A 72089-nucleotide genomic window follows, 5' to 3' on the forward strand; every position below is an offset into this window, starting at 1 on the left:
AAACAATCACATATCAACCGTTCCATGAAGATATCGAAAAATTTGTTTGATTCCACTCCAATGTCTTCTGGTTGGAGAGGAACTATACCTTGCTAGTAAATTCACCGCGAATGATATGTCAGGTCGCGTATTATTAGCAAGATACATTAGTGCTCCAATGGCACTAAGATATGGTACTTCAGGACCAAGGATATCTTCATTTTCTTCTTTAGGACAGAATTGATCCTTTTTCACATCCAAAGATTTTACGATCATTGGGGTACTTAAAGGATGTGACTTATCCATATAAAATCTCTTCAAGATCTTTTCTGTGTATGTTGTTTGATGAATAAAGATCCCACTTTTTATATGCTCGATCTGCAGGCCGAGACAAAATTTAGTTCTTCCAAGATCTTTCATCTCAAACTCTTCTTTTAGAGTTTTTATAATTGTTGGAATCTTTTCAGGAGTCCCAATGATATTTAAATCATCAACGTACACAGCAATTATAATGAATCCAGAAGCAGTTTTCTTTATGAAAACACACAGGCATATATCATCATTCTTGAATCCGTTTTTGGCCAGATACTCAGTAAGACGATTATACCACATTCGTCCAGATTGCTTTAGACCATATAAAGATCTTTGCAATTTGACTGAGTATAACCCTTGCGAATATTCACTAGATGGTTTAGATATCTTTAGTCCTTCAGGGACTTTCATATAGATATCCCGATCTAATGAGCCGTATAAGTAGGCTGTTACCATATCCATTAAATGCATATGCAGTTTATGATATGCAGATAAACTGACCAAATAGCGCAATGTTATCGCATCCACCACAAGGGAATACGTTTCTTCATAATCTATACCGGGCCTTTGTGAAAAATCTTGTGCCACAAGTCGAGCTTTGTAGCGCACAACTTTATTTTTCTCATTTCGTTTTCTCACAAATACCCACTTATATCCAACAGGTTTTACATCTTCAGGTGTACGGACTACAGGTCCAAAGACTTCACGTTTTGCAAGTGAGTCTAATTCAGCCTTCATGGCTTCTTTCCATTTTGGCCAATCATTCCTTTGTCGACATTCTTCGACTAATCTTGGCTCAAGATCCTTACTTTCATGCATGATATCTAATTCCACATTATATGCAAATATTTCATTGACAATTGTCTTATTTCGGTCCCATTTCGCTCCTGTAAAGACATAATTTATCGAGATCTCGTCATTTTCACAATTTTCAGGTACATGAACGTCTTCTGGCGTTATATCAGAATTTTGGACAATTGCAGATGTCTCTACTATGTCTTTTTCAACAGGAATATTATTTACCTCTTTTCTCTTTTGAGGATTTTTGTCTTTGGAACCGACAGGCCTGCCACGCTTCTGGCGTGAATTTGCTTCAGTGGCTACTTGTCCTACTGGGACATCAATTCGAATTGGGGCATTTTCCATTGGTATATAAGATTTAGTTATCCTCTTTGTATCGGAAAATGCATCAGGCAAATCATTCGCTATTCTTTGCAAATGTATAATCTTTTGAACTTCCAGTTCACATTGCCCTGATCGAGGATCTAAATGCATCAATGATGATGCATTCCAGTTAAGCTCCTTTTCAGGAAGCTTATTCTCTCCCCCTAATGTTGAAAATTTTGATTCATTAAAATGACAATCCGCAAATCGGGCTTTAAATACATCTCCAGTTTGTATCTCAAGATACCTCACTATAGAGGGAGAATCATATCCAACATATATTCCCAATTTTCTTTGAGGTCCCATTTTGGTGCGATTAGGTGGTGCAATAGGAACATATATCGCACACCCAAATATTCTTAAATGGGAAACATTTGGCTGCTGGCCAAAAGCTAATTGCATAGGAGAGAATTGATGATAACTTGTTGGCCTCAAACGAATAAGTGCTGCGGCATGTAAAATAGCATGCCCCCAAACCGAGGTTGGGAGATTTGTTCTCATAAGCAAGGGTCTAGCAATTAATTGGAGGCGCTTAATAAGTGATTCTGCTAACCCATTTTGCGTGTGAACATAAGCTACTGGATGTTCAACACTTATTCCATTAGCCATACAATAAGCATCAAAAGCTTGGGAAGTAAATTCACCAGCATTATCAAGACGAATTGCTTTGATTGGATTTTCTGGAAATTGTGCTTTTAATCGAATAATTTGAGCCAGTAATCTCGCAAACGCCAGGTTGCGAGAAGATAATAAGCACACATGTGACCATCTCGAAGATGCGTCTATTAGGACCATAAAATATCTAAAAGATCCACATGGTGGATGAATAGGTCCACATATATCACCTTGAATCCTTTCCAGGAATTCAGGAGACTCAAATCCAATCTTTACTGGTGATGACCTTAAAATTAACTTTCCTTGAGAACATGCAGCACAACAAAATTCACTAGTTTTAAGAATCTTCTGGTTCTTTAGTGAATGTCCATGAGAGTTTTCAATAATTCTCCTCATCATGGTTGTTCCCGGATGACCCAATCGGTTGTGCCAAGTTATGAATTCATTTGGGCTAATAAACTTCTGGTTTACAATGGCATGTGATTCAATTGCACTAATCTTGGTATAATACAACCCAGATGAAAGTGAGGGTAATTTTTCTAATATAACTTTCTTATTTGAATCATGAGTTGTGATACATAAATACTCATGATTTCCCTCATTCATCGTCTCAACATGATATCCATTTCGGCGAATATCTTTGAAACTCAACAAGTTCCTCAGAGACTTGGTAGATAATAGTGCATTATTTATTATAAATTTTGTTCCTCCAGGAAACAAAATTATAGCTCTTCCGGAGCCTTCTATCACATTGTCTGAGCCAATAATAGTATTAACACATTCTTCTTTTGGCACAAGATGGGTAAAATATATATCACTTTTGAGAATAGTGTGCGAACTTGCATTATCCGCAAGGCATACATCTTCATTACATATCCTTGCCATTCTCTTCAAAAAACAAATAATAATAATAAAATGAGCAGTATGCACAGTTAAATTGAATATTTGATCAAAATTATTTTTCTAAAAAAACACTGTACATAAAATAATGTCATATACTAAAATTTCATTTTAAAATTTGACACATTTAATAATTTCAAAATTCATAAACATTAATATTCCATTATTTATGCACATCACATTTGAAACTTAAATACATAGAAAATAAAACTTAACAATAAGTTCTTTACATTATTTATTTACATAGATACTTCACAATCCCACATATTAAACTATTCCATCGTTGATCAAATGATCAATATTTCCTTCAGGATCCTCAAAGAAATCAGATACATCATAATGAGTGGTGGAGTTCTCAGCATCATTTGAAACAAAATTTGTTTCCTTTCCTTTGTCGTCCTTTTTCAAAGATGCCTGATAAAGATCGACTAGGTGCCTTGGGGTACGACAGGTACGTGACCAATGGCCCTTTCCACCACAGCGGAAACACTTCTCCTCGGTTGATTTATTCTGCCCGATATTCCTTTCTTTATCCCACTTCTGGTGAGATCCTCTCTTTTGAACATAATTCTTTTTCCTTCCATAATTTTTCTTATTATTAAAACCTTGCCATTTACCTCTTCTGGGGTAATTTGCCGCATTTACTTCAGGAAATGGGGCGGCGCCAGCTAGGCGCGTTTCATGATTTTTTAATAACAACTCATTGTTGCGTTCGGCAACAAGAAGGCAAGAAATTAACTCAGAATATTTCTTAAACCCTTTCTCTCGATACTGCTGCTGCAGGAGCACATTCGAGGCATGGAAGGTTGAGAAAGTTTTCTCCAACATATCATGATCAGTTATCTTTTTCCCACATAATTTCATTCGTGAGGTGATTCAAAACATTGCAGAATTATATTCATTTATAGATTTAAAATCCTGCAGACGCAAGTGCGTCCATTCATATCGGACTTGAGGAAGTATTACCGTCTTTTGATGATTATACCTTTCTTCAAGGTCTTTCCAAAGATCTGCAGGATCTTTTAATGTGAGATATTCATTTTTCAATCCTTCGTCAAGATGACGACGAAGAAAAATCATGGCTTTAGCTTTATCCTTCTGGGATGCATTATTTTCAGCCTTAATGGTATCTCCAAGATCCATTGAATCAAGATGGATTTCAGCATCTAGTATCCATGATAAATAATTGTTTCCAGATATATCAAGAGCATTGAATTCAAGATGAGAGAGCTTCGACATAATGAAAATTTGTTACCTGAGCCTTCCTAAAAATTTGATCAGAGTCTCGTGCTGATAACGTGTTGTAAAATAAATAAGGTAGATGTACTAGATATAAAATAAAATATAATAATAATATTCACCACATCAATATCTCACACTAATAAAATGTATTAATATTATACACTAGCACCCACTAGGAGAGAGAAGAAAATAGACTTTATAATAATATATGAAAGAAGAGAGAGGTAGGAATATTTGTTATTACTGTGTGTATGAAAAGAAAGGGAGAATGGTATTTTTGTTGTGTTACATTCACGGAGGTTCACCTCCTATTTATAGGCTTATGGAAGGAAGATTGTCAATCTTCATTTATTTCATTCTCTTTTGAGAATGTAAACTTTATATAAGAAATGGGCATCCACGTCCCATTCCTATCACAACATAGATGACTAAATAAATAATTTGCTAATTAGTAGATCATTTCAAAGGCTTAAGTTTTAGGGCTCAAAGTGAGTGGAGTTGAGTTAAATTAGATCAAGTTTAAATTTGACTCACAATTTGATTCATTAACAATTAAATTTATTTTTTAAACTCAAGCTTGATTCACCGAAAACTCACAAGGTGAATCAAATAATAAGAGCATAATTTATAATTATATATTAATGAATTATAAATATTAATGAATTATAACTTATAAAATTAATTTTTTTCAATTATAACTTATAATTATATATGTTTTTTGTCTATCAATAAATTATAAATTTTTTATTTATGTCTTACATTAAAATTATATATAAAAATATATAAAAATTTAAATAATTAAGATTATATATATATATAGCTCACAAACTAATGAGTTGAGGTTATCTAAACTCAAACTCGTCTCATTTAATTTATAATTTTAATTCTAGACTCAACTGACCATTAATATTTGGCTCACTAACTCACGAGTTTAGTTTATCGAACTATTAATAAGTCGAGTTCAAACTGATTCATAAGCTAGCTTGACCAAATTCCAGCCCTAGACCTAACATGTTGATTGTAAAATGAGTTCAATTAGTAATATGCATTGGAAGTGTAACTATTTTGCTATGCTTAGATCAATTAAATCCAAACACGATTTTAATGATAAATGTAAACTAAATATCCATTTTGGTCCTTATGATTCACGCGATTATTTATTTTGGATTTTAAAATTTAAAATTATTTTTATTGGTCTTTCATATTCAAGTTTGAGCACCAATGTAGTTCCTTAACTCTTTCTGACGATGACTAGACAAACGGAATACTGAGATGGCATCCTCCCTGCCACGCTGGATCATGAGTAAATGATTTCGTTTACCTTTGGCACCCAAACAAGTCAGAAATGAAGAACAATGGAGGTAGAGAAGAAGAAAAATACTTTATTTTGGGTCTCTATCATTTTTTCTCCCTTCATATATAAAGCGACGACATTTCTGACTTGTTTGGGTGCAAAGAGTAAACGATGTCCTTTACTTATCATCCAGCGTGGTAAGAAGGGTGTCATCTCAGCTAGGGGTGTACATGGGCCGGGCCACACTGGGTTTGACTTAATCCAAAACCGACCCGAAATATAAATCGGGCCTAATTTTTAGACTCTAATCCGATTCTAGACCCGATGAAACCTACACACCTTCAGGCCGGGTGAAAATCGGATAAAAACCGGGTGAAAATCAGGTCTTTAGCATGTAAAAATCACCTAATCTCCAACCATTATTTCACAATTCACATAGTAAAATTCACTTAAAAAAATATAACAAGAACCAACCCTTCTCTAAAATTAAAGTATAACCATAATCAAACTAATATTGTCTAATAACACCAAATATTTAAATCAATACAAATAACACAATATTGTGCATTAGTCTAAAGTCTTATACATTTTAAACATACAACATTAACTTATAATTTTATAATGACTAATAACACAAAATATTAAGGTTTACAATATTTAAATTCCACATAAGAATAGCCATGATCCATCACTAATAACACAAAATATTAATTGTGTATGATGACCGAGCCACCGGGCCGAGTTCGGGTGACCCGAGCTATGGCCCGGACTCGATCCGAAATAATGACCAGATCTATTTTTGAGACCCTTATCCGGTCCTAAACCCGATGAAATCACACTAAATTAGCCCCTAAAGTGTTCGGGGCCGGACTGAATCTTCGAGATGGGCTAGACCATGTACAGTTGTACACCTCTAATCTCAACATTCCGTTTGTCTAGTCATCGTCCAAGGAACCACATTGGTACCCAAACTTAAATCTGGATAACCAATATAAATAATTTTAATTTTTGAGAGCCAAAATAAATAATCGTATAAATTTCAGTACCAAAACGGGGATTTAGGGTGTGTTTGGGGTTCACGTTGGGAATAGAAAAGTCCATTTGAGTGTCTTGAACGTCTCATTGTCATGTTTGGCAACTTTTTAGAACCCCTAACCAAAAGTGCTTTCACCTGTGAACGTACGGTCACGTGAAGCTAAAAATTCAAGCTTCTGCGTTCACGTTGGGAAAGTTAATTATCGTTGGAGGAATTAGATAAAAAATTTATTCCATATCTACCAACTGTACGCTTCATTTCTTCTATAAAAAGGATGCACATAACCACATAATTTCACACTCTCTGTATGTTCTTGGTTACAATTTTTTGTCCAAATTTGTTTTTAGATAAAGATTTTAATTTTTTTTATTATTTTTAGTTCTTTCTTTCATATTTTGATTTTTTATGTTTTTTATTGTATTTTTTATTTATATGATAAATATTTTTCATATCATTTTTCTGATGTTATTTTTTTAATTTTCTATTGTTATATTTTTATTGTATTTTTTTATTTATATGACAACTATTGTTGATATAAATTTTTATTTTTATTAATTTTTATGATATTTTTATTATTTTTGTTTATATAAATTATTTTTTTATCCTTTATTGTACTATATTTATGTTGTGTATAAAATTTTTTATTTTTTTATTTGATTTTATTTATATAAATTTTATTTACTTTTTATTATAATTTTTTTGTTCCTCTAATATATATTGTTGGTTTTGATTATATTTGTATGAATTTTTTTTATTTTTATTTTTTATTTTTATTGTACTTTTTACTGTACTTTATTTTTGTTTTTATTATATACTAATCATAAGTAATAAAAGAGTCATAAATAATAAAAATTTATAGTCCAAAATGACACTAGATTAAAGAGTACTAACGACACTAAAATAAATTATAAAATATTTTTTTTGTTTAATATTATAAAATGTATAGTACTCCCTTTTATATTTTTATTTCTTATTGTTTTTTAGTTCATATGAATCTTTTTTATTATTTACTGTTCTTTATGTTTAATATGTAAAGTGTCTTTTTTATTTTTATTTAATTTTATTTATTTATTTTTACTTATTTTTATCATTGACTTTTTTTTATATTATTTTTTCAGTGTTCTAATCTCTCAAGTATGTTATTAATTTTTTTTATGGTATTCTTATTATTTTTTGTTCATACGAATTCTATTTTTTTTTCTCTTTTATGCACTGTATTTATATCTTATACGAAGTTTATTTTATTTTTTTATTTGATATAGTTCATATAAATTTTTTTATCATTTTTTATTTACGTAAGTTCTCGTTTTATATTTTATTATATTTTATTTTTGTTTCGGTTGAAATTTTTTATTTTTTATTCGACGATGTAAAATTTATAATTATAATTCTCATATATTATATTTTATTGTAATTTTTTTATAATATAGATTAAATGATCCTATTAAAAAAGACAAATTAAATAAAAAATTATTAATAAGTATTAATAAAATTATGAATGTAGGATACCAAAAAAGTCCTATATTGTCAATTTTTATACGTTACTTTAATTTAATAAGTAAATATTAACATTATTATAAAATGAATTAAAAAGATTTATTCAAATATCAAAAGTAAAATAATAGAATAATATTTAAAATTATTTTAATTGATGTCTCTTTTAGTAATTTTTCATTTAAAAATGATTTTGAATAGTATAATCCAAACAACATTTATTTTACTATAATTCATTTTGGCATAAAAATTGTTAAACATAAATCACATTAACACAAACTTACTTTTCATCAAAATTAAGTTTGCAAAATCAATTCTATGCAAACTCCCGTTTGTAAACTCTAATCTAAAGACACACTTAGTCTACAAACATATCATTTAGGCCTTTATGCCTAGTTGAGCTTTTAATAATTAATGTTTTTCATTTTTTTACTCTTTTTAATATTGTTTTATTGTCTTTCTATCCTTCCCGTGTCTGTGATGACAATGATCATCAGCAGCAGATGAACCCTGCTTTCTCAATTCTAATCTGAAAGAGATCATCATCGTCATCTATGTATTCCCTCCATTTCCCTCTAAAACACATTGCATATCCGCAAAACCCTGTATATGTATGACATATGCATTGAAATTTTGAAACTCCGATCGGAAAATCGTTCCCGTTTTGACCGCTACTGATTCGGGCTTTCGAATTCCCAAATTGAAGATTGAAAGAGCTGACCTTTCACACACCCCAGATGCACAAGGAACGAAAAGGTTTTGATTTTTCCATTTTGTTGGTTGAATTTTGGTTTTTCATTTTTCCATTTGATTTTAGAGCAATGAAAGTCGAAACCCCAGATTTCATGTCAGAAAGTTGTAGGTCCCCCCCCCCTCCTCTATTTTTTAACATTGTATTTGATATTCAAAAACTTTTGGCCAAAGAAGTGGATACTATTTGTGATTTGTTCGAAGTTACAAAAAGGATCTATTTGAGAGATTTTTACTTTATTGTCATTTGTCTCAGCTTGCAATAGAGTATAAATTGAAATTATACATTAGGCGATCAGATTGTTGGATTTGAATCCCATCTTTGATATACTGAAGTTTTGTCTTTTTCGAAGGTGAACATTACATGTCAAAGAGACATTCCGTGATTTTTGGACTGTTACTACAATCCATTGGTGTTTAAATTCTGAAATGCTGTGGAACTTGGTGATTTTCGTTCACAGAATAGAAGTCTTCTCATAATTATTCATTCAAAGGTAACTCTTTACCTGAACCATTCATTGTTTTGAACAAAATTTTCATTGTTATCCATATCAATCCACAAGATTTAAGGAACATTTTTTTCATGTGAGTTTCACGAACATTAACTGCCTGTTTGATTACTTTTTCCTTCCTTTGTGGACAATGTAACGTGTATTGGAGTCTGAAAAGAAATTTTAAACTAATGCAATATCTCTTTTGCAATGGTTTTTTTAATTTTATAGAATGGAAAAATTTCCCCATTTGGTTTTGAAACTCAAATAGGGATGAATTTGAAAATTAGAAAAGTAGTTCAATACTAACAATAGAATTGAGAAGCCAAATATGGGAATGGCATACAGGTTATAAGTCTTGATTTTCTTAAAGACAAATGGTGGTGATTAAAGAAGAATTGCAAGGACTCTAAGGCACTAATTGGCTCCCTTTCTTGTTACTGTCTGTTTTTTGAATTTATATTTTTCCAGAGTGGTAGCAAACTATGGGGGAACATCGCAATGGAAGTGCACAACCTCCCAGTGGAAAGGGCAGTGCAGCAGGAAGTACATATGCTATTGATTTGAATACATTTCAATCCAGACTGAAGAGTTTATATTCACATTGGGATGAACACAAAATAGATCTGTGGGGCTCTTCTGATGCAATTACAATTGCATGTCCTCCACCTTCGGAAGATCTACGATACCTGAAATCCACTGCTCTGAACTTATGGTTGCTTGGATTTGAGTTCCCAGAGACAATTATGGTTTTCATGAAGAAGCAGATCCATATCTTGTGCAGCCAAAAGAAAGCTTCTATTCTTGAATCTGTCAAAAAAGCTGTCAGAGAGGCAGTTGGTGCGGATCTTGTTTTGCATGTCAAGCCTAAAAATGATGATGGAACTGCTCTGATGGATGCTATATTCCGAGCCATCCGTTCTCAGTCTAGATCTGATGGTCATGATACTCCTAATGTTGGATACATATCAAGAGAGGCTCCTGAAGGGAAACTTCTGGAAGCTTGGGTTGAAAAATTGAAGAATACAGAATTTCATCTGATTGATGTGTCCAATGGGTTTTCTACATTGTTTGCTGCAAAGAGTAATGAGGAGCTTATATCAATTAAGAGAGCAGCATACCTGACCACTAGTGTGATGAAAAACTTTGTGGTTTCGAAACTTGAAAATGTAATTGACGAGGAGAAGAAAGTCAGTCATTCCACATTGATGGAGGAGACTGAAAAAGTCATACTTGAACCCTCAAAAGTCAATTGTAAATTGAAGGCTGAGAATGTTGATATTTGTTACCCCCCAATTTTTCAGAGTGGTGGGGAGTTTGATCTAAGACCTAGTGCTGTCAGCAACGATGAATTACTTCACTATAACTCTGCAAGTGTAATTATATGTGCTGTTGGAGCCCGGTATAAGAGTTACTGCTCAAACATTGCTAGGACCTTCTTGATTGATGCAGAGCCTCTTCAGAGTAAGGCTTATGAGGTTCTACTCAAAGCCCATGAAGCTGCCATTGGTTCTTTGAAGCCTGGGAACAAGCTGAATGCCGCTTACCAGGCTGCAATTTCTGTTGTGGAAAAGGAGGCTCCTGACTTGATTTCCAATTTGACAAAATCAGCTGGGACAGGCATTGGCATTGAGTTTCGTGAGTCTGGGTTGAATCTTAATGCTAAAAATGAGCAGATAATAAAGGAAGGCATGGTTTTCAACGTGTCCCTTGGATTTCAGAATTTACAGTGTGAGAGCAGTAAGTCTAAGAACAAGAACTTCTCTCTGTTGCTTGCTGACACAGTCATCATCAGCAAAGATAAGACAGAGGTTGTGACTTTGATGAGCTCAAAGGCTCTAAAGGATGTGGCTTATTCATTCAATGAGGACGAAGAAGAGGAAAGGCCAAGTAAAAGAGCCCGTGGGATTGATGGAGAGCCCGTTGTGTCTAAGACAACTCTTAGATCAGACAATCATGAAGTGTCAAAGGAGGAACTTAGAAGGCAGCATCAGGCAGAGCTTGCTCGTCAGAAGAATGAAGAAACTGCAAGACGGCTTGCTGGTGGTGGAAGTGAGACAGGGGAGAACCGTTCCTCAGGTAGGACTTCAGCAGACCTGGTTGCCTACAAGAGCATAAATGACCTTCCCCCTCCAAAAGAGATGATGATCCAAATTGATCAGAAGAATGAAGCAGTTCTCTTGCCTATTAATGGAAGCATGGTACCTTTTCACGTTGCTTTCATTCGAACTGCTTCTAGCCAGCAGGACACTAACCGCAATTGCTATATCCGGATTATTTTTAACATTCCTGGGACTCCTTTCAGTCCTCACGATGCAAACTCAGCGAAGTTCCCAGGATCTATATATTTGAAGGAGGCTTCATTTCGCTCCAAAGATCCAAGACACATAGGTGAGATTGTGCAGTCCATCAAAACACTCAGAAGACAAGTTGTATCAAGGGAGTCTGAGAGAGCCGAGAGGGCAACCCTGGTCACTCAGGAGAAACTGCAGCTTGCCAATAATAGGTCTAAGCCGATAAGAATGTCTGACCTTTGGATCCGCCCTGTTTTTGGTGGTCGTGGAAGGAAGATACCGGGTACACTTGAGGCACATGCAAATGGATTCCGTTATTCTACCACCAGGCAAGATGAGCGTGTGGATGTAATGTTTGCTAACATAAAGCATGCTTTTTTTCAGCCAGCAGAGAATGAAATGATTACGCTCTTGCACTTCCATCTTCACAACCATATTATGGTTGGAAATAAGAAAACCAAAGATGTACAGTTTTATGTTGAGGTAATGGACATGGTCCAGAATGTTGGAGGGAGTAAGAGATCTGCCTATGACCCTGACGAACTTGAAGAAGAACAACGTGAGAGAGACAGGAAGAATAAGATCAATGTGGAGTTTCAGACTTTTGTGAATCGGGTAAATGATCTTTGGGGACAACCGCAATTCAATGGCCTTGACCTTGAGTTTGATCAACCTCTTAGAGAACTTGGCTTCCCCGGCGTACCTCACAAATCGTCTGTATTTATCGTTCCCACTTCAGCTTGCCTTGTTGAACTGATTGAGACCCCTTTCCTTGTTGTCACGCTGAGCGAGATTGAGATTGTGAATCTAGAGAGAGTTGGGCTTGGGCAGAAGAACTTTGATATGACTATAGTTTTTAAGGACTTCAAGCGAGATGTCCTCAGGATTGATTCCATCCCTTCAACTTCTCTTGATGGCATCAAGGAATGGCTGGACACAACCGACATCAAGTATTACGAGAGCAGGCTGAATCTGAATTGGCGTCAGATCCTGAAGACAATCACTGATGACCCACAGAGCTTTATTGAAGGTGGCGGCTGGGAGTTTCTGAATTTGGAAGCTACGGATTCAGAATCCGAGAATTCTGCAGAGTCGGACAAAGGCTATGAGCCATCTGATATAGAGCCGGATTCTGATACAGATGATGATGATTCCGATAGTGAATCGCTTGTGGAGTCCGAGGATGACGAGGACGAGGATGACTCGGAGGAGGACTCTGAAGAAGACAAGGGAAAGACATGGGAAGAACTTGAGAGGGAAGCAACCAATGCGGACAGGGAGAAAGGGAACGACTCTGACAGTGAAGAAGATCGGAAAAGAAGGAAGGCAAAAGCATTTGGCAAGTCACGAGCTGGTCTCAGTAGTAGCATGCCGAAGCGGGCCAAATTAAGATAGAATTTGGTTTTTGTTCTTAGCCAGCTTGTGGTTTAGTGCAGTTAGCAGCATGAGCTTGGAGCTGGCCTGTCTCTCTCCATCAAATGTCCTTAAAATCTCTCAATTCTTTTCAGCCTTGTGCTTCTTTCTTTTTCTTTAAAAGCCTAGGGTTTAGAATCTTTTTCTATATCGTTTTGTGTTAGCTTGGTGAATGAAATAGTGTATTCAGATTAAGTAAACGAGCAATAAGATTCTTATTCGGCACAAACACTGCTTTATAAGTTTCAATTTTGATGTCCAAAAAGTTTTTCCTACTATTATGTATTAATCTATTAGTAAATTCTATGTAGTAGCTAATGTGTTGACATCTAATTATGTTTTATCATAAGTAGTTTTTTCCCATAATTTTTTCACTTTTGTTTACGTGGAGTTATATGACAAGTTGAGGACTCGTACTTCTTTCTTTTCTATCAAGTTTCAAGTTCAACCAGTGACCTCCAAGACAAGTCAACATTTGAAAAAAAAAAAAAAAAAAAACAGATTACTTGTTGGGTAAGGAGGGAAAAGGTTAAAACAGATTACTTACTAGTTAGATGCTCGTCTTTTTCCTTTGAACCACTAACTGAGGTCACAAAACAGGAATACCATTTCTCCTTAGTTGTATCGAAGAAGTGATCCAATCCACAATCATAATTCACACTGCAGTTCACAGGCAACACTTTAAGGTATTTTCTTTTCTCATGTTATTTTTCAATGTTATATTAACTAATTTTTCTAATATGGTCAGTATTCATCTTGTACTATGATTATTAATTTGATTTGGTTCACATTTTTTCTGCTTTCATGTCATGATTGTCTTTTCTAATAAAGTGGAAACTTTAATGTTAATTTCTGTGTAATTTCTTTGTAATTTTTGTGCCTTATTAGTAATTTTTTTTCCACTAGAAAGCCACAAGAAGTTTCGTATGCACCTGGATATAAAAAATACATTGATCAAGTCAAAGTCAATTCCAATTAGAAGTTTCATGTGTTTGTTCACAATCACAGGTATTTTAGAACGTGGTGGAGAAAAATTGTTTCTTGTCTTGAATAAGCACCAATCTGAATGAAGAACATGGAGTACAATAATTTCCAAGGTGTTAGAACAACCTCTCGTGATAGCAGCGTAGGTCTTGTTTGCCACTATCAGTTCGAAAATGGTTCATCTCAGTTTCTCTTTTTGGATGATGCTGAGAATGGTGCTGTCCTTAACCATTCCCTCAGCTTCTTCACTGAAAATTTTGTGCAATCACTTGCTTCTAGCAATGGTTTGATCCTCTTGTCTGGCTATAGTGTTGATCAACCCTGCTATTATGTCTTCAATTCCCACACCAAGAACTCTCACATGATTCCTCAGGCTAGCACCCTTGGCCGCATCATTCGAATCGGGTTAGCCTATGATGGTTCCCAATTTGAGGTTGTGATTGTTGAAGCAGGATCTTCATCCGAATCTAACGGACTAGAACTGCATATCTTCTCTTCTGGCACTGGAAGTTGGAGTAGGAAACACCTCACCGATTTGACTTTGCCATCTTTGCCAGAATTCGAGTTTCAAGAGCTTGGCACGCCTCCTCTTTACTCAAACGGAGCAATCCATTGGGAAATAGCAGGTATTTGCTTGTGTACCAAGTCAAAGGTAGCCGTTGTGAGCTATTTGAACTGCCAAATTTGTTTGATGATTGGTCTTGGCAATCAACAATGACTTACCGTCGTTCTTTATGCGAATCGGGTGGTCGAGTGTACTATTGTTACACCGATTTTGATGGCTTCCACATTTGGGATCTTCTCAAGGAAGATGATATTCTTGGAACATACTATGCTTGCATTGATTCCAAAAGGTTTAGATGGAGACTAGTCCAAAGCATCATGCATGAAGTATTTATCTCAAAGTACCAATTTTTTTATGGCAGATTCATTGATTGGGAACCTTACAAGATTTCACCAATTGGTTATAGTGAACAAGCACGGAGCATATATTTGCAGATTCCAGGAACTGTTGTTTCTTACAATTTTGATACAGGAATTATGAGAACAATCTGCAACTACTCATATGCAGGAATTAACTTCAATTGCTGCAAATTCCTTCCTTTAATTGCTTCTGGGGTTACCAATGGTACAAGAGAAGTGGACTTGCTGCCTAAGGAACAAATGGAGCTGAATCTTCCAATAGCAGAGATGGAGACGTTATCTCTTTGAGATTCTGTATAGTGTATAGAGAATTAAAGATTATGGTTATTCTGATGTCAATAAATACTGTATTTACTGTTAGGATTAGTTTTCTTAGTGTCTGATAGATAATTAATTAGTGGATATTTTAGAGTGAAATATTTAAGTATGCATTTTTTATATCCTTTTGGTTGTACTAAAACTTTTTTTTTATCTTTTTACTTATATTTCTTAGATTTCATTCAGGTTGAATAGTCATTATTCAAGTTTTATTGTTAAAAGTTTAATTTAATTCATTTAAATAGACTGAAATTTCATACAGTAGATAAGAATCTCTTTATAAAAACTTTTACATTCCGAAAAAGTACTCAAACCTTTTGGTTAATCATTTGCATCCAGTTTCATTAGGTCATCAGGCGCTTTGTCTTTTTCTTTAGGACATCAAGCATTTCCGATCCTTCTTAAATGTTTAGATAAGAGAGTTGAATTTTCTTTTTTGGTATTACAAAAGAGTTAAATGTTACTAGTCAAAGGCTTTATTAAAAATATTTTTGAATGTTATTAATCAAAGGCTTAAGTACAAACATTTTTCCTGTTTTTTACTGTATCTTTTAATTTAGCAGGATAAAAAATAATCTGTTTTTCTAAATTCGGGTGTATTTGTTGTTAAGTATACATAATGACCAGTAGACCAAAGCCTTACATGTGATCAATCTAAGTTTTTTTTTTTTGGTCAGGGTCCAGGCTAACAGATAAGCCCAGACCACAAAAAAGAAATCGGAAACCCCCAACCCTATGACCCGACCCGGAACTGGACCCGGCACTGGATGCATTCTCCTTCCCCAATCTGCAACCGCTGCTCCTTTCCACGCATTGATCAATCTAAGTTGGTGCAAACATTATTTTTTAAAAGGGCCAGATATTCGACCTGATGGACCATTTACCAGGCCTTAACTGTTTTTGGTAATCCAAAAATCCAAAGTCAAGTTAAAATGTAGGCCTCAGACGGCAAACATGGTTCCTTTTTAATTTGATGGGTCGCACTACTTCAAACTTTCACTTTCTTCAGTTCAAGAAAAAAAAAATGAGATCCTTTGTACGAAGACGAGCCATGGCCGAAAGAAAGAAAAAGAAGAGAAGCGCAGCTGAGACTTGGACAAATGGCAGAGATGAACCAGGGTTGGAGTGAAGGATATAGAACCCATGTGGTAGTAGTGTGTGTTAGGGGTGTTCAAAAACTCATCCGATTCAAACACTATGTTTACTTGCGGTGCGGTTTGGATTGGATGATATTTTAAAAAAAATGGATCCGATCCGATCCAATTTCGAGTGGTTTGGATTGGATTGGATTTGCGATTTTGTAAATTAAAAAAATTAAATATATATAACAAGTCTTAACATCAAATTTCAAATAACCAACAATGACATAGCAAGTCTTAACAATATCTTAAAAAACCAACGATAACATAAGAATAAAAATAAAATTATAGGTTAGTTAAAATAAATAAATAAATCACATTTTGAACATAAAACATCTATTAAATAATAATAATACATGAAAAATATAAAAATATATAACAAAGTGAATATGTTATAAGTATAATTGTAAACATAATAATAAAATAATAATATTATAATACATTGTGCGGTTTGGATTGAATTGGATCGGTTGTGAAAAGTAGATCAGAAATCTGATCCGATCCGATCCAGCGGTTTACAAAAAATAAGATCCAATCAAATCCGAATTAGTGCGGTTTTAATCGGTTTTCGATTTGGATTGGATTGAATGAGTGGTTTAATTTGGATCGATTTGAATTTGAACACCCCTAGTGTGTGTGTGTTTTATGTAAAGGACAAAAAAAAAAAAAGGAAAACAATATCTATATACCAATACTAGAAAAGAAATAATATAATTTATATAAAAAATATCATATTTATAGTTTTATAAAATAAATAATTACTAAATTATATATTGTTCTGGTAAGGATATTCTTCTCTGCGCTATACATCGGATCCTGGATGTTGACGGCAAGAGATGACTTTGCTCGTCGTTTGAAGTATCCTCCTTGAACTTGGACCCAAGCGTGGTACCTGCAAAAAGGACTCCGACGGTCAAGTCAGTAGAAAATCTCTTAACTTATGTATATAATCGAGTTGCTATTGTATGACTTGTCTGTTAGACTATTGATGTTGCTGCCGTTTTATAGGCTTTTAGTGTTTGAACTGTTCAGTGGCTTGTCGAGCGGATCTCAGCCCCAGCCGAGATTCTTGGGGAGTACTGTTTACGTGATAAGGTCATGTTTATCTGCAATTTCGAATTTTCTGACGTGGCCGAGGTATAAGTCGTTACTTCCGAGTTATATGGTACGATACATAACCCCCGAACTTGACTTGCCTATCTATTTATTAGCAAGTTGAGCTTTTATACGACTTATATCTCGTTTTGCCCTGCTGAACCTAGTAGCCCCCAAGCTTAACGATGCGTTTCCAAGCTTGCGCTATTAAAAAATTAAAAAATGAAGAAATGATAAAAAATAAAAATAAGTGATAATTAATTTTAGTTTCAAAAAATTAAAAAATGAAGAAATGTTCTTTAAAGACTTTGTCCATTAACCTTTGATAGGTTGTCCCTACATTTTTTAGCCCAAAGGGCATTACCTTGTAACAAAAGTTGCCTTGATCGGTCACGAATGCTATTTTCTCCTCATCGTCTGGGTGCATGAGTATCTGGTTGTACACTGAATAGGCGTCATGAAGCTAAGTACCTGGAATCCTGAGGTGTCGTCCACCAATCTGTCAATGCTCGGAAGTGGATAGCAGTCCTTGAGACATGCTTTATTTAGGTCGGTGAAATCTACGCACATGCGCCATTTTCCCAAACTCTTTCTCACCATCACTACATTGGCTAACCATGAGGAGAACCGAAGTTCCCGGATGAATCCTGCATCCAGTAGTTTCTGGTTTCTACTTTTGCTGCTTTTTTCCTTTCTGACCCCAAGTTTCTTTTCTTTTGTCTTGTAGGTCGGACGTTAGGATTGACTGCCAGTTTGTGACATATAAAATTCGGATCAATTCCTGACATATCTGCTGGTGTCCATGCAAAAAGGTCGGCTTTGGCCTTCAATATTTCGATAAGACCTTCTTTGTTTCCTGCAAGGAAAGCAGATCTGATGTTAGTAAATTGATCGTCTCGACCTAACTGTACCTTTTCTAGGTCGTCCACAGGTGTAGGACAACTGTTGTTACTTTTGGGGTCCAGTTCGGCCAAAGTAGGAATGCTTTCTAAATTGTACACCGAATGAACCCGAGGTATGTTCTTCTTTTTTGTTGCTTTTAGGCCCGCGTTGTAGCATTGCCTAGCCTCTTTATGATCGGCATACACTGTTCCTACCATGTTGTCCTGGAAAGGAAATTTTACACAAAGATGGACCGTCGAAACGATGACGCCAAAGGCATTAAGTGATGGTTGTCCTAGAATAATGTTATAAGGACTAACACAATTGACTACTAGAAATTAAATGTCTAAAGTTTTGGAGCTCAGAGGCTCCCCTAGTGTTGTTCTTAGCCAAACATAACCTGATACCGGTACCCTTTTCCCGGAGAACCCTACCAATTCCCCGGGTGAGGGTTGCAAATTTGCAATGCGTTGTCACTGAGGTGCATCTTTTGGAATGTTGAGTAGAATAGGACGTCAGCACTGCTCCCTAGATCTAGCAGGACCTTCTTTACTTTCAATTCTCCCATATGGACTGAAATTATGACCAGGTCATCTAAGTTCGGACAAGATGATTTGAAGTTGGCCGTGCTAAAGGCAATACGGGAAGTTGGGGCCGAAGTGTGTAGACCTGGACGAGATCCTTCCATCGTCATCATGGCTCAGTAATTTCTTTTCCTATCCGAGGTAGTTGCTCTGCCACCTGCAAAGCCACCTGAAATGTAATTTATTATTCCCTTAGAGGGAGGTGTCTCCACCGACCTATGCCATGGTTCTTTTTCCTTCTTTGTGTCTCTTGTTGCTTCCTTTTGTTTCCTAGAGGTAATGTATTTGTCTAGGAGGCTTTGCCTTGCCAATCTTTCCAACAAGTCTTTGGCCACTACACACTCGTCTGTAGTATGGCCAAATTTTTGGTAGAAGGCGCAGTGTTTGCTTCTATCTACATATTTCTGATCCTGGTATGAACCTGCTCTACTCGGCTGTTTTATCAGCTTGTTGTGCAGGATTTCTTTAATTATGTCTTCTCTTTTTGTGTTGAACTTGGTGTATGAATCAAACTTTGGTGCTAGCTTGAATGATTTCTTGAAATCTTTGTTTTGGGGTCGGTGAGACTTTTCTTCTTCTCTTCTAGGTGGCTTTTCGCTCTTCCAAGCTTCTCTTAATTCTTCGATTTCTATTTGCCCTGTTGCTTTTTCTCGGAACTCTTCTAGTGTCTTTGGTTTTGCCACTGCTATCGCTTCTTGGAATTTTCCGGGCCGAAGTCCACTCTTTATGGCGTGTAGCTGTACTTCTGAATTAAGGTCAGGGGTCTCCATGGCTGCTTCTGTAAAATGCGTCATGTACTCCTTTAAGCTTTCATGTTGTCCCTGCTTGATTGTGCTGAGATGGTCGGAATCTCTTACATAGATTTTGGAAGCTACAAAATGGTTAATAAATAGCTTTGCAAATTCGTCAAAGCTCGAAATGGAACCTGCGGGTAAATTAGAGAACCACAATAACGCGGCACCGCCTAAAAAGGTAGGAAATGACCGGCACAAGATGGGATCGGAGTCACTGTTAAGAAACATCATAGACTCGAATTTTGTAACATGAATTTTAGGGTCTCCGATCCCCTTGTACGGCGCCAATGTCATTGGAAGAGTAAAATTTTTAGGCATTTCAAAATCCATAATTTCTTTGGAAAAAGGTCCTATTCGTCGTCTTTCCCCTTTCGGAGGCGTTTCCCCTATTTTCGCATTCGATTCTGCTTGGTGGTCTCCATGGGGATTGTTGTTGGCCTTCTTTTTGTCATTCTCCTCATCATCGTTGTTTTGCCTTGTCGCCAGTAACTCGGCCATACATTGATTCTCTGCTAACAAGGTTGCGTTAGCTGCCAAGAGTTCGGCATTAGAAAGGTTGTGCTGCGGGGTTACCGAGTGATCTGTCATGATTCGGCCGTGTTCCTGCGAAGAGAAAGAAAAAAAGGTACAAGAAAAGCAAATACTCGTCAATTCAGTACTTAAAAAGCGAGGCTCGACCCCACGGTGGGCGCCAAATATTCTGGTAAGGATATTCTTCTCCATGCTATACGTCAAATCCTGGATGTTGACGGCAAGAGATGACTTTGCTCGTCGTTTGAAGTATCCTTCTTGAACTCGAACCCAAGCGTGGTACCTGCAAAAAAGACTCTGACGCTCAAGTCAGTAGAAAATCTCTTAAAACTTATGTATATAATCGAGTTGCTATTGTATGACTTATCTGTTAGACTATTGATGTTGCTGTCGTTTTATAGGCTTTTAGTGTTTGAAATGTTCAGTGGCTTGTTGAGCGGATCTCGGCTCCAATCGAGATTCTTGGAGAGTACTGTTTACGTGATAAGGTCATGTTTATCTGCAATATTGAATTTCCTAACATGGCCGAGGTATAAGTCGTTACTTCAGAGTTATATTGTATGATACATATGTGTGTGTGTGTGCGCGCGCGCGCATGTGTGTATGTGTTTTTGTATTTTAATATAAACAGATAAAAAACTAATTCATTATAAAAATTTATTACTAACTGACTAATGAATTATTGTATATATAAAACAGAATTTAAACACAATACTTAGTTAAGCATATAAATAAACTAGTTATTCACTTTACCAACTCAAATTAATATAGAGTATTAAAAAAATACACACACATATATATGGTCACGTCTGTGGTGAATGTATGAGAACCGTGGCTAAGGTGGCCAAGGCAGAATAGCCAATCCGAGCACGACATATGGAATGTGTAGGATAGAAGACAAAAAACAGTTGACTCTGCTAATCACGGTGAATTCCATAATGGAAGTGTGGTAAATGTTTTCGATCACTTAATCAAATTAATTAACAAATGGAATAAATTAGTAAATATCGGAAAAGAACGTGGTATTCAAAGTGCAATGCACATGAGTTTTGGAAAATGGATGAAGTAATCAGCCAGTGTCCGACCATGACGGCTATCAAAATTTCTCATGGATCGTTCCTGTATAAGCCGACAGCCCTATTCGTGAGAGAAGTTGAAATTGAGAGTAGCAATGGAGGTGGTGGTGCCGTGGACGGCGTGGCCTCCTGGTAGCTTCTTCTTGTGCCGCTAAATGGGGATCGACTCTTTCACCACTAAGCACAATCTTTTCCTTCCAATCATACTCCAATCGATGGACAACTGCGTCATTCTTCTTCGTCCCTGATAGTTTCTTCTTGTGCCGCTTTGATGTTGTAATTCGATGTCGGAGTCATCATTTTTCGGATTGAAAACATACAACTAGTTAATTTTCAAAATGATTAAAATCCCATTTTTTTAAGATCGTAGAAAAGGTTGCGTGTAGAGCCCGTTCCTCACAACCCTTTGCGGTGGGCTTCTTTGAGGACGCAGCCAGCGGAAAGATCTGACCGAAGAGCGCAGCAGCATCTTCATTCATTCCAGATCCAAAGAACATGGGAGATTGTATCGGGATGTGTTCTGCGACAATGACTATGGAGAGCTCTCTCTTGCACGATGAACCAGGGAATTAGGAGAAGCTAATGGATGAGAATTTGGGATTAGGTGGGTGTAAGGCCATCAAAATGGGCTAAGCCCATCGGGCCAGCCCGTTTACCCATTTAAATGGGCGGGCTTTGCCACTAAAATTAAGCCCGTTTAAATTTCGGACTAAACGGGCTGAGCCCGATTAACCCGAAACAATGATGGGTTAAACGGGCTACCTGCGGACTAAACGGGTGGCTCGTTTATTTTTTTTTTTACATTTTTTTCAAAAAAAGTAGCACTTTTAGCCGATATTTCTCCCGATCCGACCCAAAAATTCGACCCATCAACTAAAAAAAATATATTATTTTTTAAAGGTTTTTGGCCTAAAAGTGATATTTTTGTCAAAATATTTTTCAAAAAAATAAAATAAAAGAATAAACGGGCTGACCCGTTTAACCCATCAAGCTGACCATAAACAGTCTGGACTAAAAAATTATGGTCCGCAAATAAAGCGGACTTAAACGGCCGGGCCTAAATAGGCCGGGCTAGCCCGTCTGACAGCCTAGGTGGGTAGGGTTGTAGGATCCGGGTAAGGTTAATGGGCTTAGCCCTTAACAAAAAAAAATCATTTCTTTTCTTCCATTAAAAAATTAGATATACACATTCATTTTCCTCTCTTTGTTTTGGACAAACAACAATTTTTTAATAAAACCAGTTTTTGTTCATTAAGCCTTAGGCCCAGGTTGCAGAATTAAATTTTTGATAGACAAAATTTTCAATTTGTCCTTGCGGTAAACAATTTAAAGTTACCACACTTAACACAATCATAATATCTGCAACTGAGGCCTAGTTCAATTGGTAAAACTATATATCTTTTAATATGCTGCACACTCGGGTTCAATTTTGCCTTTAGGCTTAAATTTTGGCCATCTACCACAGAATTCACCATATATATAATTGGTTATTCCCAAAAAATAAAACTAAAAAACTAAAGACCACGCCTAAACAAAATAAAGATGACAACAACTAATAACCAAACATGAGAAGGCCGCAAAAACTTTAGCCCCTTACATCTACAAATACTCATATAATAACCTAACCATAAACCATGTGCTCCATGATTCCCTTTACTTTAGGATTATCTTCTTTTACTTTGGGATATGTTCTCCCGTCCCATGCGGATATTTTAATTTATTTTTGTATTAAACTTAATATATATATATATATATATATATATATATATATATTGTGCTAGATAGACAATAACTTTTGTAAATAACGTGAATAATAGGTTCTAAAATTGACCTAATAAAGTAGAAAAACACTTCACCCCAAATTATCTCCTAAACATTAATATTAGAATAATTATTTGTACACCTAGTGAATTGAACATCCAACCATTGTTAACTAAACATGAGTAAATCGAATCAAAAGAAATAACTATCCAATTAAAAATAATGAACATAATCATTTGCATACCTATTGAATTAAACATCCGATATATCCATTGTTCCTATTGTTTAGTATTTCCATTGTCTACTTATACTCTTTTTATCTCTCTAAATATATATTATGAGTTCGGTGTTATGTGTTCCCATTGCCCATTGAAAGAAGACGGAATTGCATGCATGAGCATGACGTTGAGTTCCATTTATGAGGTTGGCAAATGGCAGTGAGGGATTTGCCATGACCTGCATGCTCAGTTCATTGCTTATTTATTTATTATTATTAAAACTTTCACTATCAATTGTGTTTATAAAATGGTATGAACATGGTATTTAAATTCAATATTTTTTCTTTTCATTTTTTCCGCTCTCTCTTCTGCTGCTATATATGTATGTAACTTTCTCTGTGAGAATATAAGGCAAGGGTTGATTCACACCGTATAGCAAATAATTAAAATATCATTGATTAGTAAGCATGAATAATAATATCAATTTTTCAGTGCGAAATAAATTAAAGACTTAAATGATGGTAGGTCGACAAATCCATCATCATGCAATATACCGCAATCTCATGACCAAAAAATTCAGTTCATTATGTAACGAACTTAATTTATTTTCATCTTAAATGCAATTGATGCAAGCTATAGCCATAAATATATAATCCTCATCATAAAGTTGGAAAGCGTTTCATTCTTCATTTGGCAAAATTGGTAACATTTCAGGCATTTGAACGAATAATCAAGTTGTCACGCAATTACGACGGCATTACGGGACCAAGATCCGTATAGCACAAAGGTTAGGTGGTTGTAATTTATTATCCCGAGGCCTAGCTACTTATTACAGCTTCTGAAATACCTCACTGTCATTTATATTATCTGCATCATTTATATATAGATGAAGAATGATACCTACATTTATATTAGTGCATTTAAAATTCGATGAATTGAAGGTTTATTTACAAGCCATGTGTGTCTATCTGCATCAGTGATTGAGCTTTCTAGTGTGAACTACCAGTGTCTATACCTAACAGTAGGCAATGTAGGGACATTACTCAACAAGAAGGCAACAAAAAAGAACCAATCCCAAATGAAACATGCAATATGCACAACAATAATATTTGGACGATAATATTAAAGAGAAAAAAAAGTTAAAATTTATTTTATTTAATATTTATTAATTATTATATAATTAATAAATATTAAATATGACAAATTTTTATTATTTTTGGTTAATTCTTTTTTATTATCAAATATTTTTTATATTCAAGAGATAACGTAATTACAAATATTATATATATATAAAATTATAGATGTTATATTATATAAAGAGGAGTGCTACACATACAAGTCATTTTTGTTTACAAATCTTACAAGTTGGGCCTAACACGCGCGTTACAGAAGAAGAAGAAGAAGATTTGTATGGAAAAGCGTTCTCTCTTTGCCTTCGATCTCCTTCTGTTTTTTTTTCGATTTTCATGGTTTCTGAAATCAAGCTTTGAAATTGTTTTGAAGATGATGGAACTTCAGAAATACACCCGAATGATTACAAAAATACACCTAAACGATTATAGAAATACATCCAAAGGATTACAGAAATACACCCAAACAGTTACAGAAATAAACCAAACGATTACAATACACCCAAAGAATTACAGAAATACACTCAAAGGATTTAAGAAATACACCCAAAGGATTTAAGAAATACACCCAATACAGGGAGAGACAGTATATTTCTTCTTGAAATCAATACACCCAAAGAATTATAGAAATACACCCAAAGGATTACAAAAATACACCCAAAGAATTTAAAAAATACACCCAAAATTCGTTGAAGTACATCTTATGCATAATTCAGAACTCTTTCTCTTTTTCCTCCTCATCTTCTGCTGCTGCTTCTTCTTCTTAAAAGACGATTTCAGAGCTTGATGTCAAAAAATAATGGAAACCGAGAATAACGAAGAAAGAAAACAAAGAGAAAAGCACGTAAATGAAGAAGAAGAACAGGAAGAGGAAGAAGAACGTGTAGCAAGAAGAAGAAGGAGAAAGAGAAGGCAAGAAACGTACCTTGAATAATGAAGGAGAAAGAGAAAACGAAAAGAGGAGAAGAAATTTCAATAAAAAAAGAAGGAGAAAGAGAAGAAGAAGAAGAGGAAGAGGAAGAGGAAGAGGAAAAGGAAGAGGAAGCACGGAGAAAGAAGAAGAAGAAAAAGAGGCACAAAAAAAAACGTGAAACGGCGTGTTTATAAATAACTTGTATGACTTGTATGGAAAATCACTTGTATGTAGAGAATTACTCTTATATGAAATAATTTTAGATATTATTCCCCCACATTACAAGAAATTGAGAAAACAGAAAATGTAACATTATTGTAAGAAAGTATTATCTCGTTTTAAAAATAACGGTTGCTTTATCTATAACAATATATAATGGCAAAACCTGTTTTGGTGTCCAAAACTTTTTTTCCATTTTTATCCTTCTTAATAACCTAGCCCACGTTAGTTATTCCGCATTACAATACTCTCACTACTTCATTTTCATTTACGTTCTCTCTTATTTTATAATTCCACGTAACTTCTATAATAATTATCTCTTTCTTCCCTTATTCTCTCTCACTTCACGTTGCTTTTACTAGAAAAACTTTCTTCATTTCTCATCCATCTTTTCATGTATTTTTCTCACTTCATTTAATATAATTTGTTTTTCGTCATTAAATAAAAGTGTGAAACTATGTTTATATGTTTGTTTTGATTAATTACCGTTGACAAGATACCAATGGAAGTGGTGGACCGACTTGGCAAGACTATGTCTGGCGACAGACAAAACATGAGCGAAGAATAGAGGCAGCAATACCTTGCCGGAAGGCGTGCGTTATACATCCCATTAATAAATTTATGTAGTTAGTATATCATTTAATATGAATTACCTTTTACAATATATTTTCATGCTAATAATAAATTTTTTAAATATTCAGATACTAATAATAACAGTGAAGTTGGTCCAAGTAATAGACGGAATGATCCAAATATAGGTAAGAATCCTTTATATTTATATTTATTTAATTAATAATAATTTATTTTTTCTTAAGTTTTGATTCGATAAACCTTCCATAATTGTCCTAAATAATATTGTTATAGATATTATTATAATATCTCAATGTACTTTAAATTAAATATCTATAACAATATATAAAGGGAATAGGAGAGTTTAGTATCCAATTTTCACTTTTCTATCTTAATTTTATTGATAAATAGTGTTTAATATAATTTTCGTCTTAAAATTTGGTCAAAAATATAATTATTAGTTAATTTTCCTTTGTTCTTTGTACAGTTACTTTTTTATTCTACACATAACTTCTACTCATGTTGTCTTTTTCTTTATTCTATGGAGTACATGTAGTACTCTCTCCCTATCTTTATTTCACTTAATTAAAAAAAATAATGATAAATATGTGTATGGAGAATGGTAAAAAATAATAAAAATAAAAATAATTTTTTTAAAAAATAATGAAACAAAATATAATTTAACATATTGAATATAAAATAAAAAAAGCAATTAAAATTATGCGAGAAAAAAAATTCTTTAAATTTAAATTTTTATATCTGCTTTAAATTAAATAAGATTAAAAAAATAAATAAATTTATAAATATTTATAAATCTTTATCTTAATTGTTACATATAAAAATAACATAATAATTTTAGTATCATACTTAAATTAATTTAAATTTTATTATTCTATACATTAAAAAATAAATAACATATAAAATTTTTATTTTTATTTATTAATAATTTATTATTTATTAAAATTTTTATTTTTTATCTCAAATTTATAATTTAAAAAACATAAAAATTAATTTTCTGAAAATATTAGAAAAAATAACAATATAAAAATTACAATTTTGTTTTGAAATTAAATGAAATTTTATGAAAATCTTAAAAATTTTATTAGTTAGAGACATAGAAGTTGACATATTAGATTTAGAGAAAGATTAAAAATTATTACAAATAAGTGTTAAGAATAGGAGAAATATTCAATAATAATGTAATATTTTTATATTCAAGTGTATATGTTAATAATAACTAAAATAATAGTGTCCATATAATATTATTCTTTTAAGAAGATATAAAATATTTGATATTATTTTTTTATAATTGTTGACAAATTTTATAATTTGATAAACAAAAAAATTTGAATCATTGATATCTTAAATTTTGTCTGAAACCAATAAAATATGACTTAACAAATAAGTCTGAAAAATAATAAGGATCTATATAATAAGTATACATCTAGATATTTAATCAAAGAAGAAAAAAATTCCTTTAGCAAATTTGTAATAACTCAAAAGTTAACACCATGGTAGTTATAGATCATAGTGATAAAAACAAAAATGAGAGTTGGAATAATGGTACAGTAATAATTAATTGCGATTGGGATGAATAAAAAAAAGGCAACATAATAATAATGATAAGAGAAACGATAGTGTATAATATGATGAGATAATATAATTAAAATAAAAATTAATAATCTTAAAAATAATAAAATTAATGATAATTAAAGAGGTTCAAGATAAAATTGAAAAAATATAATTTTTTATCTATTAGAATTGTGGATGGAGATAAAAAATGTTTTGGATATAAATTTTTAAATTTGCTTCTAATTAAATAGGATTGAAAAAATAAATAAATTTAATAATATTTATAAATAACTAATCTTTAAATAATATCAATAAATTTTTATATTAATTTTATTACAGATAATAGCAAATTAATATTTTTTAATCTTATTTTTTAATTTAAATTTATTTTTTTAATATTTTACATGTTAAATAATTTAAGATATTTTATTTTTTTTATAATTTATTTTTAATTATTATTAAATTTATAATTTTAAAATAAAAATATAAAATTAATTTCTTAAACTCAATAAAAAAGCGCCTCAACAGGCACGAGTGAGCCGCTAGTTTATATAATGTGATACGCTAATTAAAAATTTTTTGCAAGAATTTCTAGATTTAACAATGACCACTATTATCTCGTCTTAAAAATAACGGTTACAAGAATTTCTGTTTATCGTATTTTTTGTATGAGTATTTTTTCTCTTTTTATTTGTCTTTTTTTTTTTAGATTTAACAATGATTAAATTCTAAATTTTTTAAATATAAAAACTTTGATATCATATGATAAAATTATTTCTTTTCAAAACTTAAATTGATAAAAAGATACCACATAAATATTATATCTCCAGACCAATAATATACAGATGGATATTTTTAATAGCGGTTTGAGTTATGTTATATGTCGTGTTTGATTCAAATTATCGTCCGTTATATGGTACTCGTAAGTGCTTATATAACCTTACATACAAAATTTTCAATTCATATGTGATACAGAAAAAAAGATAAATAAGACAAGAATTGAAATTGAATAGAAAAGATACATTGAAATTGAAATAAAAATAAAAAAAAGAGGTTGAAATTGAATACAAAGAGAATCACTCTACTTTCTATCCAATTTCTTGACGTAACAAGAAAGGGACTCCTCAACCTAACTTGCCAACACCATAGTTTAGAAATTGAATCGAAGGAACTCCTCAACCTTTTACTCAATTTCCCGATGTAACAAGAGAGGAACTCCTCAACCTCAATTGTCCACACCATGGTTTCATTACGAAACCAAAAAAGGAGTTTTTAAACCTCTAAATCATTCTATATTACGACTACAATAGCTAAGGACCTCTTATTAGGTTAAAATAAAGAAAAATCTTAAAGCCCATAAACATAAAGTTCAATCTAATAATTAAATAAACAAAATCAAAATACATTAAATTAAAATATTCTAAAAATATAAAATAATATCTTCTAAATAACACTTGAACTCTTTATATCACGAACATTTGAATCACGTATTAATATGATTCAATAACATACATATTTTGTTTTGGTTGACGCTTAAATATACACATTAAGGATATCTATATATGTGTATGTGAGAAAAATAAAATATAGCCTTCAAATTAATGCAGAAAAGAAGGAAATACATGGAGGGAATCTGAGTCACAGCCTGTTTTCTTCTATCTATTATCGTCGCTATCAGCCTATCATTAGCTGATTCCCAACAACTTAAGCTATAAGCGAAGGGGAAATTGGCTACCATGTAGATTATATGGTGAATCATATTTGATTGTTTGAGTATAAACCATATGAAAAACATTATAATTAATAAAAGAACAACATATATTATTTTAGTCTTCTTCAAAAGATATACTTTTATAAAATCACTATTTATAAAACGAAAAATGACATTTTAATTTAACCTTCTAAATAAAATTCAATTTGGAAAATATACAATTTTTTTCATAAGTGATAAAAAAAATTGTAAATTTAATCTAAATTTTTATTGAAATATTTAAAATTGTTTAAAAAGCAGATACAAAAATCAAGAAAAAAATCAATTTCAAACCCATTTTAAATTTATTTTTGTATTGTTTGTCATTCTTCTTAAAAAATAATTGTTTAAACAAAATAAATTTTATATTGGAGGATAGAAAGATATCAACTTTTTAAGTGGGCTTAAAACAATTGCAAAATTTGATATCTAGAATCTCTTCCAAATATGTCTTTTTTATATTTTGTAAAATTAAGATAATTTTTGAAGGCTCAAAATATTATTTTTGATTGTTTAATCTTAATATAAAAAAAAAACACTCAAAAAAGTATAACCAATAAGATAAAAAAAATCACGTAAAAAAATAAAAAATATCAGAACGTGATAAATAATAGACCAAACATTAATATTTCGAACTATTATCATTCAAAAATTAAATTTCCAAAGAGGTACACTCAAACGCATGCATGCAATGCCTTTCACTGTCCTTTTCAAAGTCTCAACAAATTAAATGTAGAGGGACGAAGGCCTACCCATTGAATTGATGAAACATTATTATTTGATCAAATACTATTGTTCTATCCAAATTCAAAAGGATCTTAATCAAATATTGACCAGACCCATAAGTTTCTGACAAATAAAACTTCAGCGCATATATATAAAAATCAATGCTTTCATACAATTATACATATATAAAATGTATACTTAATTACAGGTTAAGTACCTTTTTTTTTCTCAAAATTTATGGCTAAAATTAAAATATCACTAATATTTCTTTGCCAATAAGGTTATGGGATTGAGATTTTTGTTTATTATTTTTTTTGAAAGAAGAACCAGCTCAACACATTTTTTTTTTGGTGACTTAAAAGAAAAATAAACAAAAACTAAGAAAGAAAAAAAAAAAAACAAGAAACTGCTTAACAAAGGCAGTCCCGCTGAATACTACTCTCAAACTCCTTCCAAGGCAATGGAAGCTCCACTTGGGGAGAAATAGTCCTCATTGCAGTCTTTGCCATGATGTCTGCTACTGTATTTGCATCTCTCAAGATCAACCGAAGATCAGCACGCCATTTCCAAGACATGATATCTCGGATTTTTAACACCAAAGGATCAGTAAACCCAGAGCAATCTTGTAAATTATTGACAATAGTAAAAGCCTCCACACAGTCTGTCTCACATATAATGTCTCTTTGTCCCGAGTCCCATGCTAAAAGAAAGCCTCTCCAAATAGCAAACAACTCTCCTTGCAAAATGCTACGACTCTCAATTGTTCCCAGACAGCCTCGTTGCCACCTTCCCTTCCAATCTCTGCTAACACAAGCAAAACCAACTCGAGCACCACTGCCAGGATAGCTAGCATCACAATTAATCTTAAAGGTACCCACTGAGGGGGGAATCCAAGAGCCACTAATGGTTGAGGGGATAGATAGTCGTTGCAACTCAAAAATATTTCGGAGCTCCTTTTCTAAGGACAAAGCCATACCAATCACCTTGTCTGTGGTCCAATGCTCGTGAGGATGAAAGATCTCGTTGTTTCTCGAACACCAAATCCACCAGAGACCAGAAAAGAATCTAAAGGGGCGCTGTTTGCTATTATGTAAGAACCAACTCATCAAATCCACTGGTTGATCGGAGATCCCTAAAGCTTGCCAAACAAGTTGGGCTTTTGGACAATCCCGAATACAATGTAAAACCGACTCCTGACTTGAGAAACATCGTGGACAGCTATCCGTGTGCGAAATGCCCCTTCTAAAACGAAATGCAGCAGTAGGAAGAGCCTCCCGAAGACATAGCCAGGCCAAAAATTTGTGCTTTTCCGGAACATGTTGACGCCAAAGCCAAAGCCAATTACCCCTATCCTCCCAACTAAACATCTTCTTACTGAGCCATAAATAACCACTATGAGCATCATAAACCTTTGAGGCCGCACCAGTCCAACACCAACCGACCTCTGAACCAGCTTGAACATCTGGGTTGTAAGAATTAATGTTGCTCTGCAGAGACTGATTCAGAGGAGAATAGATATTCTCAAGGTTCCACTGTCCAGATGACCAAAGGTCCAAGATCCTGAGATCCGAATCAGAAATGTGAACATAATCCATCTCCTGACACAGTCGCCCCTCTCTTCTCCATTTAGAAAACCAAAAGTTCTGTTCCAAATCCCCAATGCACCAACTAAAACCTTCCTTTAGGAAATCCCAAGCTCGACATATACTCTTCCAAACATAAGATCCACTTCCTCGAGACCGACTAAAACAATCATCCTTAGAAGAATGGTATTTCTCCGTCAACAGTTGAACCCATAGTTTGTTGGGATGGTGAAAAAGTTTGTAACTTCTATGTTATTTTTGGTATAGTCATCAACAACATGAGTTATGTTTTGCATCACTCTCTAAAGCAACAAAACGACCTAGCAACACAATCTACTACTTTCGCTGTCTTGTTCTGGAAAATAACATCATTTCTACACAACCAGATATTTCATATAACTGAGAAGAATCTCACTAACCATATTTTTCACACGTCTTTTCTCAAATTCATCGTCCTCCAACTCTCAAAATGTTCTTTTATGGAACTTGGAATGCTCCAAACACGACCCACATGACTTATCCATGCGCACCACACATGTCAAGCATACTCACACGTAACAAACAAATGTTGTACAGTTTCAATTTTCTTACTACACATAACACAGACGTTATCACTTCGTTTAATGATGCCCAATCTGCTCAAGCGATCCTTTGTATTAACTCGGCTTACAAGCACAAACCAAGTAAACAACTCTATCCGAGATGGAACAATTCCTTTCCGGATTTCATTTGTGAACTTATAGCTAAGGATATCATCCGTCAATGTCTGTATCTGCAAAACCTGCACAAATGAGTTAGTAGTATAAACGTCTTCCTTATCAAATTTTCACACCATTCTATCTTGTGCGCCTGCTATCAATCTCACAGCTTGCAAGATATCAAACATTTGGTTCAAACTGTCAGTCTCTCATTGGCGGAGTTTCCCCCTCCAGTGGAAGTTCCAAACCCACTCTATCCCATCCCAAAACCCATAGTCCCCAATCACGGATCCTTTATTATCTGAAATTGAGTATTGGAAAGGAGTCTTTCAACTTTCCCGACTATAGCCATGTATCTTTCCAAAATCTGGTTAATCTACCATCTCCTACTTCTATAGCCAACCCGTCAATCATCTTCTGTCTGACATGTTGCTCTTTGATTTGCAAGTGGCATATATCTCTCCACGGATCCCCTTTTGCTGGTATAGCTTGAGTAGACAATAACTGCCCAGGGTTCAGATTATTGCAGGAGCACACTACCTTCTTTCATAGAGGACACTCTTCTTTAGAGAATCTCCACCACCACTTAAACAATAATGCAGTATTACGAATCATCGCATCTCCCACACCTAATTCTTCTAGTTTCTTCGGTGCCTGTATCATCTCCCATTTTACAAGAGCCAGTCCAGGTCATCCGTCGTCCGTCGTCCTTCCCCCAAAAGAATCTTCTTTGCAATGAAATTATATTTTTTGCCACCATAACTGGCATTTTATACAAACTCAAATAGTAAGTAGGCAGAATATTAATCACGGATTTGATGAGAACCAACTTTTCCGCTTTACTGAGCACCTTTGTTTTCCACAAACTTAGTTTCTCCTCCACCTTATCTATTACTGGCTTCCATGTTTTTACTAGCCTCGGATTTGCTCCTAGATTAATTCCCAAATACTTCACTGGTAGATTCGCCGCCTGACATCCTAATAATCTACACATCTGACCAACCCACTCCTGACTGCAATTACCGGTATCAAACTAGATTTGTCGAAGTTAATGCTCAATCCAGACATGACTTCAAAACACCTCAGGAGTCTCTTGTAATTTTTCACTGTCTCCTCTTCTGGTGGGCAGAACAATATAGTGTCATCATCAAACTAAAGGTGGGATAACTCTATATTGTCCCTACCAACTAAGAGAGGAGATATTCTCCTATTTCTTACCGCCTCCCCGATCATCCTGTTCAGCACATCTACAACGAGGACGAATAGAAAAGGTGATAACAGGTCACCTTGTCAAAGCCCTCCTTCCATCTTGAACGATTTTTATGGTGCCCCATTAACCATTATAGATATAGAAGCTGATCTAATGCACTCTATAATCCATGCCCTCCATCTTCTATCGAACCTCATCTTTTTCAGCACAATATCAACAAAATTCCATTTGACTCTATCATAGGCTTTCTGGAAGTCCAATTTGATAATTGTTGATACCTTCTTCTTCAGTTTTAGTCACTGTACAGTTTCACATGCTATTTGTAACAGTCCAGACCACCCGCTAGCACGATATTGTCCGTTTTGGCACACAAGGCCTCACGATTTTGCCTTTGACGATAGGAATGATAGCCGAAGCCCCCCACACTCACTCGTCAAAACGCGTCATACTAGAGAGAGGTATCTACACCCTTATAAGGCATACTTCGTTCCCCTCCCCAACCGATGTGGGACCTTACAATTCACCCCCTAAGGGAGCCCAGCGTCCTCGCTGGTACATCAATCTGGGCTCCGGCTCTGATACCATCTGTAACAGCCCAGACCACCCGCTAGCACGATATTGTTCACTTTGGCACACAAGGCCTCACGGTTTTGCCTTTGACGATAGGGATGATAGCCGAAGCTGCCCACACTCACTCGACAAAATACATCATACTAGGGAGAGGTATCTACACCCTTATAAGGCATGCTTCGTTTCCCTCTCCAACCGATGTGGGACCTTACACTATTAACGCTCCATCATGTATTCTCCTGCCCTTAACAAATGCACTCTGTGATTTCCCAACTAACCCTGGCATTACGCTTCTCATTCTTCTTGTCAACACTTTTGATATGACCTTATAAACACATCCAACCATACTGATCGGTCTAAGATCCTTTATCTCCTTCGCGCCCACAAACTTCGGAGCCAGCGCTACCCAAGTAACATTGGAGTCTGCTGGTAGCCTCGCCGTCTCAAAGAAGCTCATCACAGCTTTAGTGAGTTCCACTCCAATCTCCTACCAGCATATCTTTATAAAATTCATGTTATATCCATTACTACCCAGAGCCTTAGATGATTCGCAGTCCCATACTGCCTCTTTTACTTCCTCCTCCGTCGGTAACACCTCTAATGCTTGAGCTTCCTCCATCTCCAAGCGATTAACTAAACCATCTCGAAAACTGATATTTGGTGACTCGTCTTGATGGTATAGGTTCCTATAGAAATCTCTAATTGCAACCTTAATCCTTGCATGGTTCCTTACCAACCTTCTATTAATCACTAAAGACACAATTTGGTTATTCCTTCTTCTTGCTGATGCAATATTGTGAAAGTATCTGGTATTCCTGTCCATCTCCTTGGCATGCCAAGACCTAGACATTAGCTTCCAATGTATATCTTGCCTCTCATACCATACTTCATAGCATCTTATCAGTGCCTTTCTTCTTGCTTCTATCGTACCATCATATACTCCGTTACTAACCATATCATCCATTTTTTTTATCTCGTCCTCAAACCTTTGGATCTTCTCATGTATATTCTCAAAGTGCTGCTTGTGCCATCTACCTAGTGATTTTGTCAGCGCCTTCAATTTATCCAGGAACTGTACATCGCCCAATCCCCTCCATTCTTCCTTCATCATCTTTAGGAAGCCTTCATGCGTGAACCACGCATCCAAACTGCAAAATGCTCTTGGTCCCTGAGCTATTCTTCTATCTTCCACTATGAAAGGACAATGATCTGATAGACCTCTCGGGCCTCCTCTTAGACGAGTATCTGGGTACACATCTAGCCATTCCAAGCTAACCAGGTTTCTATCAATACGACTGCAGGACTGACCTCTAAACCATGTATACTTGCGATCATTGATTTCCAAGTCCACCAACTCCATGTCATTAATCCATGTTCTGAAGTCTTCAGCAGAAGCTGACAAGTTGGTCACCCCTTTTCTTTCCTCTATATGCACAATCTCATTGAAATCTCCCATGTAACAAAAAGGGGTATGTAATATCTCAAGGTTTTTTTTTTAAACATTTTAGATTTACCCTTATCAAAATACCCATTCTACCCTCATCCCTTTTATCAAACCCTAACCCTAATCACAAAATAAGACTCACCCTCCCTCCTACACACACACACATACATTTCAGAGAAAGAGGGAGAAGGAACAGAAGCAAAGAAAAGAGAAAGGGGAGAGTGAGGGAACGGAGAAGAGAAGAGAGGAAGGGGAGGCTGTCCGCTGTCACTGCCATCGCCTTGGAGCACGTCGGCGTCGTGCCTCACCGTCGTGGAGTCGCTATCCCACGCGTTGCCACCGGCGCTGACGAAGAGGGGAGAGAGTGAGACGTTGAGGCAGAGAGCTACTGCTGCGGGAAACGCGATGGAGGAGAGGACGCCCCCAGCTCTGTCGCGCCTGGTTGCTGCCTAGCACGCCGTCAGAGACCGCCGTTCCCTCACCACTGCTGCGTCGCCGTTAATGAAGCTGTTGCCGCCGCCGTGAGCCGCGAACAGAGGAGGGAGAAGGCGGCGAGTTCGTGAGGGAGAAGAAGCAGCGCTGCCACCTTGCTGGCGTCGAGCTGTCCGCTGCCATTGTTGCCATTTTGGTTCGCTCTTTTTCCTCGAATCTGTTCCACTTCCGTATCCTGCCATTCTGATTTTATTGAACCTCTGGTTTACCTTGGATTTTCCAGCACTATTTCTTGTTGTCTTCCATTCAATTTGAATCCAATATTTTCTCTGGGTGCTATTATCATTGACGTTGCAATAAGAAATGGATGCTGTTGTTGTTGCAGCTGCAACTTTCCGCTGCCCGGTCCAAATCCTCATTTCATTCTACATTAGTCCTCCTCACCCGTTAATTTTGCACTTCGGGTTTGGTCTCTTCGGTCCCTTAGGACCACGTTGTGAGTAGGCTTTACATTTATAATTGTTTGATTGTGCGTCTATAATTATTTTGACATATATCTATTATGATCTTTGAATTATACTCACTATATTTGCCTTGAATGATTTTAAATTGATTAGAATAATTGATTTATTAAAATTAAATAATTCATTTTTATGAAGTTTATACTTTCGGAACTATACATGAGACCATATATATTTTTGATGAAGTTTTGCATTATTTTAAATTGTTTGATCTTACTTAAATATCTGTTTTTGAGACCATATATATTTTTGATGAAGTTTTGCTTTATTCTAAAATATTTGATTTTACTTGAATATCTATTTTTGAAACATTGAAGTATTTGTTGGTATTCACTTGGTTTAAAGATTGTGAAATATGTTTGAAATGTCTTATAATTGAAAAAGTATGATTGGAAAAGATTGATGAGAAAGTATAACATGATTTGATTCGATTCGATAGCTTATATATTTGAAAGATTAAAGATTTGTTGTATTTAGAATTATATGTTTTGAATTGGTTTGGGAGGCTCGTATTAGAAAACCGTAGTTAACGGCGGTTATGACGTTAACTTAGATGCATCTAACTCAGACTCCAGCTAGCAGGGGTGTTGCTAGCCTAATGTGTAGGCCACACGTTAGATCTGTTATTCCGTACGGACACACTAGAGGAAAGGGCTACCCTTAGAGGTAGAGCCGCCCAAGTGTGGACTATTTGATTTGATTTCTGTATGAGGACTCCCTTATTGATTCACTTATTATTATTATTATCAACTACTGTTTTTTAATTAAAATTACTTTGATAATAATGTTTATATGGTTTCATGTGGATTATAGATGTATTGTCTAGTCACTGAGTTGCAAAACTCATTCCTTTTTTTAAAAATATTTTTCAGGAACAAATGCTTGACTATGTGAGACATTCTAATCAAGAGTCACGATCTGCAATGAGTATCTATTTTGTCGAATTTCTAGATGTATATGCTCCATATGTCACAAGCAGGATCCAACCATTCTTAATTATTTTAAGATTTGTTAAATATATAACTATTTATTTTAGAACTTGTAAAATATTTGTAATTTTCTTATTCAACTTATATTTGAGTTTGTTAGGCTTGCTAGGGGATTATTTTTCTAAACGCCGGTTATGGCTCATTTTGGGCCATGACAAAGTGGTATCAGAGCTTAGGTTTCATCTGTGTAATATGGAGCAAGTGTCCTATGGTAGGATCACAATTGTATAAATAGAAGCGCGCCTATTTTTACAAATTGTGGCACTATCAAAGGCCTATAGGAATGTCCTCTTTGTCCTCTATGTCATTGTTGTCTTCTGATTATTGAGATCATGCGTCATCTGCCGCTTCTTATTACTCTTGTCCTTTTGTACCCAATCTTGATATTCTTGACATATTCTTATTACTCTTGTTCTAATTCGCGATTTCTCTCGTAGCTAATTCTAATTTTCTCCGATTTTGTGAATGTGTGCTTTATTCTTCTTAGTCATTGGGTTATTCTCTATGATTTCTAATGTCAGTTCACGAGTTACTTAGAAGATTCGTTCTATATTTGCTGTGAATTACCATCCGATTCCCTTGTAGAATTGTATTTTGATTTGTGGATTGCACGAATTTGCTGAGTTTTTGATCGAAATGCTTTGTTCTTGATTTGATGAGCGATATTGGGATTTTTCTTCTTATGTTGATAATCTTTGAGTTATAACATAATTTTGATTTGCTTTTGATTCTTTCTTTCAAATCAATAATTTTGAAAACTGATATTTAGTTGCTCAAGAAGAAGGACTATATGATGAAAGATATGAATATAGTGTTTTTGTTGTTTGTTCGATTGATAATTTTCCTTACTTAAGTGTAGTGAGTTATTTGGGTAATCAGTTAGCTGGATCAAGCGTCTTTTCCGATTTAAAAGTTTGTTTGTGCTTGTCTAATTTGATGATCCGGTTCTGTTATGGTTCAATCTTCAAGTTGCCAAGCACTCATTGATCGAATTAACGGAACTATTTTTGGCTTGATAAGTTGAGAGAAAGATTATGAACACTTTCTTTTTGGTTGGTGATTATAAAATAAATCTTGCTTTTGGCTAAGATATGAAACTTGAGAATTTTCTTAACGCTTTGCTTTTCTGAATATTCTCTTGATCTCAACCATTGTTCTTATTTTTAGAGATTTAGAAGATTTGTTTTCTTGGTCTGTATTGCCTTGTGAGATTAGGATTGTAGATCTTAGATATTAAAAAGAATTGTTGGCAATTTCTGACAAAGGAACTAGATATTCAATTTCTTAAAATTGAATAAATTCTTTATACGAGTTTTTCTCCTCATTACATTCAACTACTTATTTTAAACCATACTTTTTATGAACTCTTTAATAACTCTAGTTTTAAACTATCTAATTTCTCAACGAGACCTAATGTTTCATGATTTACATTTGATTAGGTTCGTAGAATAAAATAGTGTAAGTGAAATTATGTACTAAAATACTAATTTGATCTATACAATGGAGCTTTGAAGTAAAATTTTACTAGGATTGAAAAGAAATTAGCTATCTTAATACAATGTTATAGAATTCTTGTAAACTTTTTTGCTTATGAATTAAAAGTGGAAATTAATATTAAAATAACTTGAAATTTTATTAGGATAATCACATATAAAGACTACTTTGATAGATTTTTAGCAAGTTAGGATTTTTTTTTTTAGAAGATTGGTAGTTTGAAATGCCTGTGCTCTGGTAACAAAGTTGCTTCTATTTTTATTATTCGTATTACTGAGTATTTATATGTTACAATTTTTTTTATAAATACAATATTCGTTTTTTATTATGGTATATGATATTGTTGAATATTTTATCTCTAGCCATTGGAAGAGGTTGTTTCCTATGAATTGTTATTGTGGTTATTGTTATTCAAGTCATCAGTGCGTGTTGATTGATATTATTATTGCTCGTAAGCAATAAATTCTTGCATATTAATATAGTTAGGATTCGAATTTCTATTTAATAGTGACTCGGTAATGTTTGTCAGGTTTTCTAGTATCTTTTTTTTTATCTCATTGTTATTATTATTGGTCTTTCACATAACGTTTTTTTTTTTTCAATTCAGTACGCCTTGCATGATATTTTAGGTCATTTGATATTAGAAAATCACGTCCTTATTGTTTTTACATGATGACTTTGTAGGTGGTGTTCTAAATTTGTTTAATTGATTTGGTTGTTATTAGTAGTAGTTAGTAGTAAATAGTGGTGTTATTTTGTGATTGGACTTCTGAGTTTCTTGAGTTTCTTGTAGCTGTTGTTTTTATGCTTGTTAGGTTCACTTTCGGGTTGGAAATGAGTAAAGGATTTGGAAAAAAAAAAACTTTCTCATGATATTATATTTTTTAAAATAAGGCAAGGATTTGAGAGATATATTTTTGATAGTTAGAATAAAAAATTTTTTTTTTTACTATAATGATTATTAATTCATGTTAATAAAAGATATTTTTTAAAAAATATAGCTTTTAAATTACTAAGGTTTCTCATGGTATTCAATTTTATTGGTAAACCTTTTTATCAAAAAAAAAAAAAAAAAGAAGAGAGAATACCACAAGACGATAGCATTGTGGATGTGATTAAAAATATCAGTTATGCAGCGTGAATAGAGATGCACATTAAAATGAATATGGAGATTCATGATTACAAGCTTGACGTCCAAGTTTATTAATTTCTACATGTTTTAGTTTTTGCTAGCAATAGTATATATATATTTGAGTTTGTCTTTAGTTTATGAGTTTTAAGTTCAGTTAGCTATTTATAAAGATGAGTTTTCTTTTTGGTGTTTTATCCTTACAAAAAATTAGGATCCATACTAATTTCATAAAATTCTTTTGCTATGTATTTGGATTATGTTAAAACCTAAATTATGTTTGAAGATTTTAGACAAAAAAAATAAAATAAAATAAATAGCAGTTGTTATATCTAATGTTAGTTTATGTTAATTGAAATTACGTCAAATTTTAGTTTTATTTTCATTATCTTACATGTGCGTTATTCGTAAATTAGGTTATAATTGTATGATCAAATGAAAATATTTGAGTATATTTTACAATAATAATAAATTAAATTTACAGGTGAATTTTGGCCTTAAGGATAATGAGATGATTGCTTACGTTTTTTTTCGTTATATTTTACGTTATTTATCTATTATTTATAGTCAAAAGCTATTAAATTTTATTCTGGTATATTTAATATTTAAGGTCATGTTAATAATTATTTCAAATGATCTTTGTTAAAGAATCCTAGATAAGAGAAAATGAGCATGTTAATTTTTTTTTTGTGACAATTACTGTTCTTAATTTTCATAACTGTTCAATTGTCTTTTTAAAAGGTGCAGTCAAATCTTCAATTTGTTGTTTTGCTTTGCTCCTCGGTTATTGTCTTTGTCTTGTTGCTTGGGATTTTGATTTACAACTGTTGTGTGTATTTTATTTACGTCGTATGTTTGTTGCTGTTCAATTTTCTTTGTCTAGAATGTTGTTGCTTCCTATTGTTTACTTTAACTTCATATGTCCTAGTGTTATTATTTTGGTCTATAAATGTTATAAACTTTTTCTTTCTCTTCTTTGATTCTGAAAGATTGTGTCTTATTTGATTGTGTTCCTAATCATTCTCTTAAATCTTTGTGAACATTGTCATGGACTATAGTGGCCATCTCTTGTGAACTTTGCACTTATTTGATTCAACTGGAACTTGTTTCGACCTAATACTTCATCTTTTCTTTTATTGTTTCTATCAAAGTTGTTTGATTCAGATTTCCTTGTTAGGATGTAATTGACTCTTTTTATGGCACACTTCATTGTTTTTGTACATCATTGCTTAATTGTGATCCTACGCATCCTTCCGAATCCTTGCGAACCTAATTTGTGATGTTACTTTTATCTTCCTAAGTTTTGTATCATTTTGGGTAAAACCCGAGTTTGTTTCGATGTCACGTGCGATTTCTAGATATAGCAAGCGATACACTAGTTCTTGAAGACACAACTTATCAATGCTGAAGTTTGGAAAACTATAATTCTAAGGCTTGACATAAGAAGGGTTGCTACCATGGATACAGAGAACAGAACCAAGGAGATTATGAAGTAAGATTGAATTTTGAGGAGATTGAAGAACGAAGGCTTTGTATATCTGAGTTGTCTAGGGAACGGGAGTCAGTGAATATCAACTACATCATTTTAACACACCTATGTTGTAACTTTTTACCTGATTATACTTCTTTCTCATGCTTGGTAAAAGGCTAAAACCATGGAACATTTTTTATACTGAATCAATTTTCGAGGGCGAAAATTTTTTCAAGGGGGGTAGAATGTAATATCTCAAGGTTTTTTTTTTTAAAAACATTTTAGATTTACCCTTATCAAAATACCCATTCTACCCCCATCCCTTTTATCAAACCCTAACCCTAATCTCAAAATAAGACTCACCCTCCCTCCTACACACACACACATACATTTCAGAGAAAGAGGGAGAAGGAACGGAAGCAAAGAAAAGAGAAAGGGGAGAGTGAGGGAACGGAGAAGAGAAGAAAGGAAGGGGAGGCTGTCCGCTGTCACTGCCATCGCCTTGGAGCACGCCGGCGTCGCGCCTCACCGCCGTGGAGTCGCTGTCCCACGCGTTGCCGCCGGTGCTGACGAAGAGGGGAGAGAGTGAGACGTTGAGGCAGAGAGCTGCTGCTGCGGGAAACACCATGGAGGAGAGGACGCCCCCAGCTCTGTCGCACCTGGTTGCTTCCTAGCACGCCGTCGGAGACCGCCGTTCCCTCACCACTGCTGCGTCGCCGTTGATGAAGCTGTTGCCGCCGCCGTGAGCCGCGAACAGAGAAGGGAGAAGGCGGCGAGTTCGTGAGGGAGAAGAAGCAGCGCTGCCACCTTGCTGCCATACCTCCTTGCTGGCGTCGAGCTGTCCGCTGCCATTGTTGCCATTTTGGTTCGCTCTTTTTCCTCGAATCTGTTCCACTTCCGTATCCTGCCATTCTGATTTTATTGAACCTCTGGTCTTGGATTTTCCAGCACTATTTCTTGTTGTCTTCCATTCAATTTGAATCCAATATTTTCTCTGGGTGCTATTATCATTGACGTTGCAATAAGAAATGGATGATGTTGTTGTTGCAGTCGCAACTTTCCGCTGCCCTGTCCAAATCCTCATTTCATTCTACATTAGTCCTCCTCACCCGTTAATTTCGCACTTCGGGTTTGGTCTATTCGGTCCCTTAGGACCACGTTGTGAGTAGGCTTTACATTTATAATTGTTTGATTGTGCGTCTATAATTATTTTGACATATATCTATTATGATCTTTGAATTATACTCACTATATTTGCCTTGAATGATTTTAAATTGATTAGAATAATTGATTTATTAAAATTAAATAATTCGTTTTTATGAAGTTTATACTTTCGGAACTATACATGAGACCATATATATTTTTGATGAAGTTTTGCATTATTTTAAATTGTTTGATCTTACGTGAATATCTGTTTTTGAGACCATATATATTTTTGATGAAGTTTTTCTTTATTCTAAAATATTTGATTTTACTTAAATATCTATTTTTGAAACATTGAAGTATTTGTTGGTATTCACTTGGTTTAAAGATTATGAAATATGTTTGAAATGTCTTAAAATTGAAAAAGTATGATTGGAAAAGATTGATGAGAAAGTATAACATGATTTGATTCGATTCGATAGCTTATATATTTGAAAGATCAAAGATTTGTTGTATTTAGAATTATATGTTTTGAATTGGTTTGGGAGGCTCGTATTAGAAAACCGTAGTTAACGGCGGTTATGACGTTAACTTAGATGCATCTAACTCAGACTCCAGCTAGCAGGGGTGTTGCTAGCCTAATGTGTAGGCCACACGTTAGATCTGTTATTCCGTACGGACACACTAGAGGAAAGGGCTACCCTTAGAGGTGGAGCCGCCCAAGTGTGGACTATTTGATTTGATTTCTGTATGAGGACTCCCTTATTGATTCACTTATTATTATTATTATCAACTACTGTTTTCTAATTAAAATTACTTTGATAATAATGTTTATGTGGTCTCATGTGGATTATAGATGTATTGTCTAGTCACTGAGTTACAAAACTCATTCTTTTTTCTAAAAATATTTTTCAGGAACAAATGCTTGACTATGTGAGACATTCTAATCAAGAGTCACGATCTGCAATGAGTATCTATTTTGTCGAATTTCTAGATGTATATGCTCCATATGTCACAGGCAGGATGTAACACCCTACCACACAAAGCTTTACGCTTAAGTCGTAAAACAAAGGTGATGTGGTATTACGACCTCTAAAATAAAATAAGTACATATAATAGCAGAAGAGTTATAATATGCTAGGAGCCTTGAAGGATAGGGAAAATAAAAAAAATCGCGAGATAAAAGCGCAACGCTCAAGGAACGAGTTAACTTGCATGCTAAGAAAACTGTAACTGTCAAACATAAGATAACAGAAGTAGGAATAGAGTGCCAAAGATACAAAATAACAAGCTCCTAACTCAGCCTGCGAAGTCAAGACTGGCCGGAGAATATTTACACATGTATACATACATATCCAAAACCCAAAAGTACATACACACAATCCTGCCTCTCCATAAACCTCTAAGAGGATCAAAAAGAACAAGTTATGCGGAGAGAAAGCTAAGTGCATATATATACATCACTGTACAACAAAACTATACAACAACACTATCCAGTAACCCCTCCGCTTTAAGAGTCCAGATGCCTAACGAGATGGCTCCCGACCTGCATCTGAAAAACAACAACATAGTATGGAATGAGAACCGGAGGTTCTCAGTATGGTAAAGGTGCCACACACATAATATATAAGGTCCTGGGAATGCCAGAGGCAATCCTAGAACGCCGACACTCAGATTGTAGAGCTTAAAGTATTAAACAGAAACCATAAAAGGTGGTTTACTAAGGATATTTAAACCTAACTTAACTTAACCTTAAATCTAAATCCCATTCTGCCATTCCTCCATACCTCCGACTCCATCATGCATTTTCACAGACAACTAAACGGACAAAGGCAAGCACAAGAAGGTTACAAGTACTGCAGATAACAAATATACATTTAACATGGCAAGTACATTTAGGCACACCCAGTTAATACACAAGCAAGTAATTCAAGTAATATGCATATGATGCATGCCTGTCCTATGGCTGATGAGGCTCATCTGTCGGTTATCCAGCCAACCCGACAAGTCTGAATTGTCCTTAGACTGTCCCCCGACGTGCATCCCCAAGAGTCTATGCATAGATTTTTCTCAAATAATCAATATTGCTCAATGGGGGTAACATTCCCGGGAATTTATATAGTGCCCGGTCACACTTACGTCGTAGGGTCAACAGAGTATCGAGTTTTCAACCTGGTACACGTGGTGGCAAGCCACGGCACTTAATCCAGGGAATCTCGTATCTCAGATTATTCAAATTCATAAGCCATATAAATAATTCAATTATAATTCCTCAACATCCACATCATTCTCAATTGCATCTCATTCATCATCATACATTAAACATATTCAATCCTTATCCTTCATTATCACACCTCCCATTCCGTCCATCAATAGTTTCAATTCAAAACATAATTCATTCTTTTCTAAGAATCAAACTTCAAACTTAAAACATAGTCACTTTCTTAATAACTCAAAATCAAACCATATAACATTTAAATCTAAATCTCTTTTAAATAATCACCTAAACAAAATCTCTAATTTTTTATAAAATTTCGGCAGCATCTCCTCTAAAACTCGGACTTTGCCACCCTTTTCGGGTCCAAACCTGCTTTCTTTTCAATTCAACATACACTTCCTCATCATCATAACAATCACCACAATAAATCTACTTCAAATCAACAATTAAACTCATACAATATTCAAATCCAACAACCAAAATTCAACTAAGAATCATAGTTCACAAATCCTAGGCTTTTAACACAAATACCTCAAATCAATAATTCACCAAATCGTTAGTTAATAACTAATTATCCAATAAACTTCAACCAAATATATATATTCATCGACAAATTACTAAACATTAAGCATACACCTGCATTCCAACTTATCCTATGGTCATCTAGCCTAAGTTTTCACAGAACATTATATATTAAATGCAAGAAACCTAAACCATACCTTAGCCGATTTCCACGTAACGACCAAAGCTATTTATTCAAAACCAAGACAGCCCCTCAAAACTCAACTAATCCGCTTCCTCCAAGTTCCAGTATTCACAATTTCAAGCTCCAATTATTTATTTTCAACCTAATACACATTCATAATACATATATACCCAATTTAATACTCAAAGCTCAAATTTAATGAAAATAAAATAGAATTATCGTATCCTCACCTTACCCAAGCTTCACATAAGCAAGAGTGAACGTTTCTCTCAAGCTAATTGGATCCTAAAACATCAGAAATCAAAGAAATTCAATATTCCCACTTAAAATTCGAAAATTGGGGGAAGATGAAGCTGAGAGTGAAATAGCAGGTTACCTATGAAATTGTTCCGGTAGAAATGTAGAGCTCGACGCGGTGAACGCGTGGCCGCAAACGGTGCGGCGATCGGAGCTCGAACGGAGGAGTTACGGGAAATTGAATTTCACGTAAACGAATTTCTCTTCTTCTCTTCCCTGGGAGGCTTGCTGCGTCGCTGAGGGAAATGAAGAGAAAATGAGCCCGTGGCTCTTTTTAATGGGCTGGTCCGGTTGGACCGATAGCCCGGTTCGGGTTCGGTTCAACCGGTTCAGTCCTTTTGGTCCAATTTTGGACCGTTTTCTTCGAAATTAGTGTCAAAATTCTCGTTTCGATGAGCTCTACCCTAATTTGATATAATATTCGCGTTTCTAATATTCCTTATTAAAAATTAATTTATTGACTAATTATCTACTAACTTAACCGGGGTTTACATTCTACCCACCTAATAAAGAATTTTGCCCTCAAAATTCAAATATAGTTACCTGAAAAGAGATGTGGATAGTCCTTTCGCATATCTGATTCGAGTTCCCAGGTATGTTCCTCGATACCAGCTCGTCTCCAAGCTACTTTTACCAATGATACTTCCCTTCCTCGTAATCGTTTAACACTGGTGTCATCAATCCTCACCGGAATTATTGGGAGTGTTAGATCTTCTCTCACTTGGATTGGTTCTGGTTCTAGAACATGACTTGCGTCAGGATTATACTTCCGAAGCTGTGACACATGGAACACATCGTGCAAATTCGAAAGGTATGGCGGTAAGGCAATTCTATAAGCCACTGGTCCAATTCTTTTCAGAATCTCAAACGGTCCAATATAACGGGGATTCAGTTTCTTGGTCTTAATAGCTCTCCCCACTCCAGTGGTTGGTGTAACTTTCAAAAAGACATGTTCTCCTTCTTCGAACTCCAAAGGCTTTCGCCTCTGGTCAGCATAGCTCTTTTGGCGGCTTTGGGCTATAAGCATTCGACTACGAATCTTCTTTATCTGCTCAGTCGTTTCGGCTATCATCTCAGGCCCTAATAAACTCCTTTCTCCAGTTTCATACCAACACAATGGAGATTGACATTTCCTGCCATACAGAGCCTCATATGGAGCCATTCCGATGCTCGCATGATAGCTATTATTATAAGCAAACTCTACTAATGGCATATACCGGTCCCAGCTCGCCGGTTGGTCCAAAACACAAGATCTTAACATATCTTCCAAGGTCTGAATAGTTCTTTCTGACTGACCATCTGTCTGAGGGTGATACGCAGTACTCAAGCTTAACTGAGTCCCAAATGCACGCTGAAAAGCTCCCCAGAACCTTGATGTGAAACGAGGATCTCTGTCAGATATGATAGTAGAAGGCACACCATGCAACCTGACAATCTCTTTGATATACATTCGAGCCAATTCCTCCATTGTGCAACTTATTCGGATAGGAAGAAAGTGAGCTGATTTTGTCAGTCGATCCACAACCACCCAAATAGCGTCACAACCAGATCGGGTTCTAGGCAAACCTATCACAAAATCCATTGCGATACTCTCCCATTTCCATTGTGGAATCTCCAAAGGCTGAAGGGTCCCTGATGGTCTCTGATGCTCAATCTTAACCTTCTGACACGTTAAACATTTAGATACATGCAATGCCACATCATTCTTCATACCTGGCCACCAGAACATCGCTTTCAGATCCTGATACATTTTAGTGCTCCCTGGGTGAATTGAAAACCCGCTCTTGTGAGCTTCCTTCAAGATACTTTGTCGTAGGTCTCCAACATCAGGCACAATAATCCGGTTCTTGAACCTCCATAAACCATCCTGACCTTCTGACATTCTCCACTGTTTTCCCTGTTCAACTGCTGGTAATACCTTACGTAACGCTTCACTATCTTGATGAGCCTTCAGAAGTTCTGATTTAAAATCACTTGAAATCTGTAACTGACTCAAACATAAAATTCCAGATTCTTCTCTAACTCCCAAATTCAAACCTTGAAATGCCTTCAGTAACTCTTCCTCCCGTAGCATCATCCAAGCTGCATATAAAGACTTCCGACTCAAAGCGTCCGCCACAACGTTCGCTTTTCCTGGATGATAATTCAATTCAAAATCATAATCTTTCAGAAGCTCCATCCACCTCCTCTGACGCATATTCAACTCTTTCTGCTAAAAAAGATACTTCAAACTCTTATGGTCTGAGAAAACATGAAACTTAACGCCATAGAGGTAGTGCCTCCAAATCTTTAAAGCAAACACAACAGCAGCAAGTTCTAAATCATGTGTCGGGTAGTTCATCTCATGCGGCCTTAACTGCCGTGAGGCGTATGCTACAACATTCTGGTGCTGCATCAAAACACACCCTAACCCTTTCAGAGATGCATCACAATACACTTCAAACGGTTCACTTGGTTCAGGTAATACCAATACAGGTGCAGTAGTCAACCTGTGCTTCAATGCCTGGAAACTCTCTTCACATTCCGGAGTCCAGATAAAAGGTGTATCCTTCCTAGTCAACTTAGTTAAAGGTAAGGCGAGCTATGAAAATCCCTTAATGAATCTGCGATAATACCCTGCCAAACCTAAGAAACTCCTGATCTCTGTCACTGAAGTTGGTCGCTCCCAATTCATCACTGCTTCCACCTTAGCAGGATCCACAGCTATCCCCTGCTTACTCACCACGTGGCCAAGAAACTTCACTTCACTCTTCCAGAACTCACATTTAGATAACTTAGCATATAACTTCCTGTCTCTCAGAATTTGAAGCACAATCCGCAAGTGATCAGCATGTTCCTCTTCAGTCTTAGAATAAACAAGAATGTCATCAATGAAGACAATAACAAACTTGTCCAGATACGGTCGAAAAATCCTGTTCATATAATCCATGAATACTGCCGGGGCATTAGTTAGCCCAAAAGACATCACTGTATACTCATAATGACCATAACGGGTCCTGAAAGCAGTTTTCGGAATATCCTCGTCTCTAACCCTTATCTGATGATATCCGGATCGCAGGTCAATCTTAGAAAACACACTGGCACCCTGTAGCTGATCCATTAGATCATCGATTCTAGGCAACGGATATTTATTCTTCATAGTGATCTTATTCAATTGCCGATAATCGACACACAGCCGCATACTCCCATCCTTCTTCTTTACAAGTAACACTGGCGCTCCCCACGGAGAAACACTTGGTCGGATAAAATGCTTACCCAACAGATCTTCCAGCTGAGCTTTCAGTTCAGCCATTTCTAAAGGCGACATCCTATAAGGAGTAATTGAAATTGGACCGGATCCAGGTACCAACTCAATTACAAATTCAACCTCTCGGTTAGGTGGGAATTCATTAATATCATCCGGAAACACATCTGGAAATTCACATACAACCGGAATTTGCTCTAAACTCTGATCATCACCTGATACTCCCGCAGTTAATAACATAATACCCTGACATTCGGTTCCAGAACAGTTTACTATCATAGAGTTCAAATAGTAACTATTCACCACAACCGGTGCTTCTGACCCTTCTTGCATAAACTGTACTGACTTCTCAGAACAATCAAGCAAAACATGATTCTTGGATAACCAATCCAATCCCAAAATGAGATCAAGACCAGTCATAGGCAAACAAATCAAATCATGCACAAATTCACGCTGTTGTACTCGAAAGGGAACTTGTGGACATTCTATCCTAGTCACCATAGCTTCATGAGTAGCATTATATACTTTCAAATCATAACCTAAGACCACCATTCTCAATCTTAATTCATGGGCCTTTTCAAATGCAATAAATGAATGACTTGCTCCTGAATCAAATAAAGCATTTAAGATTTTACCAGCCATTTCACAATTACCTCTAATAAGTGTCTCAGATCCCTCAGCACCAATGGTAGAAGTGGTGTATACTCTCCCCGGCTGCTGCACCCTACCAGTCTCATACTTCTTCTCAGGGCAATTACTGGCTATATGCCCGGGCTGTCCACAGGAATAGCACACTCCAAGTCCTAATCTACACGGAACTCCAGGATGATATTTTCCACACTTCTGACAATTCAGATCCTGCTGTGGCTACTTCCCAGACCTTTTTCCTTGATTAGCAGTAATATTCGGCCTTCTATAATTACCCTGACCCTGAGTTTGCTGCGGAACAAAGCCTCCACGCTTGAAATTCCTACCTCTCGGAGCAAAGTTCCTCCCTGAAGGCCTCTGAAAAGGCATCCTCAAACTCCCTTTCTCTGCTGCCGCCTTCCTCACACAATCCTCAGCCACCCTACTCTTATTCACTAATTCAGAAAACACCCTGATCTCCATTGGGGCAACGAAGCTCAGAATATCGCTCCGAAGACCTCCCTCATATTTAATACACTTTCATTCAGCAAAATCTTCAGGCGCACCTTGACAGATACGAGAAAAGCGACATAACTCCTCAAATTTACTGGTATACTCAGCAACAGTCATTTGTCCCTGCTTTAACTGCATTAATTCAAGTTCCTTGGCATTTCTAGCTGAATTAGGAAAGTATTTCTTATAGAACTCTGTCCGGAAAACCTCCCAAGGAATCGCAGCACCATCAGGCTGCAGGATACGTCGTGTTCCCTGCCACCAATACTGAGCTTCACCTTGCAACTGATAAGTTCCAAATTCAACCCATTGCTCTTCAGGAACCTGTTGTGCCTGTAATGCCCTTTCCATAGCCTGAATCCAATTATCTGCATCAGTAGGATTTGAGGTTCCCCTAAAAGTCGGAGGGCGAACTTTCAGAAATGTAGCAAGTGTCATAGGACCGTCCTCATCATTATTGTTCCCATGATTACCCTGATTTATCTGATTACCCAGTGCCTCAGCTGTTGCCTGCATAGCTGCAGCCATATTTCCCAAGGCAGCCATAAAGTCTACTGGATCAGTCCCTGTGGGTACAGGAGTAACGGTGCCTGTCCTACCTCTACCTCGCCTGCGACCGCGTCCGCGAGTCGACATCTCGTCCCTATACACACCAAACAAGTGATATTAAGTTGATCAGTCTCAATATCGCAGGTCTAATGCTTTAAGTTCCAAATGCATGCTCACAAACGTTTATGCCATATATATCAATCAGATATCCTAATAGCACATAAACACATATACAGAGAATGCACAGAAGTACAATCAGTCCGTCTTTCAGGCTCTATAGGAACGAACTGCTCTGATACCATTAATGTAACACCCTACCACACAAAGCTTTACGCTTAAGTCGTAAAACAAAGGTGATGTGGTATTACGACCTCTAAAATAAAATAAGTACATATAATAGCAGAAGAGTTATAATATGCTAGGAGCCTTGAAGGATAGGGAAAATAAAAAAAATCGCGAGATAAAAGCGCAACGCTCAAGGAACGAGTTAACTTGCATGCTAAGAAAACTGTAACTGTCAAACATAAGATAACATAAGTAGGAATAGAGTGCCAAAGATACAAAATAACAAGCTCCTAACTCAGCCTGCGAAGTCAAGACTGGCCGGAGAATATTTACACATATATACATACATATCCAAAACCCAAAAGTACATACACACAATCCTGCCTCTCCATAAACCTCTAAGAGGATAAAAAAGAACAAGTTATGCGGAGAGAAAGCTAAGTACATATATATACATCACTGTACAACAAAACTATACAACAACACTATCCAGTAACCCCTCCGCTTTAAGAGTCCAGATGCCTAACGAGATGGCTCCCGACCTGCATCTGAAAAACAACAACATAGTATGGAATGAAAACCGGAGGTTCTCAGTATGGTAAAGGTGCCACACACATAATATATAAGGTCCTGGGAATGCCAGAGGCAATCCTAGAACGCCGACACTCAGATTGTAGAGCTTAAAGTATTAAACAGAAACCATAAAAGGTGGTTTACTAAGGATATTTAAACCTAACTTAACTTAACCTTAAATCTAAATCCCATTCTGCCATTCCTCCATACCTCCGACTCCATCATGCATTTTCACAGACAACTAAACAGACAAAGGCAAGCACAAGAAGGTTACAAGTACTGCAGATAACAAATATACATTTAACATGGCAAGTACATTTAGGCACACCCAGTTAATACACAAGCAAGTAATTCAAGTAATATGCATATGATGCATGCCTGTCCTATGGCTGATGAGGCTCATCTGTCGGTTATCCAGCCAACCCGACAAGTCTGAATTGTCCTTAGATTGTCCCCCGACGTGCATCCCCAAGAGTCTATGCATAGATTTTTCTCAAATAATCAATATTGCTCAATGGGGGTAACATTCCCGGGAATTTATATAGTGCCCGGTCACACTTACGTCGTAGGGTCAACAGAGTATCGAGTTTTCAACCTGGTACACGTGGTGGCAAGCCACGGCACTTAATCCAGGGAATCTCGTATCTCAGATTATTCAAATTCATAAGCCATATAAATAATTCAATTATAATTCCTCAACATCCACATCATTCTCAATTGCATCTCATTCATCATCATACATTAAACATATTCAATCCTTATCCTTCATTATCACACCTCCCATTCCGTCCATCAATAGTTTCAATTCAAAACATAATTCATTCTTTTCTAAGAATCAAACTTCAAACTTAAAACATAGTCACTTTCTTAATAACTCAAAATCAAACCATATAACATTTAAATCTAAATCTCTTTTAAATAATCACCTAAACAAAATCTCTAATTTTTTATAAAATTTCGGCAGCATCTCCTCTAAAACTCGGACTTTGCCACCCTTTTCGGGTCCAAACCTGCTTTCTTTTCAATTCAACATACACTTCCTCATCATCATAACAATCACCACAATAAATCTACTTCAAATCAACAATTAAACTCATACAATATTCAAATCCAACAACCAAAATTCAACTAAGAATCATAGTTCACAAATCCTAGGCTTTTAACACAAATACCTCAAATCAATAATTCACCAAATCGTTAGTTAATAACTAATTATCCAATAAACTTCAACCAAATATATATATTCATCGACAAATTACTAAACATTAAGCATACACCTGCATTCCAACTTATCCTATGGTCATCTAGCCTAAGTTTTCACAGAACATTATATATTAAATGCAAGAAACCTAAACCATACCTTAGCCGATTTCCACGTAACGACCAAAGCTATTTATTCAAAACCAAGACAGCCCCTCAAAACTCAACTAATCCGCTTCCTCCAAGTTCCAGTATTCACAATTTCAAGCTCCAATTATTTATTTTCAACCTAATACACATTCATAATACATATATACCCAATTTAATACTCAAAGCTCAAATTTAATGAAAATAAAATAGAATTATCGTATCCTCACCTTACCCAAGCTTCACATAAGCAAGAGTGAACGTTTTTCTCAAGCTAATTGGATCCTAAAACATCAGAAATCAAAGAAATTCAATATTCCCACTTAAAATTCGAAAATTGGGGGAAGATGAAGCTGAGAGTGAAATAGCAGGTTACCTATGAAATTGTTCCGGTAGAAATGTAGAGCTCGACGCGGTGAACGCGTGGCCGCAAACGGTGCGGCGATCGGAGCTCGAACGGAGGAGTTACGGGAAATTGAATTTCACGTAAACGAATTTCTCTTCTTCTCTTCCCTGGGAGGCTTGCTGCGTCGCTGAGGGAAATGAAGAGAAAATGAGCCCGTGGCTCTTTTTAATGGGCTGGTCCGGTTGGACCGATAGCCCGGTTCGGGTTCGGTTCAACCGGTTCGGTCCTTTTGGTCCAATTTTGGACCGTTTTCTTCGAAATTAGTGTCAAAATTCTCGTTTCGATGAGCTCTACCCTAATTTGATATAATATTCGTGTTTCTAATATTCCTTATTAAAAATTAATTTATTGACTAATTATCTACTAACTTAACCGGGGTTTACACAGGATCCAACCATTCTTAATTATTTTAAGATTTGTTAAATATATAACTATTTATTTTAGAACTTGTAAAATATTTGTAATTTTCTTATTCAACTTATATTTGAGTTTGTTAGGCTTGCTTGGGGATTATTTTCCTAAACGCCGGTTATGGCTCATTTTGGGCCGTGATAGAGTTTGACACAATCCTGTAATATAGCTTAATTTCTCCCACATTAAGAGTTTTTTGTCTCTCACATGTGGGCCATACACCAGACAAATCGCACAGTAAAAATTATCTTTGGTCATCGCTCCTTCTACACATAACCACCTATCTCATTTATAGCAATTCATCAATTTAAATACTGATTCATCCCAAATTAACAGTAGACTTCCGAAAACTCCAACAGAATTAACACACTCCCAACTAGCTCTATCATTATCCCAAATTCTAACTACATCATATTTATTCACCACTTCTTTTTTCTATTTCTATCGACCCCAACATATCTAATCTAAACTTATTTTTGAAGTTTTTTTTATCATGTTTAGTTTTACAACATCTCCCAACCCCATAATATTCCAAGAGTTTAAAATCATTTATAAATTTTATTACACACTTGTTTACAACATTTTGGACGACTTCTTCTGATTTTCTATTTTTGTTTCTACTATCTTCGCTTCAGAGCTATGACCTCATTTTATTTTTGGAGAATTGCCATAATATCTTCTTTATCACTGTACGGTATTACTCATGATTCGACCACCAGTTTCAAAGCCTCTTTATTTTCTGTCATTTTCTCTTTCCAACTCCGAATTTGCTTTCTTCTGCACATTACTGAGTCTTCATGTATATTCACCTCTGTGCTAAACTCTTTCATTACTTGATCTTTGTTCATTTTTTTTTTCAAATTTATGTATTCTTTTATTCGGATTTTGATTGTGACTCTTTGTTGGATGGTAGAGTTTAGATAAAAAGAGTTGAGGATAATAAATGAGCTGATGATAACTTTAGTAATAATAGAAAGAGAAAATTGTGCATTGTGGTGGTAGTATTGCTCATGGAGATGAGCACATGACAATGGAAGGGTGGTGGTAAAAAGAGAGGTGTAATAATTAATGACGGATTTAAAAAATTTTGTTAGTGGGGCAATATATATATAATATGACCATAATTTTTATAATTATTTTTTGTTATTGTAAAATATAATTAATTTTTAAATTGTCTAACAAATAAATTTAAACACTAAAATAGTAAGTTAAATAGGTTTTAATTTTCTTTCAACGGTTAATATAATCAAATATTTTTCTTTTTATATATGTTATTAAATAATTATTTAAAAATTTATCTTCCATATAATTACGAAATCGACTCTTTATAATATTTATATAATATTTATAGCTAAAGAAGTTTCTTTAACTATTGTTGTTGTTATTAGCAAACCTAAAACTAATTTAAAAAAAATACTAATTAAAAAATAATATTCTTTCGAATCTCGACAACAATATTTTTTTATTTTAGAAATTAAACCATTTGATTTTAGATAACGTTTTTTTTGTTTTATTTTCAATTTATTCTTTTTTGGTCTTTTTTCAATAATTGATAGATAAACATACCAAAAATTTAAAATCATTTTTAAATATTCAAATAATTTAAATATTAATTTTTTATTAATATTAAGCGAACTAAATACATTTTTCATGAATAAATTTTTTATTTTTTATAATAAAAAATATTTAATAGAGTCAAATTTTGGCTCTTCAATTCATTACATTTATTTAATTTTTTTAATTTGTTAAGCACCGAATTAACAAATAAAAAATAATTTTATTTTAATATTATCTGTAGTGTATCAACTTTTAACGATAATAGATTTATCTATTAAAATTGAATTGATATACTTCGAATTGGTATTTTTATATATTCATTATTGATTAATATTTATGTTTTGAATTTTTTTTTCCATTCTTATACACTAAAAAGAGTGTGAACTAAAAAAAAAAAGAATTTAGTGGGGTCAAATTTATTTTTTGAATGGGAGTAAATATATTTTTTTATATATTCTATATGAAACTTTATAAAAATTCAATGGGACACTTATCCCCACATGCTTAAATATAAATCCGTCTCTCGTAATAATGATGGTAATGATAATGATGATGATGAACAGATTATAATACCGGTGGTTAGTGGATAAAAGATGGTATTTTATTAAAAATAAAATTGTCTTAAATTAATATTTTAAAATAATTTTTTATTTTGAGGACAAAATTAATAAAAAAATTTAAAAATAATTTTAATTTTGATCCCAAACTTAATTTAAAGATAAAAAAATTACTTAACTCTTTAATTACACTTGCATATAAATTAGTTAGTTAAGTGATAAATGATGATGTTAACAACGTTAAAATAAGTATTAGGCCATGTTAGTAGATAGCTACACTCCAAAGTGATGTTTGTTAAGGGATACTTTGGAAAATTAGTACTATTTAGTATTTATCAACCATTTGTCGCTTTTTGCGTGCATTGCATGTTCGGGTGCGCCACCACAAACACAAGGCCCTACCAACATAGGATATATAATTATTTCTCGTCAAAAAATTTGTATGATACTATTTTTTAGTGATAGAAAAAATTAACATAAATTGTTATATGACTTATATTTTAAGTTGATATTTTTTCAAATAATTTTTTTTAATATACTTGATTTTTACGTAGATATTTTTTTATTTGTTTTATATTTTTTTTGAAATTTATTAAAAATTAAATTTTAAACTTTTTTAGATATAAAATTTTAATATTATATTATAATATTATTTTTTTAAAACATTTAAATTAATAAAAAAATATAAATAATTATATCTCTAATAAATAAAAATTAATGGATAGAAGAAAACACATACCGTGTCTAGATACTTTTTAATTTGCATGGTAGAGGTAAGGTGATGTAAGTCAATAACTTCACGTAAAGGTAAAGCATCAAAATTTTATGCCGCCATCATTTGCTCCTAGTTTGATTTTGAATTACTAATGTAATTTAGTCACAAAAAAAGTAATTAAGTTGTTACAAAAGAATTAATCACATTTTAACAACAATATTTATGGTAAATTTAATTTGAAAAAGTATAGGTAGATAATGAAAATATTAAATAGAGTGAATAGATATATTAGATGTTTATTTCACTAGATGTACGAAGAGAATGCTTCTATAAAGACGTGTAAAATGTCTTTTTATAAAGACGCTTATGTGCTGCATTATTATTAAACGTATTCATGAACCGGTTATTTTTAAATTTTTTAATAAATTAGAATAAAATCAATTTTTTTATAATAATAACAATAAACCTGATTTTTTTTAGGAATCTAATTGTATTTTTAAATTTTTAGGAATTTAAATGTCTATAAAACAAAAAGTTAGAGATATATTTATCTTTTTATCAAAAAATTTAAAGATATTCGATTTAGATTATGTAATTCGATCGGATCAAACTGAAATTAATAATTATAATGCAGACAATTAGATTTATTATTATTACTATAATAAATCAATTTTATTCTGATTTATTAAAAAATAAATTATTAACTGATTTAATAAAAATTTTCAATAATAATATGACATATATAAACATCTAAAAAAAAAGACATTTTTAGTATAGAGAGTACCAGTTGTGTAATGATTACTTGATTAGTCATTGCTCGTAGTGGATACAATTTGAAAAAAAATGTTTAGATAAAAGAAAACCAGAAACAATCAATATAAAGAAAATAACTAATAGCGGGTGTGTGATATATATATATATATATATATATATATATATATATATATATATATATATATAATCAAATATATTAAATTATTCGATAACTTTTTATTAGTATCTTTATATAAATAATCGCCATAAATTAAAGATTGCCTAATTGATGTGAATGATGTGAAGCCAACAAAGATATGTGTGTTGGTAACTATTAATGTGTTTTTGGAAAAGAATTAAAAAAAGTAGAAAGTGCACTATATTTTTTAAGAAGTCACCCATTATTAGAGATGACGAACAAATTAACAGGTTTTGAATTTTATTTTTCTTTACAAACTTACCAAAAAAATTGATTAACTTGATTAACATACCCCCTTTTGAATATGAATCACCATTGCTATGGAATATAATAAATAAAGAATTAAAATGCGTGCAACACTCCATGCTTAATAAAAAATAGGGAAAAACCAAGTTGGATTGGTCTAGTGGTTAGCTCACTAGTCCGCTTAAGTAAGTGTCGGGGGTTCGAATCCCGTCTTGTGCATGCAGCAACCCATTGGCCAGCGGCAAACCCTTAAATGGAACTCAGTACCGCGACGGATTAGTTCTTGACCTGCCGGGTTGGGGGATACCGTGGGAAACCAAAAAAAAATAAAAAATAGGGAAAGTACGAGAAATTAATAGAATATTTTCGTACAATGTGTACAATAGAGATTTAGGGAGTATTAGAAATATAGTTATTAGTGTTATCTTATTTTATTAGCTGAAACTTTTGGGATGAGTGGTATCATGACATGGTATTAGAGCACTAGATCTAAAAGGTCAAGAGTTCGATCTTTGGTGAATCCCAAAATCAGTTTAAACTTTTGGAAAGATGTTTATTATCCTTAGTACTCGGATAGTTATTCTAAATAGTATGGGAGATGTTCATTTTGTAACTCAATAGCTCATTATACACATTGTACAAATATAAAAAATAAAATAGAAATGACACTATTATAAAATGTCTTTCATTCAAAAAATTTGAATTCAATATCATTAAGAGGCTATTAATCCTCTTAATTCATATCACATTTATCATCACTATACATAAATTGAATAAATAAATTATATTAATAATTACATTACAAAAATATTTAAAAGATAATAAAAAATTAGTTAAAAACATGCCAAAATGATCTTATTTTACATTTCTTAATTATTATTAGGATTTAATTGAATAATATTAAATATTAAGTTATATATATTTAATATTATTAAGTTATAAATATTAGGTTTAATATTATTAAGTTATAAACAAATTTGGTACAAAGATTCGATTAAAAAAAAAGTACAAGAATTTATTAAAAATTTTGTAAAACTATAAAGATCAATAGAGTAATTAAACCTAAATATTATATATATAAACTTATAAATATTAAGTTAAAAAAATAATTTGTTGTTATTATCTTTTGAATATTACTGTTAAATTAATATATACCTATTAATTTTCTGAGCTAAGAAAAAATGTGTGTGGCCAAAACAAAAAAGAAAAGGAAAAGGAAAAAGGAGCAGAGGCATTTAGAAACTATAAAAGGTGAAGACAAATGCAACCACAGAACACAATATCCCCACTGCTTGGTTTCATTGCTTTTTTCCATTTTTCAAACCATTATTATGTGATATATATGGCAAGATCATCAATAATTTCATATATATACAGAGAATGGTCCTTTACGTGTTACTAATGATTTCTGCAACATTTTTGTTTTTGCCCGAGAATGATTTCTGAACCACACAACTAACTCAGCTAGGACGATTGATTTTTCTCATCCATTATTGATTTTATATTCTCTCTTTAAATTTCAGAAAACTAATGAAATTATATTACTATATAATATGTAATTAATAGTCTTTCTTAAAAATTTAATTATTAAGTAATCTGATAATTCATGTAGGATAAGTCATGTTTTGTTAAACTTGAAATTTAACTCTGTAGAATATGATTAATCATAAATATATAATTATATCGGTGTCAATTAGTGTACATACACAGTTCAACTGTATCATTTAATTTGTACTTTATGTTCGATTTGCCATCTATATATAAAGACAAAGTTTCTAATTATTAATTCAAATTATTGTTTTTGTTTTGATCGTAGTTGCAAATATTGTTCACTTATTTTTTATATAGATAATTGAACGTCTTTAAGTGGTGTGTGTGGTTCCAATAAACATCCAAGAGAGATAGAATGCAGTGGTGATGGTCGCCTGGGTTGGTGACAGGGATGGCAGTATTTTTGGAAGGAAATATGAATGAATTATTTTATTTTGTCTATTTTTTTCTCTCTGTCAATAAGAATAACAAAAAGAACAACAAGAAAAAACAAAAAAAAAATATATCACCCAAATATAGATGTTTAAAACGTCTTTTTTTTAAATATATTTTTGAGTAATTAAAATTTGACACATATAATCGATTGAACCGTATTATTTTTGTTAAAATTAGGCTAAATAAATTAATTTGACAAAAAAATAGTGAATCAAATCTTGAACTGGTCTAAATTAATATTATTTTTTTATAAAAAATGACTACAATACCCTTATTATAAAAATAACTAAAATACTCCTATTATATATATATATATATATTAATTTTGAAATTTTGAAATTATAGCCTTTTACTCTTCTGTCATCATAAGGTTAAAATTTAGAATTTTTAAAATTAATGTATATATAATAAGAGTATTTTAGTCATTTTCTATAATAAGAGTATTATAGTCATTTTTTATAAAAAATAATATTAATTTAGACCAACTTAAAATTTAATTCACCATTTTTTTTATCAAATTAATTTGTCTAGCATAATTTTAATAAAAATATCACAGTTTAATCGATTATATGTATTAAATTTTAATTATTAAAAAATATCTTTAAAAAAATGCTTTAAATGAGTGGCTCTCAAAAAAAAATTTAAAAGAAGAGAGAAAAAAGAAAAAAAAATGCACGTTATAGATAAAAAATATATATACTTTTTTTTAAAAAAAAATTCTTTTGACATCTAATTGAAAATTTATAAAAAAAAAAGAATGACGATATTCATTTCTTGGTATATAAAATAAGATTTTCTTATCATCAATCATCATTATCAAAACAAGCATAACCATTAAATTTAAGTTTAATTAACTTCCACTTCAATAATTACTTTTGAAATTTTTAAAATCAAATATGGATAAAAAGTATAATTAATGAATAATTTTTATCAGTATATATATATATATCATATGGACAAGTTATAAAATTGTTTAATTTCGTTTTCATATAATGATGCATGGACTAGTTCGTTGGTGGTTGTTGACAACTAGAACTGAATATAGGAGTCGTTTTCATCCATTAACTTGAAAATTAAACACGTCAACTTCTTCCAGCAATCTTCCTGCGTTCAGTTTTCTGAGTGTACTATATATATACATTCACATTGATGGATAGATGATATTGTCAGTGTATTTACGAGTTTATTTTGTTTCCATTGAATGAGGAAAGAGATGCATATATTACGCGGGTTGTTGAAAATTGTTGTCACTTGCATTGCTTAACATATTTACATATACTACGTACTTTATTTTGGACTAATTAATAATGTCTTTCATAAATCTATTTCTGGCCAATCTTCATTTACTATATATTTTGATTATTTTAAATATTTTGCTAAATGCTAATTTGCTACGGTACGTACGTAAGTGACTTGTCAATTATTATTGAATGAACCTAATATTTCAATAATTCAATTGCTAACAACAGAATGACGTATTTCAATAATTTAAAAGTTATTAGATAATTTTATTTGTTGAATGTAAAAGTTTAACATATTTTTATTTCTATTTTATAATAAGTAAAATTTATATTTTAGTATCCTACAAAAGTTGTTGAAAAGGAATTATTCATATAAAAAATGGGTGGTAGCTACCTCGTCTTGACTTTATACTTATTCTTCAGTCCCTTTATTAAAATATAATCCTATCTAGTACTTTTCATAATTTAATCCGTTATATTTCTTGCAACTAGGTGTTAATACCCTCATCATCGTTGACCTGTATGTCAAGGAAATTAAATACTACTACTTATGATTTATGGCTATGAAATTCATAATTAATATACAATATTTACAGTTTTCTTTTCTTTATTACTTTAATAATAATGTAGTTGGAAAATTCTGAGCTGGTCAATATAGTAGTAGACTAGTGGTATATCAATTAGCCGAATGCTGCACTTTATTATTATTATTATTATTATTATTATTATTATTATTATTATTATTATTGGACATTTATTAATTTATTTTTTGTTTCTGAAGATTTTTTTTAGGAGACTACTTTAATAAAGACACTAAAAATATAATTTTTTAAAAATATTTATATGTGTTATGTTATTATTGGATATCTTTATTAAACCGGTTAATAATTTATTTTTAATAAATCAGAACAAAATCGATTTATTATAGCAACAATGATAAATTTAATTGTCTGCATTATAATTATTAGACCCGATTTGATCTGATCGAATTACACAATCTAAATCGAATATTTTTAAATTTTTTGATAAAAAAACAAATATATCTCTAACTTTTTTGTTTTGCAGACATTTGAATCCTAAAAATTTAAAAATACAATTAAATTCTTAAAAAAAATTGAATTTATTGTTATTATTATAAAAAAATTGGTTTTATTCTAATTTATTAAAAATTTTAAAAATAACTAGTTTATTAATACGTTCAATAATAATGCAGTACGTAAACGTATTTACAAAAAGACGTAAATTAAAGGCGTGTGGGGTACAAACTTAATTCCTCTTAAGTAAAACGGAAGAAATTACTATCTAGTAAATATATTCCTTAATATATGTACTTTTTGCCCTAATAACATCAATTGCTTTTACATAAATTTATAAAATTTGAACGAGCTTTATTAAGTGATGACTTGAGAGGATATAAGAAACCTACGAATTCTCATCTCTTTTGAGCCAAGTTGCATTTATTTATTTATTTTTCTGATTGTCGCCTCCTAGGTTTCACCTTGCATGCTTTTCCAACAAGCAATAGAAATATATGTAATATGGATTTTTTTTAATAGAAATATGAATTGATATTTTGTTAATCTTTCCACTATATATAAATATAATTGGATGAATATAATATAGGATAAAGAAACATATTTAAGTGACTTGCAATGTTTTTAATAAAAATTCGTGAACTCTGGTTGTGACATATATAAAGAGCAGACCTTGTGGTGGTTGGACCCGTTACGATTATCAGTATAGTTTTCCCTCTCTTAGGGGATAAATATGAATTTATTCAACAAAATATCAGAAGATACAAATTAAAATCATCAAATCAAGCAATTTGTTTTTTTTTTTTTTTTATGGGTCAGTTATGTCGTAGAGACTATAACACACACAAATCCGTTAAAAGCATAGATATTTTTTTTTCTTAACTATAATAATTAAGTAGTTAAGGAAAATAGGAATAAAATTAATTATGAATTTGTAATACCATATTTGATTTGAGTAATGTTAATTTAAAATTATTTTATTTAACTTAATATTTATTATATGTATTAACTTTATGAATATATGTAACTTACATAGTTATACATTTATTATATTTAATATTATAGATTTATTTTAGAATTAATTAACGAATACAAACAACATCATAGAAAAAAGTTATAACAACTTTTGGCCTCTAAACTTTCGCTCCGAATATTTTTGTTTGATTTATTAGGACTTAAATTTACACGTAATTTTTTTATATAAATTTTATGTTATCTTTAATAAATTGCCTTTTTATATAATAATTAATAAATGGGTAAAGTATATTTTTTGTTCTTAAAGTTTGGCAAAAATTTCAAAAATATTCCTAAGTTTTATTTTATTTAATTTTGTCCCAAAAGTTTTTGATTTGCATCAAATATACCCAGTGACGGATCCACGAGGGGACCTAAGGTGGCCATAGTCCCCCCCAAAATTTTTTTAAAAAAATAGTAAATAGTAATAATTAATAATATTAAATTTTTTTATATATAATATTAAAAAAAATATAAGTTACAAAATTTTATAAATTAAAATAACTAAAAACTGCACTATGTATTGAATATTTGAATTATTGTTGCTCTTGTTAACAAATAGCCCATTCTAATAATTAATAAAAATGGTTCTATTATACTAGCCCAAGCCCATACTATTAATTAAAGTAACCCTAGTACATTTTTCAAATATTTGTTTCAAACCATCAGAGGCATCAGCGCCACTTTTCTCTCTCTTTTAGTGGTTCCCAAACTTTTGGTCTTCTACTCTTCTCATTCTAATTTTCCTTCCATACTAAAACAAGACGTATGAAGAAAAACCATTGAAGAGAAGTGAACAGCAAAATATTAACCATTGAATGAACAACAAAGATTCAAAGAGGTATATTTCAATTTTTTTTAAGTTAATAACAATGTCAAGTATTATTTATATTATTTATTTAAAATAATTAATTTTTTTTTTATAATGGACAGTGTTCAAAGATTGAAGTGAGGACAAAACTCAATAGAATTATTTTTTGATGAGACTTGGAACAAAAAAAATAATCAGGTAAATCAATAACTTTATTTTTGGTTATTATATATTTGTGTTTCTAAAATTATTTGTTATTGCTCAATAAGTTTAATATTTTTTTTTAAGAAAATAATATATATGCAATTATTTTTGTTTTTTTTTTTGTTAGATAGTTCAAGTTAAGTTAAAAATATCAAAGATGAAAACAATTCACTCATTTTTCAAGAAAAAAGAGAGAATATATGATGAACAAAATTCAGCTTCAGATTCTTTGAGTAATGTTCAAAATATATGATGAAAGCGTCCGCAAATTTGGAATTATCCTATCAATCAACAAGATGAAATTCGTATAGCATACATAAAATTTGGACCATATCAATTTATTATGGATGAGTACCCTTCTTTCTGGTCTAGAAAGTCATCCTCGTCGTTTCAAAGCTCATTGGTTTAAGAGTTTTTCTTGGCTAGAATATTCGCCAGAAGTGGATGCTGCATTTTGTCTTCCATGCTATTTATTTTCTAGAAAATCGAGTCCATTCACATCAGGAGGATTTCGCAATTGGAAAAAAGTGAATAATGGAAAGGATTGTGCATTTTTATCTCATGTGGGTAAATCTCTTAATTCTCCTCATAATATTGCTGTTAAGTCTTGTAAAGATTTGCTTAATCAATTATGTCACATTGACAAAGTATTGGCTAAGTAAAGCTCACAACAAGTTTTAAGCAATAGATTGCGTCTTAAAGCCTCTTTTGATACTGTCAGATGGTTAACGTTTCAAGCTTGTGCTTTTAGGGGACATGACGAGAGTCATGAGTCTCAGAATCGAGGAAATTTTCTTGAAATGTTAAAATTATTAGCTTCTTACAATAAAGAAGCGGATGCAGTTGTTTTGGATAATGCTCCTCAAAATGCAATATACACATCACCTTCTATTCAAAAGGAAATTCTACATGTTTTTGCTAGAAAGGTGCAAAATGAAATTTGCAATGAGATTGGTAATGCAAAGTTTTGTTTGATTGTTGATGAAGCTAGAGATGAATCTAGAAGAGAACAAATGGCACTTGTTGTTAGATTTGTTGATAAGCATGGATTTGTCAAAGAAAGGCTAATAGATGTTGTTCATGTCAAAGATACTACTTCTGCAACTCTAAAACAAGAGATTTGTTCTGCATTATCTCATCACAATCTCAACATTCAAAATGTTCGAGGTCAAGGGTATGACGGAGCTAGTAATATGCGTGGAGAGTGGAAAGGGTTACAAGCTTTAATTATTCAAGAATGTCCTTATGCATATTATGTTCATTGCTTTGCTCATCAATTACAGCTAGCTCTTGTTGCTGCGGCTAAAGAAGTTGTTGATGTTCATGCTTTTTTCCAAAGTTTGAGTAATATTATCAATGTTGTGTGCTCTTCTTGCAAACGCAATGATGAATTACGATCTGCTTATGCAACTGAAATTTCCCATTTAGTTGCAACTAATCAAATTGAAACAGGAAGGGGAGCAAATCAAATTGGCACATTAAAAAGATCAGGAGATACCAGGTGGAGCTCTCACTTCAACTCAATTTGTAGCCTTTTACGTATGTTTGGAGCAACAACTTCAGTTCTGGAAGATTTGGCTACTAATGGATCTACATATTCTCAACGTGGTGATGCTACTTATGCTCTTAAATCTTTATTATCATTTGATTTTGTTTTCATTTTGCATATATTGAAAGAAATCATGGGAATCATTGATAAACTTTGTCAAGCATTGCAACAAAAATCTCAAGACATTTTGAATGCTATGCATCTGGTTTCTAGTACAAAGTCATTGATTCAACAGTTAAGAGATAATAGTTGGAGAGCACTTTTGGAAAAAGTTAGTTCTTTCTACAATGATCATGCTATTCAGATACCTGATATGGGTGCTTTTTTTAGTGACATAATTCGGTCTCGTCGTAAAAAGGATGTTGTCACTGTTGAACACCACTATCGTGTTGACATTTTTACTAGCGTGATAGATTTTCAATTGAAAGAGCTAAATAGTAGATTTAGTGAGCAAGCAACCGAGCTCCTCATATTGAGTACATCTTTAGATCCTAAAGATGCTTTCAAGTTATTCAGTGTTTGCAATATATGCAATATTGTAAAGAATTTCTATTCTTTAGATTTTTCTGAGCAAGAAAAGATTCAATTGGATTATGAGTTACAACATTATGAACTTGATGTGGTTAAAGCTCCAGATTTTCAGAATTTGTCTACTCTTGCTGAATTGTGTCAAAAATTGACAGAGACAGGAAAATCAAATATATATCCTTTAATTGATAGATTAATTCATCTTGTTTTGACTCTTCCTGTGACAACAGCAACAACTGAACGGGCCTTTTCAGTTATGAAGATTATTAAAACAAGGCTTCGAAACAAGATGGAAGATGAATTTTTAGCAGATTGTATGATTGTATATATTGAAAAGGAAATTGCTTCAAAATTCACTTCAGAGATGATAATTGATGATTTTAGTTCCATGAAGCATCGTCGAGCAAGTTTAAAAATATCAAAATCTTAAAGTATGTAGTTGAATATTGACTTTTATATAATATAATTACTTTTTTGATATATATGTTACAAATCATATTTTGTTAATTTTTTATTATATTTATATTTAATTGGCCCCCCTCTTATGAAATTTCTGGTTCCGCCACTGAATATACCTTCGATGGTTAAATTTTTAAAAAATTTAAGACCAATCTAACAATAATACATAAAAATTATGCTTGATTTATTTGTATTGAAAATTGTTCTTATGAAATTGTTGTTGAATTGATCTTGAAATTTTTGAAAACTTAACCGTCAGAAAGTATATTTGATACAAATTAAAATTTTTTTGAGATAAAATTAAAAATAAAATAAAATTTAAAAATATTTTTAAAATTTTTATCAAACAAGATATATTTTATCCTTAATAAATTTAAGGCTTAACACTTTAACTCATACTTAAATTAAGAGTAAATGTCCTTTTGATGTTTGACCATTTGTTTAAAATATAAAGTAATCTTATACAATTTAAAAATTTTTAATTAATTTTTAATTATTTAAATAATTAATTTAACAATTAATTAATTTAAATATTTTTGTAAATAATAACCGGTTAATATATTAAACACAGTTTAGATCCCTTACTTAAATAATAAAAAATTAAATAAAAAATTTTAAATAGTAAAAAATTATTTTATCCTTCAAATAAATGATAAAGAATCTAAAATGACATTTATTCTTTAAAATAACATTTCATTCGTAATATCTTCAGCAAAGAAACCTATAAAAATTAGGTATATATTGAGTAAAAAAAAATACTATTTATCATTTAAAATTTAATTTTTGGTCTGTCTTTAAATTTAATAATATATTATTTTAATTCTTTAATTAATTATATTTTTATTTTTAAAAATTTATTATTATTTAATTAATTTTAACATTCACTTTCACGGTACCAATTGTTTAAAAAATTAGAAAATTATTTATTTTTTATTTTCTCTCTCTTTTAATATACTACCATCACACCACATGTACAAGTATCTCTCAGAACTCTTTCTCTTTTAATACATCCAAAATGATAATAATATCCACTAATTAACTCTTTCTCTTTCAACACATCTAAAATGATAATAAGGTCCCGCTAATTATTTCATCAACACGTCCGAAACTCATATCCATATGATTTGTTTATAATTTCAAATTTATAAGATTATACATCCAAAATTATAAGATTACACAATTAAAATCACAATATTGCACACTAAATAATTGATAGGCAGCAAAAATCACCAATAAAAATGAACAAATACTCAACACTCGCAAGAACAATAATACTCTCATATCCAATTTATGAAAAATTAAAAATGACACGACAAAAACACAAACACATCAAATATTAACATGAATAACATGAACACATCCAAAATTAGATCATTACACATCCAAACTACACTAATATTCTAAACCCGAACTCAACGGAATAGTAAAAATTAGGGTTTAGCACATCCGAATTACATTTATATTACAAAACTTTTCCATCGTACATAGTTGTGCAAGCAGAATTATCTCAGATAAAAAAGATCGCGACGGTGGAGGAGACCCAGGACGGAGGGATGCACGCATGGACGGAGGAGGGTCAAGAAGGAGCTGCGGGTCACTGATGGAGCTGCATCGCCGATGGAGTTGCGCATCATGGATGGAGAAGTTCTTCGCGGAGGGAGGAGGAGCTTGTCGCGGGGGAAGACGAACGCGGCGAGGAGGAGAGGCACTACAGCTCTGAGTGTTTAGTTTTTATAGAGCAAATGTTTTCTTTGATTATTGCAGAAGAGAGGTAACTAATTAAAATATGTGTTTAAAAAAATATTGATAGTTTTATTTAGGATGTGTTAATATTAAAAAGATTTAAATTTAAAATTTAAAATTTAAAATTTTTATTTGGTTATTCTGTTTTTTAGATTTATTTTTAAATTAAAAAAAGACAATAAATCTATTTAAATCTGTTAATTTTAATTTTTTAATTAATATTAAAAAAATATTAAATAAAAAATAATATTTAAATAATAACTAGTTATACTAATTTAGTAATGTATCTCGCCTTGATTATAGGTATACTAATTACAGTGAAATTAAATACACTTTTCTTCCAAGTAAACTCTCACGATAGTCACATAAAATCTTCAAGAACATTCAGAGTATATGCATATTTGCATCTAATCTGTTAATTAAGTAGAGAAATCACATACATTACTAATTATCTTGCTATATACATATTCTAACATTTTAAGTATATATATTCTAATATGACTATATTATAATGGCTTACGGTTATATAAATATCGTTAAAATTAAAATCTCACTTTTTTATATTTTAATAATACTTATTTTAAGAAACACTTTTTAAAAAAATCATAATCACCATAATCCTACTAAAATGTCTCATATATATACATTCATTTATCAATAATGTAATTTATATTCCTAATTATTTATAGACCTCAATATCGATTTCCATATGCAAACTCCAAAATAATATGTAGATAATTATTTAAAAAATGGATTAAATGAAAATTAATCATACATTACAATAAAGTTTTAAAATAACGACCGATTTTAGCGACTAATAAAAACGGTTACTATTAACAATTGATTTTGCAACCAATCAAATTTTTTTAGAATTTAAAAAAAAAATCGGTTGCTAAATCGGTCGCTAAATTTCAATTAGCGACCGATTTAGTGACCACTCGTTCTTGATTGCTAAATTAGTCGCTAAAATAAAAATTAGTGACCGATTTAGCTACCAATGATAAAGTTAATCTAGTCGGTTGCTAAAATCAGTCGCTATTTTTTAAACTTAGTAACCGAATTAGCAACCAAAACAAAAAACAAGCTTTTAGGGTATGTTGGTGGCTAAATCGGTCACTATTTTTAAGTTAGCAATTGATTTTGCAACCAATATAAAAACAAGCTTAATGGTGGTTAGTCGCTAAATCGGTCGCTAAGAAATTTGTTGCTAAATCGGTTGCTAAGTGTTAAGATAGCTACCGATTTAGCAACCAACTATAAAATGTTGATTTTAAAGTATTCGGTCGCTAAATTGGTTGTTATTTAATAATTTAGCGACCGAATTAGCAACCGACTTAAAAATATGTTTATAAAATAGTTGGTGGCTAATTCGATTGCTAAGATAGCGGTCACTAAATCGGTTGCTAATGGTTAATATAGCGACCGATTTTAGCGACCAACTATAAAATCTTAGCATTAGAGCAGTCGATCACTAAATCGGTCACTATTAGCGACCGAATTTGCGACCAACTAAAATATAAAAATTACAAATTAATTAGTTGCTAAATCAGTCACTGTTTTAAATAATAAGAATAAACTAAATTTCAAAAAAAAATCAATCGCCAAATTGGTGGCTATTCCGATAATTTATTATAGTGATAAACATCAAATTGGAACTGATGGAAAAAGAAAAAAAAAAGAGCAATTTCTTATTAAAGTTACCTATATTAAATTTAATTTATTGACAAAATAATAATTATGACATTGTTTTACTCATTTGTTTAATTAAATAATGATCATTGATTTTTTTTTTATATTTTAACAGGTGTATATAAATTCATCAAATTAACCATAAAAACAAGAAAAAAAACAAATGACCTACAAATTAATCTGAGGATACTTTTAGTTGCGAAATTTGTTATTGAAATTATTTGCAAATTTTGCTATTGATTAATTTGCGAACTTTCCTACAAAAATTATCTGCAATTTTTGTTGCCAATTTTGTGACGTGTGGGATTTGGTGCAAAAATTACCTACGAGTTTTGTTGTGAATGTGAAATTTGATGCAAGATTTTGTTGCACCTTAGCTTTTATTACTTGCGAAATTTGTTGCAAAGATTACTTTCAATTTTATTGTGCATTAATTACCAGCAAATTAAAATCTATTGCAAAAATTATGTGTGATTTCTTCGTTGCTAATTTTATTATTTACAGAATTTGCTGTAAATTAATTATCTAGAGTAAATAGTCAAAATCGTCCTTGAAAGATACCTCGATCTCCATTTTATTTGGTCATCAAAAAATAAAGTTAATCGAAATCATTCCCGAAAGATATACGATTGGTCACGTTAGTCCTTCCGTCAGTTTGATGATGACGTGGAATGCTAATGCCACGTGTCACAAGATGATTGGTTGACATGGCAAATCAGTGACACCTGGCATGCCACGTGTCAGGTCAGTGACACGTGGCCTACCACGTGTCAGGTCAGTGACACGTGGCCTACCACGTGTCAGATCAGTGACACGTGGTATGTCACGTGGCACTTGACATGTAAAAAAATTATTTATAATCAAAATAGTCTTTGAAAGTTCAGACGTAAGTCATTTTTATCCCTAAAATTTTAAAAATTAATCAAATTAGTCGTTATATAAAATTTTTTTATTTTTTTGATAATATTAAATTTAAAATATTTTTTGATACTACTAATTTTAATAGAAATGTAATTGACAATCATAAAATTAGTAATTGTATCTTTTCTTCTTAAAAATTTTTTCAATCAAAATATCTCTCTCCTTTAATTTTTGTCAAAATCTCTCTTATTCTTTTCTATTCTAAAACTTTTTTCTTACATTATTACATTTTGATGGAATATATATATACTCAAAATTGAAATGTAGGTATTTGTTAACCTAAACAAAGTTATATGCTCAAAATCAAAATTTATGTATGTTAACTTAAATGAAAGTAATACCGTAATGAAAAAAAAAGATGTATAAATTTTTATTAACTTTGTTTAGGTTAACATACATAAATTTTGATTCTGAGCATATAATTTTGTTTAGGTTAATAAATACATACATTTCAATTTTGAGTATATATATCTTCCAGCAAAATGTAATAATGTAAGAAAAATATTTTAGAATAGAAAAGAATAAGAGAGATTTTGACAAGAATTAAAGGAGAGAGATAATTTTATTGAAAAAATTTTTAAGAAGAAAAGATACAATTACTAATTTTTTGATTGTCAATTACATTTTTATTAAAATTAGTAGTATCAAAAAATATTTTAAATTTAATATTATCAAGAAAAATTATATAAGGACTAATTTGATTAATTTTTAAAATTTTAGGGATGAAAATAACTTACGTCTGAACAGTTAAGGACTATTTTGATTATAAATAACTTTTTTACATGTCAAGTGCCACGTGGCATGCCACGTGTCACCGATCTGACACATGGCATGTCAGGTGTTACTGGCCTGA

At 32.9% G+C, this 72089-nt stretch overlaps 2 protein-coding genes and 3 pseudogenes across 3 annotated transcripts; 3 read left to right on the forward strand and 2 right to left on the reverse strand.

The window, feature by feature from the left end:
* Window positions 1–8413: 8413 nt before the first annotated feature.
* LOC110262340 (FACT complex subunit SPT16) lies at window positions 8414–13213 on the forward strand. Its single transcript, XM_016334844.3, has 3 exons — window positions 8414–8792; window positions 9140–9280; window positions 9749–13213. The coding sequence occupies exon 3, from the start codon at window positions 9763–9765 to the stop codon at window positions 12964–12966; it is 3204 nt and encodes a 1067-aa protein (XP_016190330.2). The 5' UTR covers window positions 8414–8792; window positions 9140–9280; window positions 9749–9762; the 3' UTR covers window positions 12967–13213.
* Window positions 13214–13503: 290 nt separating this feature from the next.
* On the forward strand, window positions 13504–15399 carry LOC148572558 (uncharacterized; annotated as a pseudogene). The gene is made up of 2 exons (XR_015907545.1): window positions 13504–13670; window positions 13891–15399. The product of XR_015907545.1 is annotated as an uncharacterized LOC148572558 (transcript).
* Window positions 15400–17843: 2444 nt separating this feature from the next.
* LOC148572559 (uncharacterized) lies at window positions 17844–19023 on the reverse strand (annotated as a pseudogene).
* Window positions 19024–19026: 3 nt separating this feature from the next.
* Window positions 19027–20292, reverse strand: LOC148572560 (uncharacterized). The gene has a single exon (XM_088507587.1). It carries the CDS (start codon window positions 20290–20292, stop codon window positions 19027–19029), a length of 1266 nt encoding a protein of 421 aa, XP_088363713.1.
* Window positions 20293–56118: 35826 nt separating this feature from the next.
* Window positions 56119–66854, forward strand: LOC148572561 (uncharacterized; annotated as a pseudogene).
* Window positions 66855–72089: the final 5235 nt, after the last annotated feature.

Source organism: Arachis ipaensis, chromosome B3, assembly GCF_059453495.1.
Source record: "Arachis ipaensis isolate K30076 ecotype BB chromosome B3, ASM5945349v1, whole genome shotgun sequence".
NCBI lineage: Eukaryota > Viridiplantae > Streptophyta > Magnoliopsida > Fabales > Fabaceae > Arachis > Arachis ipaensis.

Excerpts from the sequence above, each read along its gene's own strand:
- LOC110262340 (XM_016334844.3), top strand. The coding sequence starts at position 9,763 with ATGGGGGAACATCGCAATGGAAGTGCACAACCTCCCAGTGGAAAGGGC.
- LOC148572560 (XM_088507587.1), bottom strand. The coding sequence starts at position 20,292 with ATGACAGATCACTCGGTAACCCCGCAGCACAACCTTTCTAATGCCGAA.